The 51,910-nt window shown below is 54.9% G+C and overlaps 1 protein-coding gene across 1 annotated transcript; it reads left to right on the top strand.

Moving 5' to 3' along the window:
* Window positions 1-14,992: 14,992 nt before the first annotated feature.
* VAPB (VAMP associated protein B and C) lies at window positions 14,993-49,269 on the top strand (the record flags this gene model as incomplete). The annotated part of the gene is made up of 6 exons (XM_084247946.1): window positions 14,993-15,050; window positions 31,422-31,574; window positions 41,958-42,061; window positions 44,820-44,900; window positions 46,686-46,862; window positions 49,111-49,269. 6 exons carry the CDS (start codon window positions 14,993-14,995, stop codon window positions 49,267-49,269), a joined length of 732 nt encoding a protein of 243 aa, XP_084104072.1.
* Between the last annotated feature and the right edge of the window lie 2,641 nt (window positions 49,270-51,910).

The raw sequence follows: 51,910 nt of genomic DNA, 5'->3' as shown, positions 1-51,910 counted from the left end.
CCACAGACCCACAGTCCAGTCCCAAGGTGACTCCCGCCTGGCTATGTGATAAGACAGGCCAGGAAAGGCCAGAGACAACATATAGGGGGCCCCAAGGCAGGAGGAGGTGTTTGCTACCTGCTAACAGAAGGACTCGTGTTGGATGGCCGCTGGCAGTCGGGGCAGAGAGAACAGTCCTGCGAAGGCGGGTGGTCACCCAGCGGTCACTAGGGCCCTCTTCTCTGAGGACAGGCCTGGGGACCTGCTTTTCACTTCTGCGTCCTCTGTACTTCCATCCTTTTGAGTTTTTTCAGCATGTTGTTGTCCATCGGGTGGCTTCTTGTGTAAGCGATTGAGGGATAATCCCAACACACCGGGCTGAAGATCAGCAAATTCAGGTTTACTGCAAGAGAGACTCCTGACAGCGGGAGGGCTTCCGGGGGCTCTTTTCTACTCTGGGGTACTTTTCTACTGCCCTCATTGCCCCCTTTTGTCACCCAGAGGTGTGAAGTCACCACAAGCTGCTGTGTGCCCCTCTCTGCCTCTCGTGGTCACCAGCCTCTGCCCACTAGCTCGGCAGCCAGCAGCCTCTGCCTGTCAGCTTTCTGCTCCCTCCAGCACCCTGCCCCAGTCTGCGATCTCACAGCCAGCCCTTGCCAGCCAGCTTGCAGCCAGCCCCCTACCCCCTCAAGGTGAATGTGTGGGGCTTTTTCTTATTAAAATAAAAACAATCAGTTATTCCTGCCCCCAAGTTCTGTCCTCAGATCCTTAGTGAACCCCGGCTCGGCCTGTCGCCTGTGCCTTTTGAACATGCGTTTGGTCAGTGGGAAGCCTGGGCCAGGTTTCGAGCGGGTGTGGAGTATTTTACAGGGCACGTGTATGTTGCTATTTGACAGAGATCTTCCCTAGCTGCCCGAAGCCCTCCTGGAAACGAAGAGCTTGGGGTGGAATATAAATATAAATTGATCTGTAGCTGTCAGAACGGAGGGCTGTCACGGGCGCGGGAAGCCCCTCTCGTCGGTCAAGACCAAGAGAAAGGGAGTGACTCTGCCAGAAGGAAGAAACAAATTAGCACAAGCCGGAAAGAAACGGATTTTTTCGATGCATACACAACACAATTTTGCTTTATTTTTCCACCAACAATTGCCTGTTGCCTTAGAGCACGTAAGAGCTAAATCAGGGACTAGGGTTTCTAAGCAACCTTAATGCTTATTGCAGATTCTCTTTTCCATTAGGGCTTCGGAGCTAGATTTCCATGAATATGGTAAATGAAGGTACATTGCAAAGCCTTCAAAAATTCCAGTTGTTCGGCTTGTGAAAATGCTAGCCCAGAGCCCCGGAAAAGCACCCGCGGGGAAGGCAGGCGTCCTCAGCCCCAGGAGTTAGCAGGGCCGCGGAAAGTGTCACCTCTCCTCTGCCCTTTCGGAGGGAGCCCTGCGAGAAGGAAGAAGTGGGGGGCAGGGCGGGGGCACTTTGCAGACTACCATCTTGACAAAACAAGTCACTGTTCATTAGGATTTTAATCAGCTCTAGTCTGAGTCTGCTCACTTCTGATTTTTTATTTCAGTATAACCTGTCAGCTCTCCCAGGAATAATGGAAGTGCAGGGAGCACCTTTTAAGAAATTTGCATACAATTGCTCTAAACACAGATGTCCCGGGTAAAGGGGCAGGGAACAGGACGAGAGAATCAGAATTCTCACCTTCGGCCTCCGTTAAATAAAATATATGGAAAATATAATGGAAAAGCTACCCAGGTTCCACTCCATTCAAAAAGGGCATGTTTAAGAGGAAAATTGTAGGGTTGTGAATGTAAATTAGAGGCTAATGCTCAGTGCTAGGACGCGGAACCCTCTCCAGTGGTATACTATCATCAACATAGAATGTTCCATCAGCCGCTCCAGCCCGGGTCGGGTCAAAGTCATCTGCATGTAAATGAGAACACAGCATCATTTGTAAAAAAAAAAAAAAAAGAGAGAGAGAGAGAGAAAACAAGCGGACCCAACCGCAGGGACATCTGCTTGTTCCCAGCAGGTGACTTGCTGTCTGAGCCGGCCAGCGGTGGACACCGGCCCAGCGTTTCCTAAAATGTCTCACTTGCATTTATTTTCATATTTCGTGTTTCCAGTGTGGTAGCCCAGTTCCCAGAGAACTGGATCCCTGTGTGTTCCTTCCCTGTTAGTGTCCCTCTCCTCCAGCCGCATCTCAGGAATGTAACGGGAGATGGGCACGTTGGTAGCCAAGTGGCAAGTTTTTGTAAACGGCCTGTTAACAGCCGTGGGTGTTGAAAGGACAGCGAGCCTCCAAGGCTCAGGGAGTTCGTTTATGGAGATGCTGACTGTGTATCAGATTCCCCCACCCACCCTCCCCCCCCCTGCCCCCCAAAACAGCAACTCCGGCCACCCTGGGGGAAGAAGAGGAATCGCACTCCCCTGGAAGGACTCTGGCATTACTGAGATGACAAAGATACCCAGGTTTAAGAGATCCCGACGCCGCCGACGCCCTGCAGAGAACATGTCAAGACGTGGAATAAAGTTGCCTTAACCTGGGCTGTGCCCGAGGGCTTGTCCTGCCAAGGGGCCAAGGACAGCGAGTAGTCACTGGTGTTCTGCTGAGTCCGCAGCTGGGCGTCAGCTTGTCTCCCCTCCTCTGCAAGCCTGTGTGGGTTTATTTGCTCCATGATAATGGTGCAGGCTTTATGGGGCTACTATGAATAGCTAATGATGGCAAGCAGTCAGGCTGCATAAATCAATATTCTTAATTGCACCAACAATAAACATACAAATCCCATTATCGCCCTGGCACACAGCTGCCTGTTAGAAGCCACACCCATCCCGTGCCCCCGCGGGGGTTTTTTTTTTGTTTTCTGGTTTTTGTTTTGGGTTTTTTTCCCCCATGGGTCCAAGGGGCTTTGTGGTTATGGCGCAGCCTAAAAATTAAAAAAGTCTTTATTTTTCACAACTCTCTTGATTAAAAGAAAAGACCCACCCGCCTGTGTGTCCGCAGACACGGAGAGAGGCGAGAGGCAGGAGCTGACTGCGGAGTTCCTTGAGAGGACCAGCCTCCCTGCAGCCCCTGCTGCCGGCCGGTAACGCGGGACGAGAGGGGCTTGTGTTATAGAGCAACCCCGATATTAAACGGGTTCCTGGCTGTGGGTCCTCACCCGCGCGCTTTAAAGGGACTTATGAATACTCTACTATAGACACACACAAAAGGTTAATAAAAGGTTTATTTACAAGAGAAAAAGAAAATAAGGAAAATGTACAACTCAGGGAGAAAATAGGGAAATAAAGTCTTTCATGCGTCCTACCCGATCCGCCGACCTGGAAACCCAAAGTCACTCTCAGAGCTGGCCGGACGCTGCGAGCTGGCGGAGAGTCAAAAATGGCGGAATCCTCCAAAGCCCACGTGTCTGCCTTTTGTATCCACCTGGCTGCTGAACCCCACCCTCCGGTCCCAGCCACCTTCCCTTGGGTGGTGATGGGATTTGGAGTTCCCAGTGTCTTTGGCTTTGGCCTGGGGTGGGGGTGGAGTCCACAAAGCCTGTATGGGATTAGCTTTGGGACAGCCTTTTCCCCCTAACACTTGGACGGGGGGTTGGGGGGCTCTGCGGAAGCAGAGAGAAGGTGGCCCTGGGCAGGAGGCCAGCAGAGGTGGGGGCTCTAAGGCGAGCAGGTGGGCGCCGTGCAGAGGCCGGGAGACCCCGCCGCTTGTGAGTCGTTGCGTCAAAAGCTAAAACTCCTGGGCCACGCGGGCCCTCGGGAGTCGGTAACGAAGTCCGCACCGGGCGTCGCCGCTGTGGTCACCACCGTCCGTGCTGTGGGCACCACCCCGTGATCACGGTCAGACACACGGGCACGGCGAGGGATGCACCTGGAGACACACCGGGGGTTCCTTGGCGAAGCGGCGCCAGAATGGCAGGTGTGCAGCCCCCACCCGCCTGCTGTCGACGGGCCTCCCCTGCTTTCACGCCGTAACACGTCAGGGTCAGAGGAGAGGGGTGTCCTCACAGAGCCTCCCGTGGATGCCGAAGAACCCTTCCCTGCTGCCTCGCTTCCGGGGCGGGGTGTCCGTGGGGGACAGTGTGTGCTACTTCAGCGTGCGAAAGGTGAAAACAAGCCAGCCTTTTAGTTGTAGGGGACCCGGATCCGCCCTCGCGCCGCGCCCCAAAGCCCCGGGTGCTAGCACAGAGGCAAGCGGAGCTTTTCCGAGTGATGGTGGCTCGGGGTGACGGCTGATCCTTTGGGGAAAAGGGGGCACGTGTTCCACTTGCTCCGCTAAGAGCTTAACCTCTGTCACGGGATCTTCTCAAGCCCCAGAGCGAGAAAACGCTTTGGTCGCAACCTTCCAGGCGAGGAAACAGGCACAGACAGCGAGGCCCGGGCCCGGCTCGCAGCTGGGCTTGGAGACGTGACAGCTCAAGACAAAGCCAGGGCTCCACCCTTGCGCTGAGCCCGAGGACTGACGTCCCTCTCCCGCTGACGCCGGGGATGGTGCAGCAGCTGCTGTTTCCCCACGTGGGACCCCCCTGTGCCCCCCACCATAGACGTTCCCCTCTCCCCGGAGGCTCTAGCCCACAGCTAAGCCCCACGGTCTGCAGCCCTCCCCCCAAGTCACCTAACACCAGTGCAAACCCTCCATCACTGAGGGTTTACTGCCTCCCCCACTCCCGGATGGATTTGGACTGGCATTAGGTGATTTGGGGTGGGAGAGCTGCAGACTGTGGGGCTTTGCTCTGGGCTAGAGCTGCCAGGAAGGCGGTCACACCCCCAGTCCACTGCAGGAGTGTCCCTGGGGACCTGCAAGGGCATTGCCAAGTCTCACCCTTCCCTGAGATCACGCCCCAGAGTCAGCAGGCCCCAGCATGGGGCTAGGCGCGCGCCTTGCCTGCATGCAGCGGCAGGGCCCCTGCAGTGATCCGATTTCCGAGGACCCTGGATTTGCTTTATGCTTTGCCGTCCTTGGTTTTGAGGGGCTTTTTAAAAAAAATTTTTTTTAATTGGGTAACAATGGTTCACAAGACCGTATGTGATTCAGAAATATAGATCCCACCTCTTCGGTGCTGCTACCACGCCACACCCATGGTGCCCCCCTAGTCCCTTTCTTCTCTGCCCTCCCCCCGCCTCTCTGGTAGCCCCAGTCTTACAGTCAGGTTACTAGGGTTGTCTCTGACTGATGCTTCATTGTGTTTCTTCGTAATGAGAGCGCGCCATGCTGGCTGCTGGATGAGAGGAGCGAAGTCCTCACAGTCAGAGTCCCTGGCCTCCGCGGTCCGGGGGGCGGGGAGCAAGACAGTGGCACTGTCTGTACCCCATCTTCACCGCGCCTCTCCTCTCCCTCCCCCTGCATAGTCTGGCCTCTGCTGGGGGTCACACACCCAGAAGACTCCCCCTCTCCACCTGCGCCAGTGACCTTCTTGCTGGCTGTGTCTCCTGCTGCACAGACTGAGGGGTCTGGGGGCGTCTGTCTCTGGCCGGGCACTCAGCCGGGGCGCCCCTCCAGGGCGAAGGCTGCACACAGAGAGCCCCGGACTGCATGCTGCACTCGCTCGGGCACATGAGTAGGTGGATGCAGCCCCTCCCCTCCCCACGCGCTGGAAATGATCTTGGGGGCCCCCCCAGGCTCCCTGCAGCACGACCGTGCAGACTCCCGCCTCATCAAACATTTATCACGCGGCGCCTCCGCCTCGACCGCCGTGGGGGCCCAGGAGGTAAATATGCCTTCCTTACCCCTAAGGAGCGTGGAATCTAATTATCTTCTAGAGATCCTTTGGGGATCTGCTTAATAAATCAATACGAATGATTTGTAATTAGAATATCAATTATTTGTATGCAAATGTGGCCTTCTGGGTGCTTGGGGATAAGTCCTAAGAATTGAAAAGACTCCCTCCTCCCCCCTCGAAATTCTTAATTACATTATTTCCTTCATTCATCAAACATTTATTGAGCACCTTTTACATGCCAGGCACAGAGATGGGGACCAAGAACCCACTCCCAGTGGCTCACATTCAAGAAGAATCAAAGGGGTTCTGGGAGCAGGGCAGGGGGACAGGCCCCCCAAACCCCGGTGTCCACATGGTCCATTGAGACCCGCAGTGAGCAGGCCCCACCATGTTCTCCTGCCTGGGACCGAGGGGGCCTGCCCCTCTTTGGACAAGGGTTAGGCGCCATGACTGCACCCCTTTTGCAGAGTCGTGGGAGGTTTTGACCCTGACCACTCCCTCCTCCTCCAGCTGGTTCTGGGCAGCTGTGCCCACCTGGGTTTTGACAAATCCTGCGCACGAGCCCGCAGGCACCGGGGCTCCATTCACCCCTACCTACGTTTCTCCTCAGTCTCCAGGGCTGGAGGTGGGTGTCAGGTCAGAGAGGGGTCTGCTCCCTAGTGGGAGACGCGCACAGATAAACACACAATGAAGTCGTTCCCGTGGGCGAAAGTGCCAGGAAGGAGAGTGTGACAGAGCTGGGGCAGGACGGGGCCACAGCGAGGTGAATACAGTGTCCGGACTGGATCCCGGAGCAGACAGGGTGTTATAGGGCAGGGAGAGGGGCAGCCCAAACCCCGCAAACCTGCCTATTCTAAATGGGTTCTGCCATCCGCCGCAGCAACACAAAACATAGGAGACTTGAATGGGAAGGAACTTTAATACAACTAGGAAACAATACAGGTAAGGCAAAGAGTCTAGTTTCTAAATGAAGCACCCAAAGTGACCCGTCCCCTCGTGGGTAAAAGTCCATCCAAATGGGATCGGCCCAGAACAAGGCCCCAAAGCCTGCTACAAGTCTAAAACATCTTCCAGTGGGGACCCCCAGAAAAGGGTCACAAACAACTGGACAAGCCCGGAAGGAAAAGAGCAAAATCAACATCAAGATAAAAGCTGCCATGGTCACCTCCCCATGGGTCTCACCCACATCTGTGTACCCAGTCTACGACCAAAAGACAAGCGCAGTTTCTTCACGTGTCTCTAGGCTCCACGCGCCTCCTCCAGGTCTCCTGGCTCCATCCTGCTTCCTTCCTCAGTCTCTTCTGCAGCTTCTCCTCTTCCTGCTCAGCTCCACCCTTCCTTGGGTGGGGCAGGGAACCTCCCCCTTTCCTGGGGACCACCCTGTTACAAGGGGAGTCGAGGAGAAGCTAGTCACCTCTCAGAATGGTTTAATTTTAGTTGTATGTAGTAACGATAATAATCCTGATGATGATGATGATGTTCCAGTGTTGGTGGCACGCTCGAGTGATGGTAACACGAGGGAGAGGCGGGATGCTCTGGATGACATTGGCAACTTTTCTGTGGAGCTGAAAGTATCACGAAATAAGAAGTTGATTTAAAGGAAATGATGGGCCTCCCCGGTGGCGCAGCGGTTGAGCGCTGGGTGGCGAGGCTGCCCGCAGCCTCTGCAGCGCTGGTTCGATCCCCGGCTGCTCCCCGGCCACCAGAGGAGGGTCCCGCATGGCGCGCAGACCTCTCCTGCCGCCCGCTGCTCCCCTCAGCAGTGGACTTCGGTCCTTCCGCCTGCTCTGCTCCCCGCTCTGGTGAATTCTCTCACCCTCCCGCGCTTCTGACTGTACCCAGTGCATGTATAAATAAATAAATAAATCTTTTTTAAAAATAAATAAATAAAGGAAATGCTTTGGGGGTGTCACTCCTGTCTGTGAAAATACTGGATAACCCTGGAGATCCGAGGATAAAATCTGCAAGCTCGCTTAACTGAGGGTCCCTCAGGCCCAGGCCTCACTGGCCATGCTTCTCAGGCCGTGTCTCCCCTTCTGTAACATGGGGATAATGACCCTGTGATGTCACAGGGATTGCGCAAGCAGCACTTGTGACGTGACTGCACCCACAGAGCACACGGCAGAATGGAAGCAGAGGTCCAGGAGAGAATTCTGTGCTACCACTGCCTTTCTATGTTTTAACTCTAATAGGAAAAAATTTTTTTTTTACAAATTCTATTTTTTAAATATTCCTTGTGTACCTGAAACACATATGAAACCTGGCCCCAAGCAGACTCCAGCAGGCCATGTGCCCCAGGGCCTTTGCATGCACACCTCCTCCGTGCGGCAAATACTTCCTCTCTTTTCTGTGTGGCAAGACCTCTCATGATTTTTTCAAGACTGTCCTCAAATACCTTCTGAGCTTTATAAGTTTTCTCCCCATTCCCAGCATAAAGTTGTCTCTTTCTTTGTAGCTTTTTTCCCACTTGTTTTAGATTTACTGCAGACAGCAATTACTGTGTGGGTTTTGCCCAACCCCTCTCAGCAGACAGTGAGGTCCTTTGCAGGCAGGGCTCAGTGCATCCCTGTGGGATCTCACCGCTGATTCTGAGGCAATCAGGGATCAGACAGGTGCATGAACACAGGCGAGAACGTGTCACTGAGGCCACAAAGGACAGGTGAGATTTGACAGCCAGGTGCGGCGTTGTTTCCAAAGGAGAACACCAGGTGAAGATGATGAGGCCGGCTCGACAAAGCCTTGTTTCCTCCCTGTGGCTCAGCGTTGCATGTTGAGCCTGATCTGAGGGTCACACGGATCACACCAGTATAGGAGGCTGAAGCGCCGATCGGCATATTTTTTAATAAACTTCGAACTGAAGGCTAGTGTTGTAGTTACGGAAAAGTCGCAAAGGGAGTAAAGAGCTTCCCTGGCTCAGCAACTGCGTCCCTCACGTTAACATCTCACGCCTGCCTGCTGCACCGTGAGCCGCACCAACGGTGATTACTACGCTGTTGTTCGCGCACATCCCTGTCGCACACAGCTTGCCTTCGCTTTCCCCATGTCCTGTTCTGGCTCAGACCCCACCAGGGCCCCATGTGGTATGTGATTGCCCGGGCCCCTCGGGCTCCTCCGGGCTGTGGCTGAGCCACTTCCTTTCCTTGTTTGCTATAACCTTGATGATTTGAGGAGCATCTTCAGGGGTTTGGGGGTTCCCCTTTGATGTGAGTTTGTCTGATTAGCCAGGGGAGTGTACTCGGGGGGAGAGGGCTGGCCCCTCAAATCACAGTGCACACTTGAGGCGTGACTTATCGGGGACCGCCTGCTGCTGGACTGTTTGCCGGGTCTGGGCTGGTCACGCCCCTGCTGTCCACTGTCCACTGTCCACGTGACACCCTTTGGAAGGAAGAAAGTAAGCACGGCCTTGACTGATGGGGCAGGGAGTTGTGCTCTCTCGCCACGCGGGAGGAATAGCTTTCATCAATTATTTGGAATTCTTCTACCCTTTCTACTCTATGTATTCAATCATTACTTCCCCTCAGTACAGAATCATGGATGTTTATTTTCTGCTGTGGGTTATGATCTAGCGCTGTGTTATTTATTGCTGTTGCACGAATTGTTCCAACTTCAGCCTCTGTGTCTCGTGAGGACTTTCTTACTTTCCGGCATGATAAGTTCCAGGTTCATCTGTTCCCTGTTCCTGCCCTAGAATCAGCCATTTTCCCAACGAGTTCCATGCGCTGCGAGTGATACCAGAAATGCAGACCTAAGAGCTGGGTGCAATACAAATATTTTAACATGAAAACTGTATTCACGAGACCCCTCTTTCTGGCATTATGGGGGACTGGTCGCTCTGGGTGACCCTCCAGTCACAGCCGCTCACGTGCTGTGTACGGTGTTCTAGGGGCGCCGATGAGCCGGCACCAGAGGGGCTCCAATGTCTGAAAGGAAGGGGAAGATAAAACCCTCAGAAATGAACGGACTCCAGTGGCAGGATTTTGTCCTGGAAAGCTGCTGAAGGCTGCGAAAAGCAGCTTTGACGTTCTGTCTTTTACGTTCTGTAAGATGGACAACAAAAGTCAGAGCTCCCCGCCCCGAGTCTAGTAGGATCCTTTAATGTTCAACAAACTAAAAAAAAAAAAAAAACACACCAAAAACAACCACCCGCCCACGTCCAAGAGAAGGGGAAGGGTCATTGCCCCGGAAGCCCAAGCTGCCTTCCCAAAGGTTTGCTGTTGCCCTGGCTGCTGCCCACCCAGGGCCCCACCAGGCAGAAGCAAAGGCGGGTCCCTTCTGGAGGGACCACCTGGAGCTCAGGTCCAGCGGGTCGCAGGATCCAGAGGTGACTGTAGTGTTCCCAGCCCCATCGTTCCTGTGGGTCTTACATCCCACCTGGAGCAGCGTCCGCCTCCTCCCTTTGAACCAGGACAGGCCTCCAGGGCTAGAATGCAGAGGGCAGGTGACCCCGTGTGACTTTTGGGACGAGCTTTCAAAAAGCAAAGTGGCTCCAACCCAGCTTGCTCACTCTCTCTGTCTCTTTGCTTGGCCTGCCGGGCCCTCCTGGGGCCTTGGGGTCCTGAGCTGCTGTGTGAAATCCCATTACCAGAAACCCCCACGTGGACTGAGCATGCGCAAAGCGTGTGAGGCCGGAGAGCTGTGGTCGAGGCGTCCAGGTGTCCCTGCGAGCCACGTGGGCGCGGGCACTTTCCAATGGGCCCAGCCCCGTATCCGGGAACGTGGTCCTGCTGGAAGACAGGCCTGACCTTTGGCCTCTCCTTAGTGGCCGGGGCAGAGGCCGCAGACGCAGACAGGCTGGCTGGTGAGGCCACGGTGTGGGAGGTGGCAGGGGCTCACAGCTCAGGGCGTCCTCTGGGGACACCCACCGAGGGCATCCACTGCAGCACGGACTCTCAGAATCGAGGGGACCAGGTGACGCACCCGTGGACATCAGTCTCTTCCTGCTCTGTGAGTTTATTTCCAACGTGGCCCTGATGGCGGGTGTGGAAGCTGGTCCAAGAACATGGGCTACCTGGGGCCAGGTGGACGGGGCGCCCCCTGTTTTCTCAGGGGCCAGGCGCTAAAACCCTGACCTAGGACCATTCCCGGGGAGGAAAGGAGCCGTGTTCAACACCTGCAAGTGTGACCGGGTGTGACGCACATGTACAAGTTATATGTGTGGAAAAAAAGATAGATACAGATATATGAGCAAAGTAGAATTTACAGGCTTAAAGACGGCACTGGAATGAAAAACTCCCACATTAGGTTTAGCGTCGGTAGGAGGTAGAATTAGTGACTGCAAGAAGGGTTTGAAGAATACCCAGAATGCAGGACATGAAGATGAGAGATTAAGTTACAACACAGAGGAGCAGAGACTTGAAGAGTGGAATGGGAAGTCTAAGTGCTTTATAGACTCTCTTCTCTTTCTGCAGTAATAAATGCATTTTATTTCTACTCACTACATGGATATACGTATCGGTGTGTTAATAAATACAACTGAGGCAAAAGTTTCTTGAAATACTACAATACACTCCAATATTTTCTATCTGCTTTCTTTCTCAAGGCTGCGAACAACCTACTAAATTGATTTTATAAGTTACTCTTGGGAAACACCCTACAGTTTGAAACACTGGTTGAATAAACTGCTAGTCAGACTTCCAGAAGAGAAAGAGGGAGAGGTCGAGCCTGAGGTAGTTTTTAAAAGCGATATTGCAACACATGGGCTGAGCTGGAGGAGCCTGGAAGACGTGCTGCTGAATGAAATAGCCAGACACAGAGGAAGGACCCTGGGGTGGGCACAGTCATAGAGACAGAGAGCGGGACGGTGGGTGTCAGGGACTGGGGTGGGGCAGGGAGTTGGAGTTTAATGGGTGCGCAGTTCACGTCAGCAAGATGAAGAGAGTTTTGCAGACAGTCACACAACCTTGTGAATGTACTTAATGCTGTGACAGTAGACTGAAAATGGTTAAAATAGAACATTTTGTTACATGTGTTTTACCACCAGAAAATTTTTCTTAAAACGTTGTCTGAGAATGTTCTACAATAATGAAAGATATCAATCAACAAATTCAGAGAGCTGGAGAGTTCACGCAGGGTAGGTGCTGTGGACTGAACATTTAAACCACCCCCTTCCCTGCCCGCCAAATCCTGTGTTGAAACCTAATTCTGGATGTGATAGTGTTTGTATTTTTTTTTAAGATTTATTTATTTATACAAGAACTGGGGTACAGGTCAGAGGCGCGGGAGGGTGAGAGAATTCACCGGACAGAGCAGGGAACAGAACAGGCAGACAGACCAAAGACACCGCCAAGGGGAGCAGTGGGCGAGACAGGAGAGGTCTGCTGCGCCATGTGGGTATCTTCCTGGCCAGCCAGGAATCGAGGCCGCGCTTCAGAGGCTGGGGACAGCGTCACAGCACAGTGCTCAACCTGCTGCACCACGGAGGAGGCCCCCTGGATGTGATAGTGTTTGGATGTGGGGCTCTTGGGAGGTGATCAGGGCATGAGGGTGGAACCCTCCTGAATAAAATTAATACCCCATAAAAGAGACCCCAGGGAGCAAGAGACCAGCCAACCAGGACCCAGGAAGTGGGGTTTGCCCCCCATGGAATCTGCTGGTGCTTTGGTGTGGAACGTCCCAGACCTGTGGGGAATATTTGCTGTTATTAAGACCCCCAGTTGATGGTGTTTTATTAAGCAGTCTGAACTGACATAGCCAACAGATGTACTGGGTTAAAACCATGGGGGCCTGGAATGGTTGGAACCAGATTGTCTCTGGGTAAAGGGTGGGACAGTCAACTGCAACCTCAAGATGGACAGTGGGAGCTGGGACCTACAGTGTGGGATCTTCCCAGTGCTGGGGATGACAACCGCCAAGCTAGTGAGCCTGCCGGAACCTCTTTCCAGACCAAGAGCAGAATAAAATTACTTTCAGATAAACAGAAACAAACCCTCACTGAAATAGAATTTTTTTTTTCTTTTTATGGAACTCATGGTTTCATCTTTTTTTTTTTTTTAAAGATTTATTTATTTATATTATACAAGCACTGGGTACAGTCAGAAGCGTGTGAGGGTGAGAGAATTCACCAGAGCCAGAGCGGGGAGCAGAGCAGGCAGAGGGACCGAAGGACACTGCTGAGGGGAGCAGCGGGCGGCAGGAGAGGTCTGCGCGCCATGCGGGACCCTCCTCCGGTGGCCGGGGAGCAGCCGGGGATGGAACCGGTGCTGCAAAAGCCGCGGGCAGCTTCGCAACCCAGCGCTCAACCGCTGTGCCACCAGGGGAGGCCCACTGAAATAGAATTTAAGAGATGAGGGCCTCCCTGGTGGCGCAGCGGTTGAGCTCTGGGTTGCGAAGCTGCCCGCTGCGTCTGCGGTGCCGGTTCGATCCCCGGCTGCTCCCCGGCCACCGGAGGAGGGTCCCACATGGCGCGCAGACCCCTCCTGCCGCCCGCTGCTCCCCTCAGCAGTGTCCTTCGGTCCTTCCGCCTGCTCTGCTCCCCGCTCTGGCTCTGGTGAATTCTCTCACCCTCCCGCGCTTCTGACTGTACCCAGTGCTTGTATAAATAAATAAATAAAATAAATAATAAATAAATGAATAAATCTTTAAAAAAAAAAAAAAGAATTTAAGAGATGAGCTTTAGACACAAGGAGTGTGACCACAGTTGTAAGTTCTCAGGTACAGGAAGAAAAAAGATGAGTAAAATTGTTTGGTGTTCATACTGGCCCATGGCCCATGGACAGTATGAAAAATTTGGTATAATAATTTAGTAATCACTCATGGGGTGCAACAAGAGCTTAAACTTTAGAAATGCTACAAGTAAGGCATGTACTGGGAGGAATTGATGATTAAAGTATCCCAAAGGCCTTAAAGGGAGCAACAAGCTAAGGAAATATTTTTAAATGTACTTTCATAAGCTAAATACCCATGTCAAAATTTCTGGGGTTATCACTAACGTAATAGAAATAGAGTGTGTAGAGTGTGTAAAAAAACTGGATCGAGAAGAAAAGTAACATTTAAAGAAGCAAGAAAGGGGAAGAAAAACAGGTAGAAAGCACAAAATAAGACAGTAGAAATAAATTCAGATATATTGGTAATATATATATATATATATATATATAATAAGCGTAAATGGACAAAATGCTCCGGTTAAAAGACCAAGATTAGCTTTTTTAAACTTTTATTATGAAAAATTTGAAGGGTACAGAAAAGTGGAAAGAACAGTACAAAAGTTACCCACTTGCCTGCTGCAGCCAGGGAGCATTATTAATTATTGGCCGTTTGTTTCATCTGTACCCTAGAGGGGCCTATGAAGGGCGCACGACTTAGTGCCACACATTATACCATGAAATAACATTCACCACGATGTTCACGCGTGAGGGCAGCTGCTGTGTTGCCGGCATTTTTAAGGACAACTTATTTGCGTGGCTCATCATGCAGCAGGCTGCTTCTCCACATGGCTCTAGCGAGAACAGGAGCCCGGCCACCTTCTCCCATCCTTGTATTTCTAAGTATTTGCAGCATCCCTTAGTAAGGGAGTCTGCGCAGAGCTTGCTACATGGGGACCTTTCATGTAGAGCAACTTCTGTTTATTAGAGTTGCTGCTGCTCCGGAACGCGTTCATCAGAGTGGCACCCCATTAGCATAACGGGTGGCTTACTATATTTACTATGTTTAATTTATATTTATTATCATGCCCGCCGCCCTGCCCAGCACCCAGCACTCAGCCATAAACATCATGATTTAAGAAGAATAACTAGTGCTTTCATTGTCATTCAAAGCCTGTAACCTGCCCCGACATAAGCAAGAGAAAAGTGCGAGTTTATGCTTTTTTTTGGAGCAGGCGCCTCCCGCACAGGCCGCCCAGGTGCACCCAGAATGAAGCTGTCACCTGGGCGTGCAGGGCCCAGCACAGCCGCGCGACGCCCCGCCCCCGCCGCGGCACGCCCCGCCCCCGCCTGGAGGCCCCGCCCCCGCGACTGCGCCTGCGCACTGCCCCGGAGGGCCCGACGCCGCTTCCCGGCTTCCCGCCGCCGGAGCCAACCAGCCCGCTGCGTGCGTGCGTGCGTGCGTGCGTCTGTGCGTCTGTGCGTGCGTGCGTGCGTGCCGTGCGCTCGCCGGGCACCGCGGCCTCGCCCTCGCCCTCGCCCTCCGCCCCTGCGCCTGCACCGCGTAGGCCGCCCCCCCCGCGCCCCGCCGGCGACCCCCGCGCGCGCCCCGCCGGCCCCCCGCCCCGCTCCAGATTTAAAGGGGGCGCAGCCTCCGCGCGGCCGCCGCAGGTGACCTCTCGGTCTCCCCGCCGGAGGCCGCCGCCGAGGAACATGGCGAAGGTGGAGCAGGTCCTGAGCCTCGAGCCGCAGCACGAGCTCAAGTTCCGAGGTGAGCCCGGAGCCCCCGCCCGGCCCGGCCCGGCCCGGCCCGCCCGGCCCCGCGCTCCGGCCAGGCCCGCGGCCGCCGCCGCCCGCCCCGCCTGCGCCGCCCGCGCCCACGTGACCGCCGCGGCCGCCGCCGACGGGAAGCCCCATGAGGGCAGCCGCGCCTGGGGGGGCTCCGCGGGGGGGCCCCGGGCCTCGCGCCCCCGCGCTGCGCGCTGCTGGCGGCCGCTTCCCCCCCCCAGGGGCCGGGAGCCCAGCCGGCGCCCTGTATTCTTTAGGGCGCCCCCCAGTCCTGTCCACCAGATTTCAGCGCGTGGACAGCGGCCCGGCCCGGCCTCCCCTCTCCGGGGCTGGAGGCCCGTGCGGCAGGCGCGCGCCTGGCCTGGGAGGGCGCACGGAGCCAGACCCCAGGGCCCTGCTCGCGGGCGCCCGCCGACGGTGGGGTGGTGGGCGGGGGCCGAGGACAGGCCGCGCGGCTTCAGACCCAGGCCGGCCACCAGCCCGGCGCCCTGCCGGCCCCTGGACCCGCCAGGGGTTCACGCGCCGACCGCCGTCCCAGCGCCCCAGCTGCATGTGCCCGAGGGAAGGCCGCCCCGAGTTGGCAGGTGGCACGTTTGAACCCAGAGGGCACCCTTCCTCTCAGTTATGCGGAAGACCCTGGGGAGATGCTCCAGAGCCAGAGCCGCAGTGGTCGCTTTGCTGCCCCGCTTCACAACCTGAAGTGACTCCCAAGGTGTCAAGAATCAAGGGTTTTCCAGGTGAAATGAGAACACGCAGAGAAGTGCCGCAGAGCCTGACCCGGGTGCAACCAACCGCCTGCTTTAGTCGTATGCTTTCGCTTGGCCGTGTTCGCCTCCGCTGCGGAGGCGCCAGCCTGGGGGCACACCAGGCAGCTGAGGTGGATGTGGGTCTCCTGCAGTCGTCTGGGTCCCCTGGCGGGGCCGGGTGTGGCTGCTTCTGCGGGTCATTCGTCTAGTCCACAAACAAGTGCAAAGAAGTGACTGCCCGCTCCGAGGGTCAGGTATCGGGAGCCGCTGCGTGACAGCACAGCCATGTCCGCCCTGAGCCCCCTGAGTCCGCTAGTGCTTAATTCCAGAGAAAGGGCGGGTGACACGGCCGTCCGCGTGCTCAGAGCACGAGGACAACGGCGCCTGAGAGGTGTCACCTCTGACTTGAAGCATTGACTGGAGCGCGGCAAAAGAAAAGCTGCACGGGGAGCACCTCAGACGGAGGGGATTTCGGGTCCGGAGACAGAGGTTGGGCGAATTGGTTCAGCGACGCTGAAAACGTGGGCTGCAGTTGCAGGGCACGGCGGCGAATCCGGGGAGTGGCCTGGAGTCTGTATGCAGACACGGCCGGCGTCCACATTCGTCCCAGTTCGAATTGTGTTGCTTCTCAGCCGTCTGTCCTTGAGTGAGCCCCTCGGCCTCAGCCCCCACCCCGGTACATCTGTTCTCCTCTAGTGGGACATAGTGGGAAGAGGCCGTCATCTGAGGAAATTCAAGTTTTTGTCCCAGTTCTTTAAAGATGGTCGCCTGGGCAGGCCGCCTCTCCCCCAGCGTCGGAGGAATTGGTGTTCCTGTGTCCCGTGTCCTGTACCTCCTTGGGGTCCTAGGAAGGGCATCCGCTTTGTGGGTGGCCACAGTGTGAGACAGAGGCTGGATTTGGTTTCCTCTTTGCAAGTTCTTCCCCTTCAGATATGTCAGGGGAGAGTGATGTGTCTGGCCCCGGGTGGCTAAAGTGTGATGGCGGAGCTCACGGGAAATGTTTGCTAGGGAAGTGGTCAGAGAGAGCTGAACTTGAGAGAGGTGTCAGACTGTTGAAGGCTGTTGGCTCAGGACTTCCGGAGGGGCCTGTGCGGGCATTATTGATACTTTGTAGGTTTTTTTTAAAAGATTTATTTATTTATACAAGAACTGGGGGGTACAGGTCAGAGGCATGGGGGGGGGGAGAGGTTTCACCAGAGAGAGCAGGGAGCAGAACAGGCAGACTGACGAAACACACTGCTGAGGGGAGCAGCGGGCGAGACAGGAGAGGTCTGCCACGCCATGTGGGACTCTCCCTGGCGGGCTGGGATCGAAGCTGCAGAGGCTGCAGACAGCTTCACAGCGCAGCGCCCAACCCACTGCGCCACCGGGGAGGCCCACTTCGTGGGGTTTTTGCTGTTTTTTGTTTGTTTTCTTGTTTTAAACTGACTGCTAAGACCGTGAAGTGGGAAGGGAGGCTCTGTCTCCTATTTGCTAAATGAAAGGATCATTTCAGGATGAGAACTGGCACGTTTAACAGGTGTGACTTCAGATGCTTCACTTAGATGAACCAAATTTATAAGCTGACTTTTGCTTAAGAAGGTAATAATTAAGGTGCCCATCATCCGGAGGAGAACACATTCATCTTTCAGTGCCGTCCGAGATGACACAGGACTGTGTGCGCTGAATTCTTTCCGAGTAGGGCGTTTGTGTGGTCACGTTGTGTTGTGGAGGAAAAGCGGAGCAGGCTGCACGGGCCCGTGGCTCGCAGAAAGCTCGTGTCAGGCCTGGGGAGGAGCAGGAGGCTGGGCTCGGAGGAAGCGCGGCGCCGTGTGGGCCGTAGGCGCCCTGGGCCTGGGGACCTTGAGCGAGTTCAGGCTCCTGGGAAACCCGTGAAACCTCTTCCTGTTAGTTTCCCTTCTGCCACAGCCTGACCTTTTCTTTCCATCTCCTTACTCTGACTTATTGCCCGGCTCAGAGCTTCCTGAGTGAGTCACCTCGGGCCACTGCCTCTTCTTTCTCTCTCCTTCCCTCCCACTAGATTCACTCCTTGGTCAATAGCCTTGTGTGTACTTGATCACTGTCCGAGACTCTCATCCCGCCCTCACCCCCAAAACACTGTCCCACAAGCGTGGTCACTTAGCCACCCCATAAGCTGATGCGTTAAGGTGCAGGCCCGCTGTGGCCCCCTTCACCGTGGCTGCCCTGCAGACCAGGGCGGTGGTGCAGTGAAGATGAGGTAGCCCCGCGGCTGGGCGGTGGCTGTCCGGTGGGACAGCACAATTGATTGGTGTGTGTCATCACCCCTTTGAGAAGAAAATAGGAGCTTGGGCACTACAGATCGTGGCAGGCTAGGGACACCGCGTTGTGGAAGGAAAGCCTGCTTCGAGTCAGCAGTTTAGGTCCTCAGGTTGGTAGGGAGTTTAAGGTGGTTTGGGAAGCTGATGATTATACAGCCCGGTTGCTAGTGCCGCAGTTACCCCTCAGACACGAGCGCGGCGTTAGTTCTGTGCTGGGGCGTGGCCCCGTGCTGTTTTGCACACCAGTGTCGGTGCGTGCTTGCGCGCCTTTACGGTGGTGGTTTACATCCATCTGGATAGATCGATCCTCTCCTTTTATTTAACGATGAACCAGCTTGCTCCTCAGAAGCAAGTGACACCAGACTTACTAAGTTTTACTCAAACTTAAGTCTTCACAGCTGATCCTACTTTCCCTCTGAGTCCCTGTGCCTGGGAGAAAATGCGATCTAGGCGCGAGCCGTCCTGTGTCCGCTGTTCACGTCTCCCCAGTGAGTTCTTCAAGGAAAGACGGGGCGCTTGTCGGCTGTGGTTCTGCTCTGGAAGCGCCGTCGTTCTCAGTGTGTGGTGAGGACAGGCCTCGGGTGTTGTCAAGACTGCTTGGTAGCTTTGCCTCCAAATGTGGGTTTAGTAATTAGTCTGAAATGATGCCTGTGGAAGAGATGAGCCCTTAAATGTTATTAACACCATCTTTTGCTTATTACAATGGTGTCGCGTCTTTCCTGCCAACACTGAGAACTTTGACCTGTGCTGTCGTCATGAAGCAGGGGACAATCGGGGAGGAGCGAGAAGCAGGTTCTGCTGTTACTCCAGTAACGCTGCTAGGCTGGACTCAGGAGCCCGGGCCTTGAGTTGTACATCGGGAATGATCTCCAGATGGCCTCGTGCATCCTCCGTTTGTATTTGGAAAACGCGCTGTCTGAAGGGTGACGTGGCTGGGAACACGCGAGGGGGGTTTCAGAGGATGCCGAGGAAGATGGACACAGAGGGAGCCGAGGCCCATTAGGCGAGACAGGGCTGCCGCTGTCTTTCATAAGGGAAATAAAAGCCTCTGCAGTTACCCTGCACCAGGCTGGTGATGGTTTCCGCCCGCCCTCCCGTTCTGTCGCTTTAGCCCCTTCAGCTGCAGCCAGAGTTGCCCGGGCCCTTTCTCCTGGGTCTGTGCGGGCTTTGAAGTTTTTACCTGCGCTGCTGGCTTTACTCAAAAAGTGAAAAGAGAAACAAGAATTTTCTAAGAGCTTTGTTTATGGAAACAAAGTTATTGAACTTGGCAGTCATTTGATTTTAAAATACATCAATGTGGCAAAATTGTAGCTCCGGAATATCCCGTTTTTCAAAACGTTTAATGTGTCACTTTCGCGAGGCCGTTGATGTTTAGAGCCCACACCTGAAGGCGCCGGGGCGGCCTCGGCAGCGCCCCTGCGGAAGATGAAAGTCCCTGGTTAGTGTCGTGCTCCTGTGCCCGCTCAGGTCTTCCTTCGGGCGCCTGGGGGGCGGTGTGCGTGCGCGTGTGCATGGGCGCGGGCACTGGGGGCACCTTCGTGGCTGGGGTCTGCGGCCTACGGGCCCTCCCGCCGAGTTCGGGGGAGCACACAGCGGGCATGTCCGTGGCCTCCATGGCCTCCGCCCGCCTGGAGAGGGGGTGAGGGAAGTAAATGTTGGGGAGGGAGACTGAGGCGCTTGCTAGTGTGGGTGGGGATGTGTGTTCGGACAGTGGGCCCGACTGCAGCCCGCCTCCTCCCGGGGAGAGGGGCGGGGCGGGGCTGGTCAAGCACGATTTTCTTCCTTCTTGTTTTAAACAGGCTCTGGCCAGTTGTGTTAAAGGCAGATGTGGCACGGTTGCCTTTTCGCCAGCTGTCCCGGAGGCGCCTGAGCGCCGGCGCGTGCACATGGAGTGGCTTCCACGGCCGGGCGGGCGCCGCGGGACGGGGGGAGGGGTGTGTGCGCGGGTGGGCGCCGCGCCGTGCGGCTTGTCGCGGGTCTCGTCACTTTCCGAGCCCACTCGCGCCGCAGCCGCTCGGCTCCCATGACGTCTCTGTCCTTCGGCATCGCCGCCTTCCTGCCGAGAGCCGCGGGGAGAGGCTCGTGTCCTTGGGCATCACCGGTGAGCGGCGAACCTGAAATCGGGCGGTGCAGACGGAGAGGCGGCCGGGAGGTGAGTCCAGGTGGAGAGGACAGGAGGGGCTGGTGTGTCCCCTGGCGCGGCCGTGTCAGCGCCGCTCCGTGCCGCGCAGTGACGCCGGGAGGCGGCGGGGCCTGCGGGCCGAGAGAGGCCTTGCTGCCGCTTCCTCCACCCCGAGGACCTACGTCCTGCTGGGGTGGGTGCTGGCCGGGCCGGTCACACCCGGTCCTGCCGGAGGAGGCTGGGCCTGTTTATCGGGGCCTTTTTGTTTTCCTGACTGGTATTTCTTCCGTGAATGCCTTCGCTTCCTGCCTGAGGCCGGCGGCTGCTTCTCCCCTTCCCCCGGCTGCCTGGCTCCTCCCGGCGTCAGCTGCTCTCGGTGGAGTTCGCCCCTCGCCTTCCTTCTTCCCACGCAAGATCGTGGTGCTCCGGGGCTTCGGCTCCCGCAGTCCTCGCCATGGTGTCACTCTCGCCATGGTGTCACTCTCGCTTCTCGCACCTGTGGGCTCGCAGTTTCCGTCTTGCCCGTGGCTCTCCGGACTGTCTGACGCCCGGCGAGGCCTTCCCCCTCCTCCTTCCTGCTCCCTCTCCTCCGGCTTCCCCTGCTCGCGCCACGCATGTCCTCTTCCCCTGGAGACATGTTGGTGAGGGTCGTGTGCTTCTTCCGGTCTCTTTCCTTCCCGTCCCTGACTCTGCAGCTCTCCCCCCAGGACCTCTCATCCCACGGCGCCCCCAGACGGTCCGGACGTGCCCCTGAGACTCGGTGCCCTCCACGTCCCCGTGGCTGCCTCGCTCTCCCCATGGCTGCCTCACTTTCCCCATGGCTGCCGTCCTGCCCGAGACCGTGTGCCCCTCCGCCTCTCCGTGCCAGTGGCTTGCACATCCTCGCACCCGAGCTCGCCTCTGGCTTGTTTAAAATCATCACACGTCCCCGTGGCTGAAAGAATGACATTGAATTCGTAAACAGAACCTGGAGGATCTTTCGTGTCTCTGGCCCTTGCTCTTTGCAGCATCCTCCTGGCCCCACCTTCTCCCTCCCTGGTCACGGGCACCCCCACTCTGCACACCTTGCCCCGCGGCCCTGTCCCCTTTGTGCCCATCCGCGCTGCGCCTGGACCTGCGCGTTGGGTGCTTGGCTGCTTTTCCTTCAGACAGGAGGTGTCTGCGGCCTTTGTCCCGCGAAGCCGCGCCCGGCACAGCGCTGGCACCCGCCGGCTTCTGAAGCAGGTAGTGGTGTCAGGATCTAGGGTGTCTGAGGAAGGGCGTTTAGGGGGACATTGAAAAGGGAAGAAGACATCTGTGTCGGGGGTGGCCTGCCCTGTGCAGCCGGACGCAGGGGCCGAGCAGGCCACTCAGAAAGTAGCTGTTCTCCGAGGTGCGGGTCCCCCGTGCCTTCTGGAATGCTGTGCCCACCCCCTCCTGTTTCAGAGCTGCTCCTCCCTGGGAGCTCTTACCCGGGTTCTTGCTGAACCCCGCCGAGGCAGTTAATGCGCCCCAGGCCCGAGATGAGGGGGCGCACCCACTGTCCTCACACCTGCCTTCCTGGAATCGTCCGTCCTTTTCCTTCCATTGCTCCAGGTACGAGCTTTAAAACACACGAGCAGACGTGGTTTCCCACTTCTCAGCCTTCCCCCCTCCCTCCGTCCCCTCCCTGCGCCCCTGTGGTGGTCCCCAGGCCCCTTTCACCGGCGCCTGTGTCTCTTAGACACCGGGGCTTCCCTCAGAGCCTGGCTCCGGCCTCCGCGTCCCCGCCAGCCCGCAGCTCTGGGGGTGAGCTGGGCCCAGCGCGCGGCTGAGGCTCTGACAGCGGACTGCGCCGGCCTGTGCGCCTTAGAGGCCCCCTCCGTGCCCAGGAGGAAGGCCGCGATGGGTGTGGTTGGGGCCTGGACCTGGCCATCTTACACCTTAACTGTTGTCGCTCTCATTAGTTCGTTTCTTTTCAAGACCCGCGTTCCAGAGCCTCAGTCCCAGAGATCCTGATCACCCGTCCCGGCGGATCCTGGTATTCCCGGTGTGTCTCCGCCGTCTCCTGGGGCTCTGGTGGGGTCACACCCCGCATCGTTGGGCATCTTGCGCCCATTGGGTGCCTGCCCTGGGGGGCGGGGGGCACGGAACACAGCAGCAGGAAAGATACGTAACGTGGTGTCAGATGATGGTGGGGCCGAACGGGGCGGGGGGCGGGGGGAGAAGGCTTTCTCACCTAACATTGATATTGGCACGAGGCGCATAGCAGGACACCGCTCGGAGAGGCAGGGCCCCCTTCCCGACAGGCTGGCCGTGGAAGGGCTTTGGGTTTTGTGGTGAGAGGGAAAGCCATGGAGATTCTGAACAGGAGCCCATGTTTAAAAGGCTGTGGCTGGTGTGGAGCCGGGGGTGGTCGGAGAGGCATGGGGGCGAGAGGGGATCATGAGCAACATCTCGCCGGGAGAATGGGGGAGACCTGGCTGGCAGCGGGGAGGAGATGGTGAGACGTGCCCAGAGGTAAAACTGGCAGCCTTTGTTGTGGTTAGGTTTGGGTGGAAGGGGATCGAGGCACCTGCTCAGGTGCAAAGCTGTTGGTGAGTGGCGCTTTCTGTGAGCTAGGAAGCAGTGGGTTTGAGGGGGGCAGTGCTGCTTGAGGTGCTCCGTGGGCCTGCAGGTAGAGGTCAGGGAGTGCGCCGGGCTGCAGGTGCAGACTTGGCAGTATTCATTTCAGAGGGAGTAAAGGCTTCTGGGCTTCAAAGGTCTCATAGACTCTTGTTAACGTGTTAGGTTTGGGCCATTGTCTTGAACCAGTGCTATTCTGCACATATTTTAAGTGATAACCTTGTTTTTGTGACCTGTACGAGGATGGCTGTTGTTGTCGATATATCGGTTTTTAACAGCTCCACATCGCGGGGTTCTGGTGTGTTTGTATATACAAGGCATTCTGGGCAAGATGGAATGTTGCCAAAAGAACACTGTCTGGGTCTTCCACAGGCTGCAGGCAGCCCTCTGTGTGGACAGATTACAGAAGAATGCGGATAATGTAGTAACCACCCAAATGCCCAAATGCTGGCCATTTTTTAGACTTGTTTTGAATCTTTCTTTAGCAGATGTCACCAAAAGACCCCGAAGATGCGCCTGCCCTGCTGCCCTTGTTCCCGTCGCTCCAGGACTCTGATGTGCGGCCCCGTTGTTCTCTCTGACCGCGATGCGGCCTCATGACGCGTGTGTCTGTTAGCATGACTGAGACCCGCCGGCGAGGGCGTGTAGATTGAGGTCGTTTGTTCCAGTTGAACAGGACTTCTTCATGAGAATGTTGTGCATTTGTTATTAATAAGGGTTTTTTTTGTGTATTTTGAATACTGATCACTTACCTGCTAACGTTAGCTGCAAATGTCCTGCAGTTCCTTGCTTGTCTAGCTTTGGGGTGCCTTGGGGAGGCTTTCCTGGCTGTGACCTCTGCGGGCTTCATCTGCCCAGTGCTTGGGCTGCCCGGCTCCTGCCCGGGGCTGATGGCCCTGAGCTTGTCTTTCTGCCCCGAAGGAGCTAGGCGCCGAGTGGGTGCATGAGAGCCTGCGAGGTCGCCGTCCTCAGTCACACTGGCATCTTAGCGTGCCATGGGTGGCATCGTTCGCTGACTTCTCATGCTATAATAATGGGTGTGATGTTTCTCAGTTGCTGGCTGTCCCCGAGGGATACCAGGCAGGTGACTTTATTAATTTAGAATGCTCTACATGCCAGGCTCTCTCAGGAGAGTTAGGGGTCAGTGTGTAGGGTTCTTTACGTGTGGTTATTTCAAAATAAGATCATCACAATTAGGTTTTCTGCTGAAATATTGGAATCTAGTGTCTCCTATTAAAAACACATTGATTGAAAAGCCTTATTTTTGTTTCTAACACATTGATTTAATGTGTGTGCCAACAAGTCAATCAAGAAAATAGATTCAAAAGAAAACACTTCTTCCAGAGTCCGTACTGTAGAATTATAGTTATTTAAGCACTCGTCCTCTTTGTTACTGTGATACCTTTTACCCCCTCCCACTTTTGGGGGGCACCTTTTAATAAAATTACCACAGAATAATAATTAGAACAGAGTAATCGACAGAGGGGGCTGGTGATGCCTTCAACTGGTGCATGAACAGCACTGGCAGGTCGTGACCTCGGGTGCAGATGAGGAGTTGGCGTCTGTTTGTAGGAAAGATGCCTGGATCCGAGCTGCCTTGGAGGAGTTTGGCTCCATCCCTGTCACAGGTGGCTGAGCCCTGTGCTGGGGATGGAAGGGCCAGGGTTGGAAGGGTGGGCTCCGCAGCTGCTGCTGCTGGGGAGGGGTCTGCAGCCTCGAGGGCGCTGGCTGCAGCCTGGTTGTGTGTGGGAAGAGGAAAACTGCTGCTTAGAGTAGGGGGAAGCATAGCGTGGCCGTCCATCCATCCATTCAGCAGATTCATCGAGCCCCTGCTCTGTCTGGAAGTGTTGTGGATATTGATGGTCAGTAGTGAACAAGAGGACAGGAAAGTGTGTGTTGGCGGCGTTTCCGGCCTGGGAGGGGAGACTTTACTGCACAAGCAGTAATGTGAGGATGGTGCATTGCGGATGGGCAGGGAGAGCAGAGAGCAGTGGGTTACCTTCATGAAAATAGACTGTCAAAGAATAAATTTTAGATATCTGTGAGATACACAACAGATTTTACTTTATAGTGTCCATTTCCTCCCACCTCAGTACACTTTCTCCATGCGCAGAGTCTGCTGTATGGAAACCTCAAGCATAATTTTATTGTCTTAACAAAATCCATCATCAGTCCTAGGCTTGTGGAGACAGATTATTACCTTCCCAGAAGGTAATCTTTTCAGAGTGGAGTGAAATATGGAGACTTGTGTTTTGGAGGAGTTGCAAAAGGGAGAGAGAGTGTATAGAAATTTTGTTTGCAAGAGTGTAAAATAATACAGCTTTTTAAAGCAGAATGAAAAACTGTTGTGGAGCTAATAATTTTGTTTATTTCTGGAAAGCTGGGACCTGATAGATTATACATCAAATTGGTATAGAACTTAGCTGGTAACGCAGATAGTTGGAGCTTCAAAGTGTTGTAGCTGCATCCGGAGTCATGTAACAAAGGAAGGCGATGTATTTGTAAAGCCAGAACTTCATGAACTTCAGAAATGGGGAGAAAAGCATCTCTTTGTAAAACAAAGCATCTTTAGACATGCGTTTAAATTAATTTACACATACACATGCCCTTGTGTTTCGTAATCTCAGTACATGGAATATCGCAAGTGTTGGGGGTGCTGCCAAAAGTGAGTAAATATAAAAGTCAAATACTTTTTTCCTACTCTCTCTTAAACAAATACTTTATGTTTAAGAGCAGTTTTACTTTATTTTATTTTATTATAAGATTTATTTATTTATACAAGCACCGGGTACAGTCAGAAGCGCAGGAGGGTAAGAGAATTCACCAGCCAGAGCAGGGAGCAGAACAGGCAGACTGACGGAAATACACTACTGAGGGGAGCAGCGGGCGCAGCAGGAGAGGTCTACATTTCATGTGGGACCCTCGCCCGGAGGCCGGGGATCGAACTGGCACTAAAGAGGCTGCGGGCAGCTTTATAGCCCAGCGCTTAACCGCTGTGCCACTAGGGGAAGCCCTAAGAGCAGTTTTAGGGCCACAGCCAAATGGAGCCGGAAGTACAGGGTCCGTAGACCCTGGTGCAACACACTTGTAGCCTCCATACTGGAGTGACGTGTTCGTACGTCATCACGCGGGGTACGTTAGTGTTCACTCTCGGTGTTGTACGCTCGGTGGGTCTTGACAGCTGTCTGAGGACTGTATCCACCACTACAGCCTCAGGTGGCATTGTCTCAGCATTGGCCCTACTCCCTCTCCCACCCCTTCTGCCTTCTGAGTCCTGGTAACAGTGATCTTTTCTCTGTCTCTACCGTGTTGCCTTTTCCAGAATGTCATACCATTGGAATTTTGCAGGATTTAGCCTTTTCAAATTGGCTTTTTGGTGCATTCAGGATTCCGCCATCTCTGAACTTTCATGGCTCAAAGCTCACCTTAGTGCGGACAGTATTCTGCTCTGGGCGGTGCTTGCCCGTCCTGTCACAAGAGCGCAGGGCATCCTGGCTGCTTCCGGGCTTAGGTGATTATGAATGAATAAAACCACTATAAACACCAGCATGCAGGTTTTCATTTGCACAAATGTCCTCAACTCCTTTAGGTGAAAAAGGAGTGTAATTGCATGGTAAGGGCATGTTTAGTTTTTTAGTTTGTTTTTTTTTTTTAAAGACCCTGCCAAATTGTCTTCCAGATGTTGGTACCATTTTGTGCTCCTCCCATGGGAAGCGAGCGCTCCTGCAGCTCCGCGTCCCCGCACGCGTGGTGCTGTGCTGGCGCCTGGGACCCGGCCCTTCCGTGGGGCGTGTGGGCGTCTCACGCTCACTTTGGGATTCCCTGATGACGTCTGCGGGCCGTTTTTCATTTGTATTTTTTCTATCTGTATATCTTCTTTGGTGAGGTGTGTGTGCTGATCCTTTCCCTAATTTTTAATGGGGTTGTTTGTTTTCTTGTTTTTGAGTTTTAAGGGTCCTTTGTGTATTTTGAATGACAGAGGCTCCCCACGGATCCTACCTCCGCGGAGGTGTGCTCGTCTCCCAGCTCTCCGCGTCCTCCCTGCCTGTAGCTTCTGCTGGAACGAAATTGCTGAGTAAAAATGAAAGGATATATTCACTCCTTCAGCAGTCTGTCCCGTCCCGCTACTCACACGTGGGGGGTTACGTGAGCGAGTAAGGACAAGATCAGTTTTGAGTTGACTTGAGTTTACTGTTACCTTTCATGGCCAAGGGACCTGAGCTTTTGGGACTAGTCTTTTGTGAAAAATGCCATTTCCTGGAAGGAAGAGTTTTGTTATGGAATTTTTCTCCATGGGTTTCTGAATGAATGATTACAGCGAAGAATCATGTATAGATTGGTAAATGTTTAAAGAATTAACGGAATACTTTTTCCACAAAATGCTCGTGTGTTTCCTGATTGATCACTTTATCCAGACATTTGTGACGAAATTTCCAATACCTTTCAATACTCTTCCTACTGTGTTTTGCTGGATTGTAGCCTTCTTCCTTGACCTTGAAACTAACCTTTTGTAATTCTAAGGCTCCATTTTTGTAAAACTGAAAAATTAACTGTTTCTCCTTTCACTTTTAATGCTATCTTTATTTTTGCTGATATTGTAGTGTTTGCTTTCGAAGAAAGGTCTATTCTAGATCATCTTGCTATTTTAGAAGATACACTTTGAAATGACAATAAACCAAGTCTGGTGGAGGCACTTGTCACACTGTGTTTAGTTTTATCCACCTGCCTTTCAGAGCCTGGGTTCATCGTCAGGCTGGTCGTGAGTGTCTGTCCGACGCAGGCGTTTCCGTGGGTGAAGGTGTATAGAGCAAGGCATTAAGAACATTATTCAAATTGTAAAAAGGAAAAAACCAAAGTTATTTAAAATAGAATATCCCTAGTTTCTCCCAAATGTATGTTGCTTCCTTTTTTTTTTTTTTTTTGACCTTCCATGTCACGTTTTTGGTGCTTGTTACTGGTTTTGATAAAACATTTGAAATAAGGACTAGAAGATGAGGCGGGTCAATGATTAAAAGTGTGTGCTTTGATTCTAGAGGTACCAGATCTTTTTTTTCTCGTTTCTTAAAAGAAAAGTATAACTTTTGAAGATTTTATTTGTAAAATTGACTCTGTACTTTATACCCACTGTTTAAATTCCTTGGTGATGAATATGCATGTTGGAATAGTGAAATCCCATCTTTTACATAATGCTTTAATGGAAATGGCAGTTTTATGAAATAGAAGTGACTAGTAAAACCCTGAATGATGCTCATAAGCCCTTACATCATTTTTATTGAGGTTTTTGTGTATTCTCATTCATTAATACAGGGGAAAGGCGCACACGCGCGTGGTTTATGTCCTATAATTACTCAAATCGAATAGAATTTATTTTCAATAAAATTCTTAGAGTAAATTGCCTAGGGTGGAGAGAGAAGAGTTGGTCTGTTTTCACAAAATGTCTTGATTTTTACTCATGAGGTTTGTTTTTAAACACCAGTGATGTTGTTCGCGTGCATATATTTTTAAGTATATTTACCTCCAGACTTTTAAAAATAAACCCAAGAAATCCCGAACATCTGAGGCCTGGGATGAAGTGCTGATGGGAAATTTGGGATATTTATTTCACTACTGCTCTCACTGTCTTTTAATGCTTTAGACTACCTTTTATGTCTTCATATAGGTTGAAGCCCTGGTGAGCTACACGGTAGCTAAGCTAGGGGAATTTCCAAAACAACGTCGTGTTTACAGTTCACTTATTTTTTAAATAATCGAGAGAAGAGGTTAATATAAGGAACAGTTAAATGGGTCGCCCCCCTCCCTTCTTAAATTCATGAGATGGGAAGGGGCAGAAGAGATGCTGAAAACTGAAAGTGTTTTTAATTTCGTCACCGTGGAGCTTGCCAGCACCCTCTTGGTGTACCTCAGAACACCTTGGAAAAATCTGTGACATTTGGATGTATTTGTGGGCCATTATGAACTCTTGGCATTCTGATCTGAAGATGTTTCCATGTTCTTAAGGCAGAATTTTGGCAAAACTATTAACTTTACGCTTATATCTGGGAAGCTTTAGGGCATGATAATCTATGAATCACACTTGGACTGACAGTGAGTTCCTTTCCCCCAGGCTTTCCATCTGGAAAGCACCCCCTGTTCAGGTGCCTGTGTCCACTCGTGTCCGTGTTCTGGGCCTCCCGGCAGTGTGCTGTGTGAGGCCAGGGATGGACATGCGTGCTGGCTGCACCCACTCGGGTTTGGTGCTTCATGGTGCGCGCGTCCGTTAAGCGGTTTTCTTTTACCCTTGCTGAAGTGCTCCCCACCCGAAGCGAGCGGAGACTTCATGGGAGAATGCCTCCCCTTCCCTGTGAGGCAGGCTGCTGCAGTGAGTCTCGGAGCTGCCGTCTGTGAACCCCTAACACTGCTCTGCACCTGGTGACCTGGCCCGCCTTCTGTGCTTGAGACTCTTCCCAGGCCTCGGGTACCTCTACTTCTCAGTTAGGAGGTCCTAAGCCTGGTTGTGAGGGAGGGAGAGTGAGTGTGTGTGTGTGTGTGTGTGTGTGTGTGTGTGTGTGTGTGTGTGATGCGCAGCATCATAGATCCGCCTTCCCCCCCACCTGACCGCAGTCACACCTGCAGTCCCTGCCCACCTGCCCAGAGGGCCAAGGGTGAGGCTTACGGGAGTGGTAAGTGGCTGGAGAAACACTTTTGCGTCCTTCCTTCCTGGTGTTGCGGTCGTCGTGGGCTGAGGGCAGCTGGGGGGGGAATGCCCCAAGCAGGAGTGACCCAGCGTGGAGCCAGCCCGAGCGACTGGGACACATGCGTGCCCAGAACTCGCCACACTGTGCAGGGTCGCACAGTCCAAACCGCAGGCCTGGGGGTTGGGGGTGGCAAAATACACAAAACTGTGTGACACACACACGCAGGAGCCTAATCAACGCAGTCGCGCAGCTTTACACCACTGAGGTGGGCAGGAACTGCAGAAGTCCTCAGTGAACTTGGCGCTTCTCCTCGCCAGAGCCCTGGTGTGTGTCTGTGGCGGCGGCGGGCTTGCTGCTGTGGGTCCCTGTCATATGGAGGACGGAGGGCGGCCTGGAGGGAGCGCCAGCTGTGGACAGGGGTGGCTCCCAGCCTGCAGGGCGAGTGGCGGTGACTGGCGGGGGTTGGGGTGTGTGTATTTTGCGGATGTCTGTGCGCTGGAGGCCGTCTGTGCTCACCTGGCAGGCCGCGCACAGGAGCACACGTGCCATTCGTTTCATGCTCAGATTGTCCCCGCGTGTGCACATCAGTCACACGGCAACCCGTTCACGTCAACACAAGCTTTTAGTGGAACTGACCGTAGTTTATTTGATTTCAGAATTGAGTCCCTTTTCCGTTTGACCATTATTGATTTCTTAATTTATGTTTAAGTTAAGCCCATATCAAATTGATTTTTCATACACGGAGCACCTCTAGAAGAGAGAGAGCAGCTTAAGATTTTAATTTTGTCAGCAGTAATTCACAAGATCGTTTCCTTCCTGAGGAAGGCCAGGCCCAGTGCTGAGGGCCGTGGAAACCACTTGTGGGGTATGGATTTGAGTCTCTTCGTTGGGTCTTAGAGGACAGGAGACCCATTGGGCATTTCTCAGTCTAAACACGAAACACTCCTCGCCACCCCTTGTCTTCCTTTCCTGTAGATGTGAGATCAGGTAGAGTGCTTCCGGAGGGAACACAGTTGCCATTTACTTGGCAGACAGATGTGAAGGGGGAGGGGCCTCTTGGGAGCTCCTGCTGGGCTCCCTCGTGAGGCTAGGGGTCAGCCTGGATTGGGGAGTGGGGAGGAGCGGGTCTCAGGGCTACGTAAATAGTTTGGTCCCCCTTTTGCTAACACCTCCCCCCCCAGCACCTGCCTGTGCTGTTTGTGTCAGCACAGATGATGTGGAAAGAGCGCCTGTATCGTTAATATTCATTACCTCGGGTGACAAGGGGAAGCTTATTAACTTCCTCTTTATACATCTTTTATTGTTCGGCTTGTTTTAAAAAGCATGTTTTACTTTTTTAATTAAAAAATCTAATAAAGTAGGAAATGAATAAATAATAATAATAAAAACTACCCCAGGGCACTGAGCTCTGTTGCAGTCTTCCTGATAGCCTTTCAGGCTGACGTGACGGTTCAGGTGTGGGCCGGGGCCTTCCCGGCAGCGGCTGTGTGGGGTTTCCGTGCTTGTGGACCACCGGCCCCTCAGTCGTCTCAGAAACCTGCTGCTCTCGGCACTCGCCCCAGGCTAGTGCTGTCCCTTCTCCCTGGGAGAGTCCGTCTAGCCGGTGGAGGGCTTGGCTCTGGCCTAGGTTAAGAACTGGTCCTGGGTCCAGGCCTCACCTGGTTACCTTTCCTCGCTAGCAGGAGAACAGACAAGGAGCTGTGTGCCCACACCCCGGTGTGCTGGTCTGCGAGGCCAGGAGAGGCGAGCGGCCGGGCTCTCCCTGGTGCCGGCGGCCGGGAGCCTGGACCGGGACCCAGCCTGGCAGCTCCCGCTCCTGCCCGTGATGGTTCGGGGCCTGTGGACTTCCCTGGACCATGGTCCATCTCCTGGCCAGCCCAGACATTAAGTGGGTCACTCTTGAGAGAGCTGCTCGCCAGATCCCCAGTCACCCTCTGTCTCCTTCCGCAGGGCCCTTCACCGATGTCGTCACCACCAACCTGAAGCTGGGCAACCCCACAGACCGGAATGTGTGCTTCAAAGTGAAGACCACAGCGCCGCGTAGGTACTGCGTGCGGCCCAACAGCGGGGTCATCGACGCCGGGGCCTCCATCAACGTATCTGGTAAGTCCCGAGGCTGCGGGCCACAGGGGGCACAAGGCCCTCAAGGCAGCGGGAGTCCTTGCAGCTTGTGTTTGGGGATGGCAGAGCCAGATGGTGGACCCACCCCAGCCCCTGGTGGACGGCTCCGTGGCCTCCCCTCGTGTTCCTCCGTGGTTAATGCCTCTTCGGTGTAGTGCTTACGGCCTCTGCGCCTCAGTAGTTAGAGCAAAATTAAAGTGGCAACTTCAGGCTTGACTTCAGAATGAGGTTGGTTTTCACGCCCTTGAAATTAAATCTGCCCTTTGGCAATAAATAAAAAGGGCTAGACAAACTTAATTTTACTTTGTGGGAGAACACTGAATGGAGTTATTTTCTTATTTAAGCTAAATGATTTCTGACATTAAGCTCATGTCATTTCCAATGATTGGTGACGCGCTTTACAGATTGTGGAGAGCTGAGGGGCTGAGGGCCGAGGAGACTGGAATATATTCAGGGGTGGAAGTTTCCCCCTGCTCTCTGAGCGTGAATAGATTTCCAGAGTCCAACTTCTGAAAAGATGCTGGTAAAGTGCCCAGATTGAGAATTGGATTCCAGCATTAAGGAGATGTGAGTGACGGGTTTGCGCGCAAATGTAGTTGATCAACAGAGTCGACTCTGAGCGCGTCAGAGCCTGTGGCCCCCGGAATGCCTTCGGTGCCGTGGGGCACCCCGGGGCGCACCCTTTTCAGTGTCAGGAGGCCGTGTCTCCAAGGGGCCTCACTGATCGAGGCTGCTGTTCATTTGAAATCGTCTCCCAGCTGGCTCCTCCCATGACAGATTTTGATTGTGTCCATTTGGCTATTAGTTCGACACCTAAAAGAGAGTGACGCGCCCCTTGGGGAAGACACGAGGAGTTTCGTTTTCTGACCGCTGCTGCAGCCCCATCCCGCCTGCACCCTTGGTCTCCCCTCTTGCACCCCACCCGGCTTCTCCCCGTGCGCTCCTCTCTGCGCCGATCTCTCTGGGACCGACTGTCATCCGAGGGGCGCGGGTGGGATCCGGCCTTTGCCGAGGGGCTTCCAGCGCCGGGCCTGAGCGCCTAGTACTGCGTGCAACTTCTGTTCCTGCTCTGCACTGACGCACCCCAGCACGGAGGCCAGGGGTCGGGGTTCACGAAGCCCGCAAGTGACAGAGCCAAGGTGTGGCTCATTCTGCCTGGCTGGGAAGCCCCCGGGCCTGGCAGTGCCTCACGGAGGGGGAAGGAGGGCCCTTGGGTGTTGGTATTTCTGGATCCCTCAGAGCCGTGTGGTTTCAGTTTCGCTGTTGAAATCAAGGGCAGCAGAAATCTTGTTGGTCCCTGCTTTAATTGTCTTCCTTTCTCTTCTCCGTTTCCTTGCCCCTCTCAGATGTGAGTGAGGTGGGCATTGTATGTGGGCAGCAGCGTGGTCTTCTGAACACGGCCTCCAAGGCAGTTGCGCAGGGAGGTGTGCTCACCAGCATTAAACATACGTGTGCGTGTGTCGCGTTCGTGGAAACACGCCCCCTGGCCCCCATGGTGTGTGTGGTTTTTTCTAAACAGTATCTAACTCGGGGACTTTGTCGTGATTACCTGTGTAAGGACGACCACTGATCTGTGGTTGGGACCTTCCTTTTGCAGATCAGAAGGTAAGAGCTACAGGGAGTGGCGTGATCACCCGGGGCACGTGGGTAGGGAGAGCAGAGCTGGCATTGAAGTCTTTGCTCCTGATCTGGGGCTCTTCTCCAGTACGTCCTGGGGTGGCCCTTAAAGTGTGATGTCCTTGGGGAAGAAGCAATTGAATAATAAATGTCCGTGTGTCTGCAGGCCGCCTCCTGGCTGAGACCAGGTAGATGATGTGCATGCCTGGAAAAGGGCGCCTTTGTTCTCATCCTGTGTCACGCACCTCCACGCTTGGGGGGCACCTGGCTGCCGGCAGCTGTCCTGCCCTTCCCCATGGCAGCTGTCCTGGCTTCTCCGGGTTGGCAGAGGGGACCGGCCCAGCCATGCGGTTTTATGTGCTGAGGCACCCCTGCAGCCTCTCTCCGACATTCCTCTCTTGGGGTAAAAGCAGTGGCCTTTCCCAGGGGTCCTCTTACGGGGCGCCTTGGTGCGTAGGGAGAGACTGCTGAGGACAAGGACGGGGCCAGCCTGCCTTTGTCCAGGTGTGCGGCCACCGCCAAGCTGAGTCTCCCCACCTCAGCAGACATCGGCTAGACTGGGGGTCCAGAAACCTGAACAGGAAGCCCAGCTCTACTGTTGAACATGTTTGCGATCTTTCAACGCCCGCCCCTTACCTGCCCTCGCTCCTGGTGTCTCGGGTCACGTGGGAGGGAGTGTCTGCTCACGGGGTACGTGGACGCTGCCTTGTAGCGTCGCTGGACTCTGTTGAAGGTGGAGTACACATATTTGCACTGCCTTTGAGAAACAGATTCTGTGTATTTTATTTACGAACTTTTTCTGATTTTAATTAGAAATTCATGGTTTTTTCTTTCCATAAAATGCATTTGTTTCATAGTGAAAAACTGCTAGTAAATTTTTAAATATAATCTATAAAATGGCAGCTTTCAGATCATCTTAAAATACTGCTGTCACTGTCCTGCTTACCACTTGGAGTGTCACAGCTGCCTGCAGAGGACACGACTAGTGCATTATTCCTCTCCCATTTCTGAGAACCCTTGGGACGCGCTCGCATTAGAGGAGGTTCTAAGTCAGCCTCTGAGGGGTGGGAGGGAGAGGAGCCGGCCAGAGTAATGCAGTGTTTGAAGGTTCACAAGGGGTGTAGGGGACCGGGTGGCCAGTGCCTTCTCAGCTTTCCCGTTAACCAGGGCTCAGGGGACCTTCCATTATGCATTGGAAGTCTGGGTTCTGGCCTAACATGTTATTTTCTCCAGAAAATGGCAAACCATTCATTTTATAAACCTAGGTGGTAGCTGAGCTTCTTGGTGCCAGTAGGTGGAAATGTGTGGGCTCCCCCGAGGGCGTGAGGAACCTGGTCGCCCAGGCCGCGGTCTGCCTCTCCTCCCTTGTCCTTCAGCTGAGAGCTCGTTCCCGCGGTCGCCCCTTCTGGGGTCCCTGCCTGGTGAGCGGCAGGAGTGCGCAAGGAGGGGCGGGCGCTATGGTCTGCGTTACTTGGCCCAAGGTGCCGCGGTTTTGGCCCCTGCTCCTGGATACACACCATCTACTACCAGAGGTGGGTTTCGGTCGTTCAGATCTGGACCTCAGCAGAATAGGCACACCTGAATGGAGACTGGGGAAGAGGAGATTGCGTTTTCCCCCCTGAGATTTTAAATGCAAGAAAAATAGGAGCTTTTCAATTAATGAATTGTTAGAAGTAGTGGGGGGTGTCCCCATTTGTTCTGGCTTTTCAAAATGAAATCTATTTTGTGAACTGTCTGGTGGGAAAATATTTTTAAGTGAGATAATTTCTGAAGATATCTTTGTGGTAAGCTCTTAGTGGTTGTGGATTTTTTTTTTTAATACTGCAGTTTAATAATGAGGGAGTTTTCCATTAATATTCCAAACCATGTTTGCCAGCGGATACAGCAGGTGAAGTGGTAAAATTATGGGCCCATCAAAAATACTTACGCTTCCTGTAATATGATATTAAGTTTAATATTTTTATGACCTTCACTGAATTCTAATTCCATGAAAGTAGCGAGCACACTTCCGCTGGCGGTCCAGTTAGGCACATTGGTTGCCTGTGTACCAAGCACATTAGAAATGTAGCCTCTGGTCTGGGGGTGGGGGGCTGGAAGGAGTCGTAGAAACCAGAGTTCAGGTGCAGACACTCTGGACCAGGTGTGCCCTGGGAGCCGAAGGTGGAGAGAGGACACACACGCGCCTTCTGGTGTCCGAGTCTGTGTTTCAGATGAAAATTTAAAGAATTAAAGAGCAGTTTTCATTCCTGACTAGAGCCCTTTCCAGCACTTATTTCAATCACATTTAAAGCATAAAGTTCTTCCAATAAAACCCTGAGGACAGAGAATCACTCTCAGCAACTCTTCTTGGATGGAAACAGTGGTCAATTAATGTAATTGGGTAGTACTGCGATTGATAATTAATCCTTTTAAGATTTTGCTGACTCAGTTTCGCAGAGCTGCTTGCTTCTCCAGGACCAGCCAGCCTTGGCCTGCAGCTTCGCTTGATTAGCAAGAGAGTTTAAGTGCCCTGCCCTTCGAGAGAGGACCGAGGCATTCATCTGCCAAGCGCTGATAGTGGGAGCTAAATTTGGGGGGTTTGGGCATTTTAACAGCAACATTCTTCTTCGTTTGATCATTTGCTGTGGAGTCTCAGATAAGCGAAGCCTTTTTATAAATGGTTTTTATGAACCAGGCTTATTACTCTCAGATAAGAACAACTCACATTCATACTTAAAAAGCTGTCTTTAATCTTTTTCACCAGATGAGATTCTTGTTTTATAAAACATTACCAACAAAAATTCACCGTGATTGTGCTTTTAGAGAAATTTTAAGTTTATTGTAATATTTGTCTCTTAACAATCCTGTTTCATTTTTTATAAATACAACACAAGTACGGCTTTGTATTTTCAAAGACTCTGATGAGGAGGACTTCTCGGCACTTCTGGTATATACCTTATCTTGCTGAATGAAGGTGACTTAGCTTCCTGCGGCGCGACCTGAGGAGGAGCGTGACCTCAGCCTGATGTAGAGCCACCAGGAGTGATGTTCCTGACACTGCTTGCAGTTCCTTGCGTGTTCATGCCCTTGAGCGCGGCACTCTGCACTGCACCCCTGCCTCGAGTCAGCCTGGCCTCTTCTGGTGTCCAGCCCGTCCTGGGCCAGGATGAAGGAAGAGGACTGTGGGAGTGGCCATAGTGACAGCCTAGACAGGGGCCCAGAGAGCAGGGGGAGGGCTGGGGACGGTGGTAGGGCCCCACTTCCAGAAGCCTCAGGGCAGCTGGTCTTCCCGTTCAGTCTAGACACAGATCTGTGGGTCGGCCTGAGTTTGTGAGGCCTCCCAGGGCAGGCGCGGTTGGCAGGGGCTGTGATGTGCTCCATGCCCAAGTGGGGTAGGAAACAGGGATGTGTGTTGGACTTTCAGAAATATGTAAGAAGGAGGAAGCTTTGTTCTTGGGCCAGTTCCTGTAAATGGAACAGCCCATCTTGTAGTGACACCGGCGCAAGCTGTAGCAGTCTCTGCACAGACAAGTTAATGGTGTCAAAAGGAGCCTGTTATCCGAGACCGGCCTTCAGTAAGAACACAGACAATTCAATGGTCACTTCTTCGTAAAGAGGTGAGTTAGTCATCTACCTGCTAGACTCTTCCATTCGTGGGTCCTTGAGTAGGCAGAGGTCCGGAAAAGTAGAATGTTTTCAGCCTCACGAAAGTCCTAAGGGCAGTCATGCGCTCACCCCTGGCAGGGATGTCGTCGAGCGTGTCGAGCTGCTTGACTTTAGGCTGAGCTCCGAGACCCGGTTTTGGTGACCCTCGCTGTCTTCAGCTGATCTCCGGCTCCAGTTGGCTCTTATGTCTGTGACTAGTTTCCAGAAAAGCGGAGCAATGACTTGGTTATCACACCATAAATGTGCTTGGGTAGAGACGTCTTCGCTGTGGGCTGCGTGAGGAGAGGCAGCGGAGGGGGTCAGAGCCTCTTCCTTAGCCACCACAGGCATGGCAGGACCTGGGATAAGCCGCAGGCGAGGGAGAGAGTGGGCTTCCTCACTGGGCTGGCCCACGGGACTTCTGGAGGGACCCAAGTCAAGAGGGCTCTGGATGTTGGGAGGGAGGCACCACGCACCTGCCAGCCAACAGAAGGTGCAAACCGGTGCCTAGAGCGTGGGAGACCAGGCCTGGCGTCCTGGCCACAGCCTGCCTGGGCACACACATGTGGGCAGCTGCCTCTGGAGTCTTCGTACCAACTCTGTTCCTGATGGGACACCGTCCGAAGATAGTGATGACAGGGCGTGAGGAGGAGGTGGTGGGCTGCGTTGCGACGGGGCTCCGCCTCCAGGTGTGCCCCTCCAGAAGGCTCCACCCAGGCCTGCATGTCAGAGACTGGAAGAATTCACCTGTGTGCTGCTGGGTCAGACCCTCGTCGGGAGGAGTCCTGTCTAGTGGGTTCAGCCCTGGGAGTTGTGTGTGGGCGGGAACCCAGAGAGACAAGCCAGGTGGCCACACAGTAAGCAGAGACGGGGTGGGGGGGGACGACAGGTTTGTGCGCTGGCAGCGTGACGTGGGGTGGCCTGTTGCTGCTGGATTACACTGGAATCCCAGGGGACCCAGACCACAATGGGATACAGGGGAGATAGGGTTTGGGTGGGAGGTGTTTGAGGAATGCCATGACACGAATGGGTATTTGGGGGGGAGGGTACATTTGTAAGGGTTTGGGGGCTCCGTGGGGTAATTCGGTTGGGTGGAAACTGGGAGGAGGCGAGACTCGCTGTCCTTGGAGGTGGGCACCCAGGCAGCCCCGAGGTCTGGTTCAGCCAGAGAGGCCTCTGGGAGGTAAAATCTCAAGATTCAACAACCAGTGGCGGGCTTGTGCGTGCTTGTGGGGTCTCCGTTTGTTCCCCCACTCTTCGGGGACAGAGGAGCCCATCTGTGGCCAGGGGTCTCCTCGCGAGCTTCCGTGTAGTGTTTGATCAGGTCCTCGAGCCTGGAGGTGGGTGTGTTAACAAGCAGCCTGTGCTCGTTCCAGTCCAGCTCCAGCCCCAGCCCCAGGGGCCACACCAGGCTCGCCCACAAAGCGTTAACGCTGCCAGCCGCCCGCCTCCCACCGTCTCCTGGTAACAGGCTGCTGCTCAACGTGGGATCAGCAGATACACTTTAGAAGTAGGATAGATGGTTCATTTAAGAGGGTTTTATCATCAGTGTCTCTGGTATTCAAGTGAAATAAATTAAGTTAATGGGAAGCTCTTTTATAGCCTGTCATGGAAAAAAGTACATAATTTCTGTCACAATTTGCATGTATGGAGCTGAAAGAACAAACGATTAACAACATTTATTCTGTCATGTCCTCATGAAGTCCCAGCTGATAGGGTACAGCAAAGTGAACTTGGCAGGAGAGGACGGTGGCCAAGAAGCGCCCCCTTTCGCACATGACCTGGGGCCGTGCTCCGCAAGGCGAGGGCGGCGGGGCTCGGAGTCTCCCGGCGTCAGTGGCCGCTCGGAGCCCTCACCCTTGGTGCTGGTCGAGAGCCCACAAGGAAAGGCCGCTGGCAGGTGGCGGACACCTTGTTTTCCATTGCCACTCACGGGGGGAAGGAGGGTGCCCGCCTGCCGTGCTCCCTGAGCTCTGGTGTCACCTTGACTCACGCTGAAGTTTCCGCTCACCGGCCCTGGGACCTCGGGGCCTGGCCTGTGCCTCACCAGCCGGCTCTCGCCGTGTTTGCCGCCTCCAGCAGTCTCGTGCTCCGTGGTGTGCCGACACGTCTGTCCATCTCAGGGTCTGCACGCAGGACGTGCCGCTCAGGTCTGCTCTCTGGGCACTTGGTGGGTTGATGTCCTGGGCCAGCGATTGTTCTGGTGACACCTGGCAGATGGAGGCAGCAGTGGGCTTCGGCACCCTTCTGCAGAGGCGGGCCAAGCGCCTGCGGGGTGGTCTGGCCAGAGGAGCCCAGCCCTTTCCCTCTGAAGCTCACAGGCTTCTGTCTCCACCGCAGCCCGGGATGTGCCCGAAAGCACGAGGCTGGGTCTCCCGAACGCCGGCGTGGTTTGTGGGGAGCTGCACGTCCTCCCAGGATGGAGCCGCACCCCCCACCCAGGGCCTGCACTGGGATTCTTCACCCAGGGCTCTGCTCCCCACGACCCTGTGGAGTAGCTGGGCGGATATCGGGGCTCAGGACCTCTTCACACGCTTGGGAAGACCCCATGGTCTTTATTTGTGGATGTATCAGTATTTTTAGTGCAGATTTAACTGAGGAATTGAAAAGGCATTCATTTAATAATAACATTAATAAATAATTACCTGCTAATAGTATGCCATTTTTAATGAAAAATAACTTGTCAAAAAAATTCAGTGTGCAGACTGACGTTATTTGACAGTGTTCTCAAATCTCTGGTGTCTGGCTCCCCGGAAGGCGGCCTGGCTCCGGGAATTGCTTCCTCGTTGGGTCCGTGCTGTGCGCTGCGGTGGCCGTGCTGAAGGAAGGCCGCTTTGGCGGGACGTGTGGGAGAGAAGAGGGTACTTTTAACAGCCTTTTCAGACGGTCATGGACCAGTCTCCGTTGATGTTACACCAGAGCTTGACAGTGGCACCCCCGGGCCAGGCGGGAGGGCTGGAGTCACGAGCAGGCTGCTCCCCGGGCTGGTGTGGCGTGCTGCAGGGTCTTTGGCGTGTCAGCCGCGCCCCACAGATCTCCTTCCCGCATGTTGGCGTGTCCATCACACCATGCCAGGAGGTCACGTGTTTTGCTGTTCCCGCTGACCTCCTTGGACAAGCCGTTGAATATTTGGGAAGCTGTGGAGCTCTTGAGAGTAGACGTAAATTTTCCAAGATTCTACTTTTTTCTTGAGAGCTTGGATTTTTTTCATTGGCAAAACTGCTGCAAGTTGTTTTCCTTGAAGTGTGTTCATTCATTTTTGAATGTACCAGGCCTGAGTGACGTGGTTTTCTGTCCGTCCCTCAGTTCGCGGTGTTGCCTTTGGAAGCCTCCTGCCAGCTCACAGCTCGGGCGGCCAGCAGGAGGCTGTTGGGGCCGTTGTGGTCTTCCTCCCCCAGGCGGGCGAGGTGGGCATATGTGCGGGCATCGCCAGCTCACCGGGCCTCACTGAGGGCATCCTTAGGAAGCCCCGGCTGTGTCGATGCCTGCGCCAAGGTGCTAGCCTTGCGCGTCCCAGATCAGCACAGTGAAAGGGGGTGACCTTCGCTGCTGACCACTGTTTGGACTCTGGTCACCCTGTGGGGGCCCTTGGGGTCTGCGGGTGTGCCTGGAGACCTGTGTGATCTGACCTGGGGCAAAGCATGTTGGTCTCTGGCCCCATCCTCTAAGGTGCTAACCACGGGGCCCTCCCCTGAAGACCATGAAGACAAGGGCTGCTGTGGGGGCTGGGGGAGGGGAGCTTGTGGAGCTGCCTCTGCGCCCGACAGCCACAGTCACGGGCACTTCCTCTCCGCCTGGGGGCTCCGTGAAGGGGCAGGTGGGTGTGGGCATGTCCGAGCCCCAGCAGAGTCTGACCCTCCTCAACGCCTGAGGAGGACGAGGGGCTGGGGCAGCAGCAGCGGTCCGGGGCTCTTCCTGCGGGATGTCCTGGTGCTCTGACCAGTGCAGTCTCTGCAGGGCCACAGGGCACCTTGCAGACAGTCCCCCTTAGCCTCAGCGCCCTCCATGGGGTGGCAGCCAAGGGGCTGCCAGCCTGGGTGCAGTCTCCAGGGTGAGAGGCTGCTTAGCATCTGCAGCTGTGCCTGCTGGAGGCTCGGTCAGTCCAGCACCAAGTTCTTTCCCGTAAAAACAACAGAGTGTGATTTGGTCACAGCACATCAAAGTCTCGACCCATTTCACTGCAATTCTTGAAGAGTATTAACTTTACAGTCCCACCCAGGAGGGAGTGCAGCGTGTGAAGACTCGGGGCATCTGTACTTCTATTCCCACACGTGTGGGGCACAGGGTGGGCACCCTTCCTGTCCAGGAGTGGCCAGTGGCAGAGGGCGCTGACGGCGCTGGCTTCTCACCGAGGTCTCGCTGCTTCCCCAGTTGTGACCTTGAGCGAGCACCGCGCCTGTCAAGCCCCGTCCTTCACTTGTACAGGAGGATTTGGGCTCTAGCTTGATGGTGAGCTTTAGAGGAAGCACCTGGGGACCCCCAAGGAGGGGTTCAAAGGCAAGGGTACATGGGTGAACGCCAGCCGGTGGTGGTGACCTCTCCGTGGGCTGCTGACCTCCATGAGCAGTCACCCTGGCCGTGACATTTTTGACCTTTCTCTACCAGTGTTTGCAGCGCTACCCTGGTGGCTGTGTGGGGCCGGGGCGCAAACAGCGGGGGCCGTGCTGTGTTACTGGGCTGTCGGAAAAGTCAATGATGCACGTGTGCTTGAAAAACAGAAAACACGTGGGACTTTCCGACAACCCAGGAGTTCCCGAAGAGGCCATTTGGGTATGTTTTCTTGAACAAAACAGGCATGTGGGCACTGGTCCGCGCCCCGGGGCGTGTGGCAGAGGCGCGTGCCGTGAGAGAGCAGGGCTAGGAGTCGGAGTGCCAGGGTTCTCCGCCCCGGTGCCCACCCGCCCTGCGTTTGCCCTTGGGCAGGGCCTCTGGCTCTGTGGGCCTCGGGTTTGAGACCTGCAGGGTGGGAAGATCCGGTCACCTTGCCCTGCCCCTATAGCCGCGGCCCTCGAGGCTCAGAGGAGCGCCCGGTCAACTGCCTGCGCCAGGGGACAAGTGTTAATGTGACAAGTGGCTGCTGGTAACCAAGCTCTGACCCTCCTAATGAAATATTTTCTTTCTTAGTGATGTTGCAGCCTTTCGATTATGACCCCAATGAGAAAAGTAAACACAAGTTTATGGTTCAGTCTATGTTTGCTCCAACTGACACTTCTGATATGGAGGCAGTAGTAAGTACTGAATGCTTCTTATTCTTTCTCGGTCGTTAGCAAGCGAGGCGGTGCGGACCGCGGGTGCATGCTCTGAGAATGCGTCAGCACGGTTCTTCGGGGAGCCGGTGTTCCCGGGAGGTTCGTCCTCTGACTTCTCCTTTGTGGATTTTCTGAAACTTTGATTTTAACATTTTAACTTTGCAGAATAGCATTCTTTTCTGACCTTTTTGTCTCCGTGTGCTTCAGCAGTTCCTTGTTCTGATGGGTTCTGTCTTGAATGGTTTGAGGATTCTCTCCTGCTTCCCCTCCCGCCACCCCCACCTGCGTGTTGTGAGGCGCGGGCAGGCTGCGTCGGGTGCTGACCGCCCTGCAGCCCCCACAGCGTTCTCCTGCTTGGGGCCGGGTTTCCTTCCCCCTGGGGAGAGCCTTTCTTTTTTTTCCCCCTGCTTTAAATACGTGTCTAACTCACTAATTTTGGTAACAATAAGATGACTTTATTTTCATAAATAAGTGATGTGGTACTGATTTTGTGGAAAAAAGATTATACCAGTTCTCCCCCAAGCCAGCCTCTTCCACAATTGGGTAACACAGCAGCTCCTGGGCGCCGTGCAGGGATCACGACGTGCAGGCGAGCCTTGCGGTCTGGAGAGGAGGCGGAGCGCCCCACACCCTCACTCCGGGGCCTGAGTCCTAGCTGTGGGCCGGGGCTCCCTGCACAGCCCCTCCGTGCCCAGGGTCACCGCACAGCATGCTCCTTCGCCCCGGCGCTGCCCAGCTGATGCAGGCGCTCAGCTTCCGGGCAAGCCAGGTGTTCTGGCTGTGGCGTGGTCCGGGAGAAAGGCCTTCTCTTCATAGAAACCGTTGCTGAGGCATCCACGACTTTCTCGCTTACTTTCTGGAACATGGCGCATCGGTTCCTGGTGACCGGCGTGGCAAGGACACGGGCGCCATGGAGGGGCAGTTGTGTCCGCCCCACGGCGGCCGCCCGGTGATGGCGCAGTGGGTCATGGGAAGCCGAGGGCTCCCTCTGCTAATGGGCAGCAGGGCTGCACGGGGCTCGGTCCCCTGCGCGGTGGGGATGCGTCCAGGCCCCGTGCTGGCATCATGCCCGGCGTGGAGCGGCCGTGGCGCCAAGTGCAGGCGTGGCCAGGCTCTCGGTAGGCACCCAGGGTGAGCTCCCCTTCCCCACATTGTTTTCAAGACAGTGAAAAATTTTTGACACAAGATGGGCATTGTTGGAAGCTTTGGAAAGATGCAGAGAAGCAGACACAAGGGAAAGCAACATAAAAGTGACTCTAACTCGTTCATACTAGACCTCGCCACTGTTTTTTTTTTATTTTTAAGATTTTTTGTTTTTATTTTGATACATAAAAGTTGAAAAAATAGTGCAGTCCCTATCATTGTCACCTTTGCCCGCGTTCCCAGGGGACTTGTTGCCACGTGGGCTTCGCGGCTTCATCCGCTGTCCTGCTGCTGCGGCAGGCTCCTGATGCCTCGCCCCCGGTGTCCGGTGGTGGCCCGGGCCGGGGCTGTCTTCTGGCAGGGCACCCCGAGCCTCCTGTTCCCCAGGACTGGGACGGAGCTGCAGCCAGTGGGCTTGCAGAGGCCCCACGTTCTGGACTCATTCAGTTACTGCCTCGTGATTACATTTCCTCATTGAAATATTTCTGGGCCAGAACATCCCGCAGGCCTGGCCTGTGTACATCCATCAGAGCATCTGGTGTCTGTCATCCCTTGCGAGTGATACCAGGTTAGATGACCCGGGGAAACTGGTGGGCGCTGGTGGTCCTCAGCGTCAGCCCTTCTGCCCAGGGTCATGAGGTGGTCGTGACCTCCGAGGCCATGTGCACGGCCTGCCCGTCGGCGGGCTTGGCCTCTGGTGCTGCAAGTGGCTGTGGTGCCCTTGCACGGTGCTCTCCTGTCACGCCAGGCGGGCACGCACGCGCTGGGGCAGAGGAGCAGGCAGTGTTTGTCACTGCCTGGCACTCTGTGAACTCCTGCATGAGTAAATGCTCTTCTGTACCCTTGGAATGGCACTTACTCGGGCAGGGCCTGGTGGCTAGGGAGGCGCCCCCGTTGTTAAATGCAGACTGGTCCCCATTTTTGGCTCTTGGCACCTTTGTTGCTCTAGCTGCCTCCTGCATGGTCCTGGGGAGGGGCCGGGGGCACTTGATCCTTCCGTGGGGTGTGACCTTCCTGCCTCGCTGGACTGCAGCTCTCAGGCCACTGGAGTTCCTGCCCGCTGCTAGCAGGAGCGCATCACCCCAGAACAGGCCCTCGGCCCGAGGATGTTCCCACCCGGAACACGGGGGTCAGCCAGATAGCTGCGGGGGAGAGGGCGGCTTGCCAGTTAGGCTGTCTGGGGTGGTGGGCGGCGCCCCCTGAGCAGGATGTGCCCGGAGGAGCAGGTGTCGCTCTCTTAAGGAGAGACATCCTGTGGCCATCCAGATCCAACCGGGGAGGCCCCCTTTGTCCCTTGGTGCTTCTCTCTGCCCACGCGCTCCCCACAGGCAGGTGACCAGGGAGCGCTGCTGACTTTGAGGAGTCACCACAGCAAGACCAGGACTGGTGAAGTGCGACAAATGTTCAGCCCAGCTAGTATATTCAATCCGGTCGTGTTAAAAATACTGAAATCTCAGCAGATTTAAGTTTTTTATTTGATATACATCAGGGCTTTCTTGTTAAGAGTGTTTTTCTGAAATTGTCAGTTATAGGAAGAAAATTATTCTTCCAGCAGCTTTATAATATCCTGATTATTAAATTTAAATTGTTTTAGTGGAAGGAGGCAAAACCGGAAGACCTTATGGATTCAAAACTTAGATGTGTGTTTGAATTGCCAGCAGAAAATGATAAACCAGTAAGTATGTTTACAGTTAACAATAATTGAATGTTGCAAGCTGATACTTATTTGCATACCATCTCCTGCGAAACCAAGATTTAAGTTGGCAAATTATTTTCCTTCCTCTGATGTATGAAGAAAAAAATAAGCTGAAGTCAACAAATATGTAGGCTTTTATGAAATCAGCCTTTGAAAGATTTGCAGAAAGACTACTAATTGAAACAATTTTTCCCCTTGAAAGTGCAACCTGTTGGCTGTTGAAATGTCAAATCCCAGGAGCTTCTTTGTCTTCGCGAAGTTCTGGGTTGCTCTTTAACAGCGGGGAAGACTAAACGGGGAATAATTTGCCGTCTGTCTGTCGTGCTGCTGGGAGGGCCGATGGAGGTGCCCGGCCTGGCCTTGTTCGGGTGCCGCCCATAGCCCTCCCTGCCTGCCCTTCTCAGCATCACCGCTCTGCCTGCTTGACCCCACCTGCCCCTTCAGTCACCGCCTGCTTTCAGAGTAGCCTTTCTCGGCCCCGGCTCTGTGGACACTCAGACGCGGCGGGGAGGGGCCTTCCGTGCCTGTGTGGGGGCTCAGCAGCACCACTGGCCTCTGTGCGAGAAGCCGGTAGCACCCCTTGTGTGACAGCCAGAGTGTCTCCAGACATTGTCACATGTGCCCCCGACAGCCCCCCAATGAGAGTGGCCCCCATCCTGCCTGAGAGGCGAGGGAAGGAGTGACTGCCTCCCAGCCGCCAGTCCGGGTGCCCCTGGGTGTCCAGGGTTGTGGCGCCCAGGCCCTCACTGACCGGCTGAAGAGGAGGCTGGGTCTGAGGTGCTGACTTGGACCTAGCCCTGACCCTAACCCTAGTCAGAAAAACTTAAACTGTATTAAACACCTAATTTAAAACACATGCAGAATATTAAACCGCCCTGGCCTGAGTGGCCGGAGCTAGGCAATAGAGCTGCCCCAGGCCCCGGCTCCCAGGGCCCTGGCGGTCCCCGGGAGCACTGTGGGCATGTGTCTCGTCTGCTTAGTGTTCTCTTGGCGCATTAGTGACTGCTGTTGTCCCAGCTCTCGGAGTGGACAGTGGCTGAGTCCTGGGGAGGGCAGTTCCGGAGGCAGAGCGACCGTTCTGGTTGGCTCTGCGGTCCGGCTTTGTCGAGCGGGGGCCTTGCCTTTCGGGGCCTCGCCCTGCTCATCTGGAACGCGTGGGGGCAGAGCCAGTCGAGTCATCTCGGTTTGCAGCACAGGACCCCCAGGGCGGCCATCCCAGTTGTCCCCAGCACGCCCGAGTGCGCCTGCTCTCCGCCCACGTGCAGACTCATCCCCAGCGGCCCAGGGGTCACGGCGCAGCCTGGGCTTCGCGGCGGGAGCCGGTGCTCCTCGAGTGGGTTCGCCCTCACTGCAGCCCTGAGGCGCTGCGCCAGTGCAGTCAGTTCCCTGTGTCCGCCCTCCCTCGCCTCTACCCCACCAGCGCCCTGGGGATGACCCAGCTCGTGGTGCCCCTCCCTGAGCTTGCACAGCCACAGGATGCGAGTCTTTGCATGGCGGGAAGTGGATGGTGCGACGCGTGCACGCTTCCCCCTCTGATGCTGGTCTCAGTGAACTCCACTGAGTTCCCTCATTCACAGTTTCTGGGGCCCAGTTCCTTGATGCTTAAGATACTAGATGAAGGGGCCCATTTTGAAACAAAACGTGACATTGTACCGTGTGGAGGCGGCACTGCCACGTGTAGTGTTGGCTGAGAACTGCTTGCTTGCGTGGACAGTCCTTCACTGCCTGGTGGTGACGCTTGGGCTTCCGTTTATTTCTGAACAGCATGATGTAGAGATAAATAAAATTCTATCCACAACCGCATCAAAGACAGAAACGCCAACAGTGTCTAAACCTCTGAGTTCTTCCTTGGATGACACCGAAGTCAAGAAGGTGATGGAAGAATGCAAGCGGCTGCAAGGCGAAGTCCAGCGGCTGCGGGAGGAGAACAAGCAGTTTAAGGTAACGGCGCTCGTCTCCGGCATCCGCGGAGAGGGGCTCGTCCCTGGGGTCTTGGGAGGGGAGCTGCTGAGCCCCCAGACTTGTGGGGGCGGTTGTGTTTGCTCACCCCCGGAGACATGTCACCGCTTCCATCAGGTTCGCAAAAGGGCCCCTGGCCGCCCCGCCCGCTTAGGAACCACTGTCTCTGGAGCAGAAGTTGCTCAGCGTAGACTCCCATCCCCTTGTGCACACGGTGACAGGCGCTCTTTCACCCTCTTGGTGTAGATTGAAAATAAACTCTGAGGCGGAAATAGAGCAGCAGTAGTCATCCTGAGATCACGTCTCAGACCTCCCTCCCCGCTGGCCGAGCGGCCCTGCTAAGGGCTCTGTGCTGACGCAGGCAGAGCTCTGGTTTTGAAGGCTCTGACTGGGCCTGGGCAGCAGGGCTCATCAGACTGTTCAGATGTGGGGAGACAGGAAGGTGTCGTGGGAGACGCGGAAGCTGGGGAATCAGCAGGCACCAGTATTGGGGCTCCAGCTGTGAGAGGAGGCCGCGCACTCCTTTGGGCCTGAGGGTGCAGGAAGGACTAGTCGGGTCTGAACCAGCTCTGACTCCACGCGTCAGCACCTCCAGGCCTCCGCCCGCAGGGCCTCTCCGGCCCTCGGCGCGGGGCAAGGACGCCTGTGCTCAGAACATCTGATCGCAGGGACTTGATTGCGGCTTAAATGTCGGGGCTGATCTGTTCTCTTCGTCATGATCACGCCACCCAACCATGTAATGGGTTTTCACTCTTCAGCCACCGTAGCGCCAGGTACACACGATAAATTCATTTCGGCTGACTCTTCCTCCTCTCTTACTCCGACGAGGCGGCAGATATAGACGGGCCGCCGGCGGGGACACGGCGCTGCCGTGCTCGGTGCTCATCTTGACTTGCCTCGTTCAGTAGCTCCTTTTGGTGTGGGGTAAATCATGACCCTGACGCCTCACTTTTTGGCTAAAAGTCTAGTAAGTAAGATACGCCTGGAGCTTCTCCTTGAGTGTATTTCTCCTCAGAACAGAGTTCTGTGCCATTCCGAATGATGAATAAATAGAAGTAGCTTCTGTGTAAACCACATACTCAGGTGCGTGCTGCGCCACTTCTGCTGGGGGTGACGGGGTGACACCTTCGCCTGTCACCGCGCAGAGACCTTGGCCACGCCCCACAGGCGGAGTATTGCAAAATATTGTCAGGCCAGCCTTGACATTAGAAGATTCTTTTTCCTGCCAGATGCTGGTTTCTTGTCTTGTTTCATTCTTTCATTTGTCAACTAATTTCCCCGTCCCTACCACTAAGCTGGCCCAGTGGATCCAGACATGAGCCGTCCATGCCCAGGATGAACTCTCTGTTGACAGGGCCCCAGGGGCACGAGACAAGTCCTGGCAAGGGCGAGAGGGTCGAGTGGTCCCACAGAGACGGCCGCTGTCTCCTGGACCTCTGGGGCAGAAGGAGCCGGGTGTGCAGCTGCGTGTGAGGCGCAGGCTGAGTCAACGGGGTGACGGCCAGGAGAGGCCCTGGTAGGAATGGAAAGAAGGCCTTGGTGCTCCCCCGTCGGAGGGCACAGGAGGAGAGCCTCGCTCTTCTTGACACAGCTGTGTGGTTGAGGACCCACTGTCCCCGCGCGCAAGAGGGCTGCACCTTGGTGGGAGTCCTCGTGTTAAATAGAAGGCGTTTGTGATGAGTGTTTTGAGTTGTCACAGCTGGTTTGACATTCCCGGAATCCCGGGCCTGAGGCACCGACAGCACACCCCCCCTCAGATCCCGCCTAGGCAGGAAGCTTCACCTGGGGAGCCCTAGGCCCTGCTTTTTGTGGCTTCTCATGTCTGTCGGGGGAGGCCTGCCATCGCAGATGCCCAGGACGTGGTTAGGAGAGCCTGGGTGTTGGGGAAGAAGATCATCTGGGAGACGGGGCAGGAAGCGGGGTGGGGCCCAGGGTGCTGTGGGGCTGGCTGACCCTCGTACCAGCTCTCTCGGGAACCAGGGTGTGCACACTTAAATTTGTGGGATGAAAAGGTGCTGTAGCAGCCTCAGGTCACAGGGACGGAAGAAAAGGAGGACCTCCGACGGTGGCCCAGGGCTGTCCCTTGTCGGTTTCGGTTCCTCCATTTTCAAAATGAGGAGGTCGGACCCCAAGGCCCCGAGTCACGGTGTGAAGGCCCCGCCCCAGGCTCTGCTGTGACGACGTCTCCCGGCCTTGGGATTGTCTTTGAAATGTGCCTTTGCTCCCCCAGGAAGAAGACGGGCTCCGGATGAGGAAGACGGTGCACAGCAACAGCCCTGCGCCCGCGCTGGCCTCGGCGGGGAAGGAGGAGGGCTTGAGCACCCGGCTGCTGGCGCTGGTGGTCCTGTTCTTCATCGTCGGGGTCATCATAGGGAAGATCGCCTTGTAGGGGGTGTGCTCGGGACGGTCGCCGCCTGTGGGCCTGAGCCTGGGAGCTGAGTCTGCCGTAACCATGTGTACAGAATTAATGTATGATGACATCTCACAGGTCTTGCCTTTAAATTACCCCTCCCCAAACATGCGTGCACCCGTGTGCACACGCGTGCACAGATATAATATTAACAACCTTTTAGAAAGTTAAAAATGTATAGTAAATGATGGGGGAAAGAATGATCTCCGCCGGTGACGAGGAACCGTGATTAGGCAGTGCTGGCATGCGTGTCATTTCAAACGACGTCGCCTCGCCCGCGTGGCTGGATTACCTCTCACACAGACGTGCTCCCTGCCTGCCGGCGCCGGCCCTCAGGAGCCCCCTCCTCACGTCGCCCCACGCTGCTCACCCCCACACGCACCCCCGGCCTGCTGCTTCACGATTTGCCCCAGCTGGCAGCTCCCTGGGACCCAGGAACCGTCGGAAGCCGAGCGCCAGCTGCCCTTGCTCCGGCGCAGGTGGAGGCCTGGGGTGGCCGATCAGCCCCTCACTTGGGAAGTCGAGTCAGCGCTTTGTTCTCTTGCAGGGACCATGCTGAGCCGCCGTCGGTTCGGGCAGCAAGGCGGAACTGTTTAGAGACTTGATGCCTGTTTAACTTATTTACTGTATTTCATCTCATGTTTTCTTGTCACAAGGTTCATGCTGGGGCTCCCTAGGCTGTGGGTAGAGCTGGCGCTGCCGCCCTCCCTCTCTGGAGGGGCTGGCTCTGAGGGCATCCAGCAGCTGCCAGGGAGGGGCGGCCTTGGTCGTGACGGTTGACTCTGCTTTATCCTTTCTCATGGGAAGAGCGGCCCATCCAGCGCGTTGTCCTTGGACGGGACCTCGGGCCCCACTCGTCTGTCCACCCGCGTGCCCTGAGTCCAGCCTGACCGCTCCCTTGGGGCCCAGCATGGGACCAGGCGAGTGAGTCGGGCAGCAGAGTGGTGAGGAGGGGGGCGTAGGGGTGGGGTGAGAGGCTTCCCGTAATCCATCCAGTAGTCATTGAGGGTTTGACTGTGAATTCATTTTATGTCACAAATGACCAATTCTGTTTGACTATGTAGCATCATAAAAGAAAAAAATTAAAATAAAACCCCAAAATTAAGTGTTCTTTTGTCATTTTGTCATTTGTGCATGGGGTGGGGGGGGGAGAGGTGGTGGTTTTACCGTTTTGTTATTGGAAGGCGATAAAAACACGCCCTGTCAGTGAGAAATGTGTGTTCAGCGATGTCAGTGCGTACAGACGTCTGGGTTTTTTTGAGTTGGCTTCCACCAGAAGTATAAAAATAAAACTGCTGAAAATCTCAGGCAGCTGGACACCCTGGCCTTTCAGTGAGAGGAAATCTCTTCTGGGTCAAGGGACCGCGCAGAACCGCCTGGTGTGCAAGAGACAGTTCGCGCCCCAGCCCGTGGGGTCATCGGTCCAGGCCCTGCTTGCCTGGTTAGGGGCTGAGGACGGGGGTGGGTCCCCCCCGGGGTGCCCCCCGCCCAACCGCTGCTCCAAATAAGCTACTCCCTGTCCTCGTGAAAGCAGTCCACTGGGAAGCCAAGTCCTCACAGGGAGCAGGGGACAGGCGTGGCGCTCGGCGCAATGTGGGGGCCGGTGCCCCTCCTGCAGACGCGGGAGGAAAGATGGTGGGACAGACCGAGACCCGAGTTCTGCCATTCACTTCATGTAGCTTCCAGCGTCGTGGGGCTGGAAGGGAGCGGGTGAGAGGACCCCGGACGGTCTGGGGAGCAGTGTGGACCCACTTCAGACTCCCAAAGGCCATGACCACGTACGTGTCCTGATAAAACTATTACAAAACCACCCCTGGGCTCTGGCCTGTGAGGCCAGTCTGGGGCCCGCAGCACCGTGACTGGGTCTGGTGAAGGAGCCTGCCAGGCCGGTCTCTGGGATGTGCCGGCGGACTTTGCAGCTATAAGTCCAGGGTCGTCTCTTCTAACTCCCCCTCCCCCGAAGTCTCACTGACAGGCGACGCCCGGCGACCACACGCTAGCGGGTTGGGGTGAGGGTTAGGTCGAGCAGCGGGAGAGGAGGCCAAGGGTAGCCGCGGGGTCCTGTCTGTCCCTCTGGGCCTGTCCGTCTGCGCCGGGAGGGCGAGCGGAGCGCGGCTGGGCTCCGCTCTGAGGCGGGCTTGCCTGGCGCTGGCTCCGGGGCGCCTTCGCTCTAGAAACAGCGGCACGAGCTCGTAAATACACAAGAGAAGTTAAGCAGTAACACAGCCCCATCAACGCCTATTGATTGAAATTTTAAATTGATAATTTCAACTCCTGCACCAGACAAAATGCCTCCAACAAGCAGCAAAGCTGTGTTATTTGGAGGTGTGAAGGCCCTGCTTTAATTTTTCCCTCTCCCTAGTTTGCATGTTTTCTCTCCCTGGTCTTCTAAACTGCTGGCACCAGCAGTAATAAATACTGATAAAATCAAAATTGATTTTTACCACTGGACAGTTTATGCCTAGAGAGACGGCTTATGCCTACATAACACAGAAGGGGGAGAAATGAAGAACCTGCAGCGATCCGTGAAAACCTAAACGCTTTCAAACAAATCCGAGGGACAGAACAGCTATCGGAAGATATCAGCGCCGGACTCGCGGGCTGCGCCGAGTCAGATAGA

Source organism: Talpa europaea, assembly GCF_964194135.1.
Source record: "Talpa europaea genome assembly, chromosome: 11".
NCBI classification, from domain to species: Eukaryota; Metazoa; Chordata; class Mammalia; order Eulipotyphla; family Talpidae; genus Talpa; species Talpa europaea.
The sequence above is the reverse complement of the archived record's forward strand: the minus strand, read 5'-3'. Positions and strand labels throughout refer to the sequence as shown.